At 45.0% G+C, this 60,948-nt stretch overlaps 3 protein-coding genes across 3 annotated transcripts; all 3 read left to right on the top strand.

Moving 5' to 3' along the window:
- Nucleotides 1-324: 324 nt before the first annotated feature.
- On the top strand, nucleotides 325-986 carry LOC123115630 (protein WIR1A). The gene is made up of 2 exons (NM_001426786.1): nucleotides 325-561; nucleotides 676-986. The coding sequence occupies exons 1-2, from the start codon at nucleotides 420-422 to the stop codon at nucleotides 798-800; spliced, it is 267 nt and encodes an 88-aa protein (NP_001413715.1). The 5' UTR covers nucleotides 325-419; the 3' UTR covers nucleotides 801-986.
- Nucleotides 987-9,484: 8,498 nt separating this feature from the next.
- Nucleotides 9,485-10,230, top strand: LOC123115629 (protein WIR1A-like). Its single transcript, XM_044536743.1, has 2 exons — nucleotides 9,485-9,789; nucleotides 9,894-10,230. The coding sequence occupies exons 1-2, from the start codon at nucleotides 9,618-9,620 to the stop codon at nucleotides 10,028-10,030; spliced, it is 309 nt and encodes a 102-aa protein (XP_044392678.1). The 5' UTR covers nucleotides 9,485-9,617; the 3' UTR covers nucleotides 10,031-10,230.
- A 27,464-nt stretch (nucleotides 10,231-37,694) lies between these two features.
- LOC123110340 (F-box/FBD/LRR-repeat protein At1g13570) lies at nucleotides 37,695-40,146 on the top strand. Its single transcript, XM_044530836.1, has 5 exons — nucleotides 37,695-37,969; nucleotides 38,223-38,338; nucleotides 38,420-39,280; nucleotides 39,359-39,508; nucleotides 39,698-40,146. The coding sequence occupies exons 2-5, from the start codon at nucleotides 38,231-38,233 to the stop codon at nucleotides 40,016-40,018; spliced, it is 1,440 nt and encodes a 479-aa protein (XP_044386771.1). The 5' UTR covers nucleotides 37,695-37,969; nucleotides 38,223-38,230; the 3' UTR covers nucleotides 40,019-40,146.
- The last annotated feature ends 20,802 nt before the right edge of the window (nucleotides 40,147-60,948 follow it).

Genomic DNA, 60,948 nt, shown 5'->3' with positions numbered 1-60,948 from the left:
GGGTACTTGTAGTCAATGTAGTGTAGATATAAGTAAGCACTAAGCAGTAGGCCGGACAGAGAAAGAGCGACGTGGGGGCCTTGTTGACTAACCGGAGAAAAATGGAGACGCGAATCTGTCTCTTCCTGCGCGGCCGTAGTGACTAATCGTCGGTCGTCGCTGCACGCGCCGGGTCGTCGATCGAGTGCATGTCTCTTCCTGCGCGGTCGTTGTGCATGGCCACCACTGCTCACCGGCCTTGACTAACCGTAGAAATTCGGTGGTACCGGAAATACACGAGAACGCACGCTTGATATCTGTCTCGACGCCACACGATCTATAAATAGGCACGGGGCTTCTTCCATCGTCAAGCATCACAGCAGGATAGCAGACGTACGTACACAGGCAGCTAGCTCTCGAAACCTCGCTCGAAACGCACCATGGCGTCCCTGGGTAGCAGCGCTGGCGGCCGTCGTCCCACGGTGCTCCTGCAGATCGCTCTCTTCGTCGTCGTCGCCGCGATCATCATCAACAGCTCCGTCTGCCTTGGAGCCACGGCCGTCCACGACGCCGCCGCCTCAGGTCAGTCGTCGGACGGTGTCCGTTCATTTCCTCCCCATTTTTGTAATTGATTAACTTGTTATACATGCTGACCTCGACCTGCTGAATAACGTCCGTCCATGGTTTCCCGTCCAGGCACCGGTGCTCTCGACCCTAACGTCCCTGCTGTTCCGACGCCGGGCGGTGCCGGTCAACCCTACACCGGCCGTGGGTGCCGCACAGTTTACGGATGTAGACCACCGGCGGGTGGCCAGCCCTAATTACATCCGCGTGCAGCATGCCCCATCTCCCAGACACAATGCATGCGAGGATCCATCGATATATGTAATTGGTTAGCACAAGTTAATCTACTGTCACGCACCACCTTATGTACTCGGTAATACCGTCTCGTGATGTACTTGTACCTACTTAAACTCGAATAAATTTGGATCGTTGCATGTTTGGAATTTCGTGTGAATGCATGGTCAATTTTTTGTGAAGATGATATTACGTTTGGTTCGGAACTTACGCCTATATATCAATGCACAAAGTAAAAAATAATAATCAAAATGGAGGCATAAGCTTTGTCTCATCCATTAGTTAAAGGGTCTGTCTAGGACACATCTAGATGTGACATAGCTATGACACATCTAACCTGATGTCCACTCTGTTTGTGGTCTAATTTTTGTGTTCTATTTTTTTGTTTTCTTGCTGATGAATTATATATTTGCGAGAGCTTAGATATGACAGCCTTAAAAACATCTAGATGTGAATTAGACAAACTGTTAATTAAAAGGTTTATTACACATCACCCCAAATACAAAAAGGGGTCACTATTCTCCCGGTATTATGTTAGTACCCCTATTTCTTTGCACCCACAAAAACCCAAAGTCAAGCTTCCCTTTTGATCAGGCCCGAGGTAACCAGTGCTGGTGTTGATTTGTGTCGGAACACACGAGCGTTTCTCTTGTTCCAATTGGTTCAACCAACTAGCATGGTGAAGACGAACCGAACCGTGGTTAGATAGTTAGGAGGACAGTGGTATCTCTATCCCACCAGATATGCGCTCTTGGTGCTGGCATTTCTCTGGATTTATTTCAGGCCTTTTGGCGATGTGCGTTTAGTGGGCAGAGACGTTTGTGTCGACTATGAAGATGTCTATGATTAATCTACTGTCACGCACCACCTTATGTAGACGGTAATACCATCTCGTGATGTACTTGTACCTAATTAAACTCGAATAAATCTGGATAGTTGCATGTCTGGAATTTCGTGTGAATGCATGGTCAATTTTTGTGAAGACGCTATTATGTTTGGTTCGGAATTTACGGCTATATATCAATGCACAAATTAAAAAAAAATCAAAATGAAGGCATAAGCTTTGCCTCATTCATTAATTAAAAAAGATAACAAAAATTGTTACACATCACCCCAAATACAAAAGGGGTCATTGCTCTCCCAGTATTATGTTAGTACCCCTATTTTTTTGCACCCACAATAACCAAAGTCAACCTTCCCTTTTGATGATGCTGGACATAACCTGTGTTGGTGTGGATTTGTGTTTGAAAACACGAGCGTTTCTCTAATTTCAAATGGTCCAACCAACTAGCATGATGAAGACGAACCAAACTGCGATTAGATCGTTAGGAGGACAGTGGTATCCCGTCCACCAGATGTGCATTCCTGGTGCTGACATTTCTCTTGATTTATTTAAGGCCTTTTGGCCATGTGCGTTTGTGGGCAGAGATGTTCTTGTACTACGAACATGTCTGTGGCGACTTCATCAATAGAAGCGATTAGGGAAAGAAGGAGGCGGCAGCGGTGGGAGGTGGGTGCGGAAGCACGATGATCGCTAGGCTCCGATACCATAGGAGCGATTAAGGGAATTTGCCACACTTGAGCTTTTCCATTGCGTGTTAATGTATAGACAAATATTACAATCCTAACCATAAATGGAAGATCACAATAATGACGACTCTCCTCAATTTAGGGGATTATGAGATATGTCACGATACGTGACATATTGGTCTAATAATTAATCTCAAGACGATGTGTCGGCTCAGTCTCTCGGAGGTTCTCATAAGGGTAGAGTGTGCATGCTTTTGTTTTTAGGAATGAGCTTATGTGCGTATGTATGACCATCTCCGTCTGTACTGTGTTAGAAGAAAACTAGCATGGTGATGCATGCCATGGCCATTTTTCTGGGGATGTTGCTTCTTAACATGTTGCTCCACCAAAACGATAGGGAGTGCAAGGTCCCTCAAGTTGCCGTGTCTATCCCATGTAGACGGCAAGGGAGGAAGAGGATAAATGTTGCAAGCCGCCGGCCGTGCTGATCCAACCCAGGATAGAACCACACATACCAACCCCTCATACGCTTATACCACTATGCTACTTAGGGCATCTCCAGCCGCGCCCCCAAGAAGGCCTCCCCAGGCGATTTTTTCGCGCCGGCGCCAAAAAACGGCCCAGTCGCGCCCCCAGGACGCCGAAAATCGCCGGTTCGGACCCTTTTTCCGCCCGGCGGTCACAGGCCGAACCCGGCGCGCTGGGGAGCCGTTGGGGGCTCCGGCGCTAGGGAAAAGCACGCCTGGCCCACACCGACAGGGGAAAAGTCAAGTTTTTCTTCCCCGACTCGCCTCGCACCCCCCGCGCCCTCGGCCACCACCAGCTGTATCCCGGCGACGGGCGCCGGCCTACTCCGCTAGATAGCCATTCCCCACCGGAAAATAGCAGTGCTTCGCCGCGGCAGCCCCTCCCGCGGCACGGGGCGCTGCTGGCCGCCGTTTCCGGCCGCGGAGGCGCGGTTTAACGGCGGGTAAACGCCCACCGAGCGCAAGGTGTTCGGCGTTTTGACTGACTCGGCGATGGACTCCGATGAGGAGGAAGAGCTCGCCGCGCTGCTGGAGGAGAAAGCCGCGGCCGACGTACAGGAAGAAGAGCATCTGATGGTGCTCGCCGCCCTTGCCCAGCTGCTGGCGAGCAATGAAAAGCCGCGTAGAGGTGGCTCGGCGCCGGGGCGGGTGAAAGCAAAGAACCGGCATCGACTGCAGGCTACCGCATGCTCTACTCCGACTACTTCGCCGATGCTCCACTTCATGGCGAGAGAACATTTCGGCGCCGTTATCGGATGAGCCGAAAGGCTCTTCCTCAGGATTGTGAATTCCATCCGGGAGTTCGACAACTACTTCAAGTGCAAGATGGATTGCACTGGCGCTCTTGGATTCACCTCCATCCAGAAGTGCACGACAGCGATGAGGATGCTTGCATATGGAGCTCCCAGTGATTCACTCGACGACTATGGGCGCATGAACGAGTCCACCAGCATAGAGTGTTTCTACAAGTTCTGTCGGGCAGTGGTGGCAGTGTTTGGGCCACAATACTTGAGAGCACCCAATGCGGAAGACACCGCTCGGATCCTAGCCCAGAATGCAGCAAGAGGATTTCCTGGGATGCTTGGAAGTATCGACTGCATGCATTGGAAATGGAAGAACTGCCCATTTGGTTGGCAGGGGATGTACAAAGGCGCCAAAGGCAGTTGCAGTGTGGTGCTTGAGGCGGTAGCCACACAGGACCTCTGGATTTGGCACTCCTTCTTTGGTATGCCAGGAACTCACAATGACATCAACGTGCTGCAGTGCTCTCCTGTTTTTGCCAAGCTCGTTGAGGGTCATTCTCCTCCGGTGAACTTCAAGATCAATGGGCACCAATACAACAAGGGGTACTATCTAGCTGACGGCATCTATCCGAGATGGTCGACATTTGTGAAGACGATCTCAAACCCTGTGCCAGGAGGCAAGAACGCCTGGTTTGCGAAGCTTCAGGAGGCTTGCAGAAAGGATGTCGAGCGGGCATTTGGTGTGCCCCAATCTCGATTCGCTGTTGTTCGGTACCCCGCTCAGACCTGGTCGAAAGATCAAATGTGGGAGATCATGACTTGCTGTGTCATCTTGCACAACATGATCATCGAGAGCGAGCAAGAAGACCCAGTGTTTGACACTGAACCATACTACAGGCAGGGTCCTCTAGCCGAAGTTGATCACCAGCTACCGGCAACTTGGACTGCCTGTCTCAGTATGCGTCAAGAGATCCGAGACCCACAGGTGCATCATCAACTGCAGAAAGATCTGATTGAGCACATATGGAGGCTCAAGGGGGACGCCGCGTGATGAAATACGAGTTTTTATTTGTTGAACTATATAATTGTATTGAACTATTTGTTGTTGTACTATTGTGTTGAAGTATTTGATTTTTCTGTGATGAAATATGTGATAAGGAATAATTATGTTGATAATTGAACGCCGAGACACGGCGAAACCACGTCGAATATGGGCCTATTCTCGCCCATATGGGCCGTTTATTCGCCGAAATTGGGCTGCAAAGTGGGCCAATTTCGGCGTCTGGGGGCGAGCTGGGGGCGACGACTGGGCGAAAAACCGCCCCAGCGCCGAGTGTATCGCCGGCTCGCCCCCAGGGGGCGTTTTTTGTGCGTCCTGGGGGGCCAACGGCTGGAGATGCCCTTACTCTTCATTGCCCCCAACATGTAGGAGATCCACTGCGGCCCACTGAAATCATGGTTGGGCCTTCGCTCATGTCTCGACCTGTTGTTCTGGCGTTGCCCCCTTCTGGCTGTGGAGTGCCTTCGCCAGGTAGGTTGCTAACATACTTACTTGCATCACCCATTAGATGGCTGCAAGCGTGTGGATCAGACGTCACGACAACTATGGCATCCTCTCCCCTCGGTTCACTACAGAAAAATTAAATAAAAACGAATGAAACTTATTCGGCGAAGACCATTTAAACCTTGACACTGTAAGCCGAGTGCTGCACCCGGCTTATGCCACTCGTCTTATACCAGATCGTCTTTAGACCATAAGCCGAGATCCACTTCACGGGCACTCGGTTTACCTATAAGCTGAAATCAATCCGCGGATCTCGGCAAAATAAAGCGACCTGACGGCCAGCCAACGCTAACGTGGTGCCACATGACACCTTTGTAAGCTAATCATATGCGGCGGTTGCTGTTCTGGTGCGCTGGTCTTTCGGGGCCTTAGCACGACGACTTTCAACTACAACAAGTTGTGCCTGACTCCGGCGATGAAGGGGGCGATGACGGCGGCGCACCTTCGACTCGCTTCAGTGCCGGTAGTCGTCGCTAGTTGGTCTACGGATTTGATGTAATTTTTATTATTTCTGGTATTCATTGTACTGTCATGATTGAAGATGAATAGATCGGAATTTTTTCGAAAAAATAGCTAAGTGCTACATTCGGCTTAAGTTTTCACACTGGGGCCATCGCGTGCAGCCACACGCCACTGTAAGCCGAGAGCTTTTTTTTCTATATGCCGAGTCCTTTTGTAAGCCGAGCTCTTTTTTTCCTCACGCTCAGTGTATTGGATGTTAAGCCAAGTCTTTTGTATTTACCCAGCGACTGTCACTCAGTATTCGACTTACGTGGAATTAAACCGAGCATTCGTGTTTTTACTCCCGGCATACGTCGAGCCACACGGCGACGTGCGATTTTTCTGTAGTGGTTGCAAGCGCTAGCCTGATCCTGTATTTGATGAGCGTTCGTGGGTCAAACAACATTTGAGGCTGTGTTAATTCGGGTAAATCTTGGGTTTATCAAAGCAGGTGTCAATGATAATGATATCTACTTTTTTCCTAAAACAAAGGGGCATCTACTCTCACTGATGGCCCTGCCAGACGTCAGTCTAAGGGCATCTTCAGCCGTTGGCCCCCCAGGAGGGGCAAAAAATCGCCCCCTGGGGGCGCACTTGGGGCGTGATGCCCCCCAGTCGCGGCGCCCACGATATTTTAAAAAATCTAAACACGGCACAAACACGGCGCAAATTCATTGCAAACTTCGGCGAGTTCGTTCAAACTTAAACATATTTTACAAAAGAAAAAAAACTGGCGGGCTACTCCCGCCGTCTCCCTCGCCGCCCGTCTCGCCGCCCGTCTCGCCGCCCACCTCGCCGCCCGCCTCGCCGCCCGCCCACGCGGCTACATGCCGAGGAGGCTGTAAAACCGCGTGCAGTCGCCGCCGCCGTCGTCGTCGTCGTCGTCGTCGTCGTCGTCGTCGCCCCCGCCTAAACCTCCGCCGTCCCTGCTGCACCCCTCCCCCGGTTGGCGCGACGGGTTGGAAGGTCCGGGGGCGTCGTCGTCGTCGCTGTCGAGGATGACGACGCTGTGCTCGTCCTCGCGCCCGCGCTTGCGGGCGGCGATCTCCTCCAGGGCCCGGCACTGCCGGACCGTCTCCTCGCGGAGGTAGTCCTCCCGCGCCCACCGCATGGCGTCCTCGTCGGAGAAGCCGCGCCGGGCTATCTCCTCGTACTCCGCGGGGAGGCCGGGCTCCTTCTTGGGCTCGACGAGGCCGGGCTCCGTCTTGGGCTTGACGAGGACAAAACGGCCGGCGGGGCTCCGGCTTGACGGGGCGCCGATACGGACGCCGGAGCTGCGGGTGCGCGCGGCCACCGGCGTGTCCTGGGGCTCCGGCTTGACGGGGTGGAGGCAGGGCGAGCCGCCGGACGAAAAGGAGGACCCCCCGGTTTCCATGCGCCTCGGGGTCCAGGAGCTTCCCCGGCGGCGTGAAAAGGAAGGGGGAGCGGGGTAGTCGAGGCGCGGCGTGTTGCCGCCCTTGATGTACTCGAGGACGGCGTCCAGCGTGCGCCCTGGCACGCCCCACCATCGACGCCGGCCGGCGGAGTTTTGCCGGCCGGAGGGCACGACGCCATTGGTGGCCTCGAGCTGCTCGGCGTGACGGCGGCAGAAGTACGTCTCCCACAGCGGGCTGTCGGGGGCGTACCGTGGCGCCTCCCTCGCCGCAGGCGGCAGGTTCGAGCGGATGCGGGCGATCTCCGCGTGCCGCACCGCGCCGGAGGGTACCGGGGGCACCGGCACGCCGCCCGCGCTGATCCTCCACGCCCCGGGCACCCGCATGTCCGGCGGGACCGGGTACTCGGCCTCGTAAAGGAGGCGAGCCTCGTCTTCATGAAGATGGCGGCGGCCGAAGCCGTTCGCCGCCGCGCCGTCGCCGGGGAAACGTTCGGCCATTGGAGGCGGCGAAAAGGAGGAGAGGAGAGGGAGGAAGGAGCGACGGCGGAGGGGAGAGAGCGACGGCGGAGGGGAAGTGTGAGGCGCCCGAGTGCGCCGGGGCGCGGCATATATAGGCCGACGCGCCGCCCACACGCGTGGCACCGTGCGCACGCGTGGCGGGCGAGGCGAGGGCGAGGGACGCGCGTCGTCCGACCTTCACTGCGCCGCCCGTGAAGCATCAATGGCGCAGGCTGACCGGCGCGGCAGCTTTGGCATTGATTCGCTGCGGGAAACGAGGCGATGAGGACGACGAAGGGCCGAGAAGTAATCCGTGTCGCTGACGCGTCGGGCCCGCGGTTTCTTCGCGCCAAAAAAGTTCGCCCGGCGCCCCCGAGCGCCCCCCAGCGCGCCGGGTTCGGGCTGGGTCCGCCGGCGCTGTTTTCGGCCCAAGCCGGCGAAAATCGGGCTCCTGGGGGCGCGACTGGGCCGTTTTTTCGGCGCCGGCGCGAAAAAATCGCCTGGGAAGGCCTTCTTGGGGGCGCGGCTGGAGATGCCCTAATAGTTTAAGCACACGTATAGAAGAACTAACAAGCCTTTTCTTTTGGAGACTTGGAGCTCTAATTTGACATGTAGTGTACAGATAAGGAAGCAGAGGGAGAAGAGGCAAGAGCCACCCGGGGATGGAAACACTAGCAGTCGGGGACGTCGCCAGCAGCCTAGCTTGTTGACTAACCGGAGAAAAATGGAGGAGCGAATCTGTCTCTTTCTGCGCGGCCCTAGTGACTAATCGTCGGTCGTCGCTAACAACAAAACGATCCGACTAGCCACGAACCGTTTCTCTCCGGGAAAGTAGGATCACAGGTGATCTAGGAGGCGACGAGGGTTCCCTGCGCGTCGCCGGTGGCGCCGCCGGTGGTCGCCGTAGGAAGGAGGGGGAACCTCGGGGCTGTCCGCTAGGTGTGTGTGGTAGGGTTAGGGTTGAGGGTGACGCTGCCGAGGCCATTGCGGTGGTGTCGCGTTGGAATAAGTTTCTCTGGACTTCGTTCGCGGTCAGGCGAGGCTTTGGCCTTCGTCTAGGAGCTAGCAGGGTGGGGGATCCCCGGATCTCGTCGAGGTCTCGGGCTATGGTGACTGGAGGTCCATTGGCACTGGCCGTTTGGGTCCTCAGATGGGCGATGGATGCAGGGAGACGAAGACCCTTCTTCTTCCTTGTCGGTACGATTTGCTGTTGTTGTTCTTCTCCTTCCTCTGCATTGATGCTGGAGGGAGATTCTGCTTTGTCCGGGCGGTTGGCCCGGCCGCGGTGCTGGACCGGTCGGATGACTCGAGTTCTCTTTTTTTCGCAAGGTGCATTTTTCACGGTACTCAAAGCCAAAGATGGCGACGGCTGTTGCAGGTGTGTTGGATTGATGTCCATGCTCTCTCAGCGTTGGTGTCAAGAAAGGAGGAAGCAGCGTCGTGGCAATTGTTCCATGGTCGAAGATGTTGACCTGCTTGCGCCTGGTTGCAGATCTTTCTGCTGTAGGGATCTTCTCTCAAGATTCAGGGATGATGACACAGAGCTCCGGAGATCTTCTTTTGTTATGGTTGTCTTAGGGTACTCTAAGTGTTCATGGTCTTTTGTGTTTGAGTTTCAGTGTGCTTGTAACTATTTTGTATTGTTCCGTGATTGGAATGCAAAGAATTCTCAAAAATAAATAAATCGTCGGTCGTCTCTGCATGCATGCGTTGGGTCGTCGTGGATCGACTGCATGCATGTCTCTCTCGCCGGTGGTCGTGCACAGCCACCAGAATCACCAGCCTTGACTAACCGTGGAAATTTGGTGGTACCAAAATAGTATACTGCTCTCTCTCTCTCTTTCTCGGCCAGACAGACGGCCTATAAATACGTATGCGCGGGCCTTCTTCGACCAGCAAGCAGCACAGCAGCACGTACACAGCTAGCTGCCGAGCTCTCAAAGCCTCACTCGAATCATTGGCCAGCAGCATGTTGGCTCCGAAACTCCTCTATGAAGATAGCTAGCATTGTTGATTCTGAATGTAATCATCATGGCTGATTAATGAAAGTTCTTTTCCCGCAAAAAAAAAAAAGAATCATTGGCCAGCAGCCTCGAATCATCAGCATGGCGTCTGCCGCCCGTCGTCCCACGGTGCTCCTGCAGATCGCTCTCTTCGTCGTCATCGCGGCGGTCATCATCAACAGCTCCGTCTGCCTTGGGGCCGTTGTAGTAGGTCAGTCGACAATGCTTAATTTACTCCCTTCGAAATGCGTTCCTTCATTTCCTCTTAATTTCTGTAATGCCTCTGCTGAATAAGGTTCATGATTTCCCGTCCAGGTCCTGGTACTCTCGACCCTAACCGCCCCGCTTTCCCGTCGCCGGGTGGTGGTGGTAAACCCTACACCGGCGGCGGCCGTGGGTGCCGCACAATTTATGGATGTGGTGATGTGCCACCGGCAGGTGGCCAACCCTGATTACACCCGTGCGCAGACCCCATCTCCCAAAACAAATGCAAGGATCGATCGACGTAACTGGGAAACAGCGGCCTAGATGCATACACTATCTGCATGCATGCCTCCTCCTACTTATCAGCACGAGTTACTCTACTGACACGCACAATCTTAAACACAGTAATAATATCGTCTCGTGTTGTATCTATACTTAAACTCGAATAAAGCTGGATTCTTGCATGTCTGCAAATTGATGTGAATGCATGGTCAATTTTTAGGCAGTAAGTAAATTCAGCTTGTGGTAAAGTCAGGTAATGAAAAGTATCCTAAAGCTCCGAGGGAAACTAAATTCAGCTCATGATCCAATATGTATATGAGTCCCGCTTCGGTACAACCCCTTTTACAAAACGTATAAAGGGCAATAAGGACATTTCACAGTTCATACCCACTTCCGTATGTGTATATGCCATACATCATAGAGGACCCGCTACTGGGCCGGCCCACTAACATGAACCGATATAAGATATAAGGAGGCGCAAAAGTAACGAAAAAAAGGACGCACCCTGAGTGGATTCGAAATCGCGACCAAACTGTACTTAATTGGAGCTGTTAGCCACTCAGTCGGCCAGCACCATGTGATCTGAACGGAGCGCAGGTATTATATGTACACATGCAGAAGCAGCGTTCTTCGTTTTGAAACAACGTTTACAAAATTCCGCATTTCACTGAAATGTTTTGATTATTTTTTAAATACCGAATATTTTTTTAGGTTATGTGAACAATTTTTTAAAACCGAAACATTTTCCAAAATTTCAATTTTTTTTTGAGAAGACGGACATTTTCTGAAATCTATGATCTTTTTTTAATACATAAACATTTTCTGAATCTGTGAAAAATATTTGATAAGAGAACATTTTTTTGAAAACATGAATAATATTTGAAAAACTAGAGCACATCTTTAAATTCTGAACTCATTTATAAAAAATAGGGAAATAGAAATTATGGTTTACTTAAAAAATTGTTCACATGAGAAAATTTTGAAACGTTGAACTTTTATGAAAACATGAACAAATTTTGAAATTCTAAACATTTTTTTAAAAGAGTGAAAGAAATACTGGTGCTCGAACGCTCAGATGGGTCGGCCCATCCTACCATTGTGTGTGCGATTGCCTGACTATTTGCCGTGACGTGCGGCAAATAAGAAATTCCGTACTTCCGGGGAGTAGCGTCAATTAGACGGCGGCACGCACAGGAGGCCGCCAGACTAGGCCGGCCCTTAGTATAGCTGGCCAAACGGGCCGGCCCGGCCCGGCACGGCACGGCCCATCCTAATCGTGCCTGGCACGGCCCGGCCCGCCTAGGCACGATTATTATACGGGCCGTGCCGTGCCAGCCCGCGTGCTGCAGCCTGCAGCCCAGGCACGGCCCGTATGCTAATCGGGCCGGCCCACCGGCACGCCAGGCCCACTAATCTAGCTCCTATTTTGCGCATTGAGCGTTTTTTAGCCTATTTTTACCTATTGGCCCATATTAGAATACATTAAAAAATATAAAAAAGTTAATCGGGCCGTGCCGTGCCGGCCCGCGTGCTCGCCCTTCAGGCCCAGGCACGGCCCATGGCGTGCCGCGTGCCGGGCCCGGCCCGTTTAGCACGTGCCGTGCCGTGCCAGGCCCGTGCCGTGCCGGCCGTGCTACCAGGCCGGCCCAACTATCCCGGCCCGTTTGGCCAGCTATAGCCCTTAGGTCGCGCAGGAAATCAGGGAAAATCACCGAAAATAGAATGGTAGTGCAATGGATCAAACGTTGTAGCTCTCGCTACTAACTGCTCGTCGCTAGCTACAAGAGCTGATTGGCTTCAGTATCTAACTAGGAAACTTGGACTACAAGAAGTATCAATCAGTGACCGGTTTACTTTAGTGAACAAGTCTTTTTCCACTATTTTTTTATTCTTCAGTTAGTTATTTGTTTCTTTTACATCCTTTTTGTTATTTCTTTTAAAAAATCATGCGTGTTTAGTTTTTAAAAAAAATCAAAAATTGTCCGCATTTTCAAATTTATCCATAAAATACAAGTATTTGCCTTTTTTAGATTATACAGAAAATTCCAAAAAATATTTGTGTCTTTCAAAATTGCTCAAAATATCAAAACACAAATATTTCCTCAAAAGAGCGAACAAATTTTTTTAAGCATGTCAAAAGACCAGAAGGTTTTGTTTGAAAGCATGTTGTTTTTCTACGTCACTCAAATGACCTCAAGTTTTTTCAATGGCTTGGATGACCAATTCAAGTCACCATGTCAAGTTGTTTTGGTTTTCGATAAATTTTCCATTTTCTGGAGTTTTTTGATAAATGGTCGGACGTGTCGCAACTTGGATATGGTGTCGGGAATCATTCAAATGGATGCCTACCATGGGCATGCCCACTAGCTTACAAAAGTTGGGGTCATCTCAAGGATATTCAATAATAGACCATATTGAACGAAGAGTGTTCAGGTAGGCCAAAAGACTCCGTCTGGGAGCACGTTGTTTCTTGACATTCTTGAAAATGGACCCAAAATTTTCCGTGCGCAATTCATTGCACCATGCCAAGTCTTTTTTGTTTTTGACAAATTCTACATTTTCTAGAGTTTTATCGGTCAAAAAGGTCGGTAAATTGTCGGACATGTCGCAATTTACATACGGTGTCAGAAATCGTTCAAACTTGACATGGATGTCAAACATGAGAATGCACACCTTCTTGCAAAAGTTGTGGTCATTTCATGGATGTCCAAAAAAAGACCATATTTAATGAAGGGTGTAGGGGAAGGTTAGAAGACTCTTTCTGAGAGCACATTGTTTCCAGACATCTTATAATGGTCCCAATTTTTTCATGGATTTTTATGACCAATTCAAGGCATCACGCCAAATTGTTTGGATTTTTGACAAGTTTTACATTTTTTTTGAAGTTTTCTCGGTGAAAAAAGGCCGATAAATGACGTGACGTGTCGCAACTTGCATAATGTGTCGGAGTTCGTTCAAACCTGGCATGGATGCCTCCCATGAGATGACCATCTGATTATAAAAGTTAAGGTCATTTCAATGATGTCCAAAAACACCATGTTCAACGTAGGGTGATCAGATAAACCAGAAGGCTCTGTTCGAGAGCACGTTCTTTTCCAATATCCGTCAAATGGCCCCATTTTTTCTATATCCTTGTATGACCAATATAAGGCACCATGCCAAGTAGTTTAGTTTTTTTTTACAAATTTTATATTTCCTGGAGTTTTTCTGGTGAATAAAGGTCAATAAATCACCGGGCATGTCTGGTGTTGAAAATTATTCAAACCATACATGTATGTCTAACATGTGCATGCTCTCGTGCTTGCAAAAGTTGAGGTCAATGCTGAGATTTTGAAAATAACACCATGATCAACGGTGAGTGTTCAGGCAGGCAAGGGTTTGTTGGGAGCACCTAGTTTCTCGACATCCGTTAAATGTCCCCATTTTTTTCATGGCCTGGTATGACCAATTCAATCCATCATGCCAAGTTGTTTGAGTTATCAATAAGTTTTGCATTTTTGGAGTTTTATCGGTTTAAAAAGACCAATAAATGGTAGGATGTGTCTTGCATACCTTGTTGAAAGTCGTTCGAACCAGGCATGAATACCTACCATGGTCATGCCCACCTTTTTGTAAAAGTTGAGGTCATTTTAAGCATGTCTAAAAATAGATCATGTTCAATGGAGGGTGTTTGGGTAGAGAATAGAAGTATTCGTCTGAAAGCATGTTGTTTTTCGACATCCTTTGAATGGACCTAATTTCTTCCACCGGGTTTTACGAACAATTCAAGAAATCTTGTCAAGTTGTTTGGATTTTTGACAAGCTTTATATTTTCTGGAGTTTTCTTGGTCAGAAGGGACCAATAAATGGTTGGGCGTGTCGCGACGTGCAAACTGTGTCGAAAGTCATTCAAAAATGACATGGATGCTTGATATGTCTGTGCCATACTGATTCAAGAAGTTGAGGTCATTTATCCATGATAAAAAAACCACCAGTTGGGATGCATCCGTGAGCATTTAGTTTTTCCTAATTTGAATACTTCTATTATTTGTAATTTCTGTTATTATCCATCAACATGAACAGACTGTGTATGAAACTTTTTCAAAGTGGAACACTTTTTCCGAAAATTTTAACAAATGCTGAATAATTTATGAAAATTTCGAACACATATGACAAACCACATACTTTTTAAAAATTTATGAACTTTTTTGAAACCCAAACATTTCTTAAATTTGGGAAAAAAATTTAAAAAACATGATAATTTTTTGAAAATTTAGAGCATTTTTAAATTTGTAAACAATATTTGAACGACATTTTTATTCCAATTTTTCTTTCAAATGTTTGAACTGGTTTTGAAAAGAATAATAATGTTCAAAACTAAGATAAATAAATCAACCAAATAGAAAATAAAAAATGCTTAAGCCTTCGCCCAACTAGGCGACGACATCTCTCTCTTCGGGCTCGTGTTGGGGAAAACCCTATTTGCCTCTTATTGCATCAGACAGTCGCTATTTCTCATAGAACCGATCGATATGAGTGAACGTGAGCCAGCCATTTTCATCTTTTTTTTTTCTGGTTTTTCGCTGCATATTATGAAAAGAAAATAAAAGTGCTTGAAAGAGGATTCAAACCCAGGTCTATGCAATAGTTGTTGAGCCTAATAACCAACTAAGCCACCTTTTGTTGTTGTTTACTAGCAAAAAGGCTTGTGCGTTGCACTGGAGAAAAAATACCACACGCTTTTAATTTACAGAAAATCGTCTATAATATGAGAATTTGTAGCTATGGCCCAAACAAAGATTGTCTTAACCTATAAAAACGCAGTTTAAGATTTCACAAGTGTTCTATTTCAACGCGGCTTACATGTAGATTTAGGGGCTGTTTGGTTGCCACCCTGACAAAATTTGCCTGGCCTGAGCACCTGCCTGTAACTTGCCTGAGGTTTGTTTGGTTGCCGACCTGAGAAATCTCGCCTGAAAAACCTGCCAGTCGAACTGTGCCTGACTCAGGCCTGGAAAATCGGAGGCCTGAGAATCGCTGCAATCCCATGCACCATGCCTGAGTCAAATTACCCCTTCTCTCTCTCACTTCTCCGCTCTCCCTCTCACTTTTCTCCTTTCCCGGGTTCCTATGGAGGAGAGAAATTCAAAAATCAATCCATGAAGTTGGGGACTGCCGGCGGGAAACTACTCTGGGGTGTAGATCTGGTGAAGAGCTGCCCCAACATTTACTGGATCTGACAACGTTGGCTGCAATTTTTCCTGCTACTATTCCTTCCTTTTGTAGCACCTTTGTCCAGATCGTGTGCTCAGTTAGGTACGTGAGTACACAATCCCATGTTTTTTCTTGTTGCTTCTCCTCTTTTTTGCTTTCCAAACACTGCCTCGAGCTTCCGTCCACACAGGCATACTTTCAGGGCATCAACCAAACACTGCCCGAGATTTGTGTGTGCCTGGTAAGCCAATTTGTGGAACACCATCAGGTTACTCTCAGGCAAGGAATATTCTTAGGCACATAGCTCAGGGTGGCAACCAAACAGCCCCTTAATCCGTACAAAGAACGGGCAAGTGATAATGCATTTATCCATGTCCTTACTTATTGGGTGCTTCTAGCAAATTTATCTTCAATTTCATGTCCGATCCTCATTTTGCTGAGGTGTTCATCCCCAATCAGAATCAATACCGGTATGAAAAGAAGACGGATAATGCATTGTCGATTAACATTGCAGCCTAGATAGTATTTTTAAATTGTTAACATGTAAAATAATATCATATTTAGATTCTACATATTTTTTTAATCAAATTTCATATATAACATGTTAAATTTGAGGATATGAGTATTTTAAAAAGCATTTGATATGTACTGTGGGTTTAATGTCAGGAACATCAGGGATTTTCTGAAAAATAGCATGAGGGACTAAGAATATATATTCCTTTTATTAGTAGGTATAGATTGTAGATAAACAATGTTATTTGAACCTTTCTTATTTCTGCCATATTAGGAAAAAAAAGTTTGGCTTGGTAACTTTGGCATGACCAACATGATAATATGGTATCAACAACATGATAACTATACCATGATAAGGTTGGTAACTACAATACGAGAAGGTAAAAGCATGGGGAAGTATGGTAATTTAACACAGAAATTATCGGTGAAATGTCTCAAAAACTTTTTCCCCTTGGATGAAAGATACCATATTGTTTAAACATAAGATATTAGTTATCAAGTTTGAGATGTATACATTATCATGCTATTTACACAAAAATTACCGGGTGCATGTTTTTCAACAAAAAAATACAGTGGCGTTTGTATGGGGGTTATCAACTTGCTATGTGTCTATTACCATGCTATTTACACAGAAATTACTGGGGCATCACCCCCCTTGCCACAGTCGCCACATTTACCAGGATCGGGTACAAAAGTTATCAAGTCTGCGATGTGTGAGTTATCATGTTATTTGCATAAGAGTTATCGTGGTATGGTTCAACAGCTCCTCCCACCTCTACCCTCGCCGACAAAGTTACCAGGATTGGGTACATAATTTATCATGTCTACAATGTGTAAGTTATCATGTTATTTCTTATTTGCATAGAAGTTACCATGGTATGTTTCAACGACTCCCCCCACCCCTACGCCCACCGACAAAGCTACCAGGACTGGGTACATAGTTTATCATGTCTATGATATGTGAGTTATCATGTTATTTGCATAGAAGTTACCGTGGTATGTTTCAATGACCCCCCCACCCTACCCCCACCGACAAAGTTACCAGGAATGGGTACATAATTTATCATGTCTACGATGTGTGAGTTATCATGTTATTGAAGGAAATATGCCCTAGAGGCAATAATAAAGTTATTATTTATTTCCTTATTTCATGATAAATGTTTATTATTCATGCTAGAATTGTATTAACCGGAAACATAATACATGTGTGAATATATAGACAAACAGAGTGTCACTAGTATGCCTCTACTTGACTAGCTTGTTAATCAAAGATGGTTATGTTTCCTAACCATGGACAAAGAGTTGTTATTTGATTAACGGGATCACATCATTAGTTGAATGATCTGATTGACATGACCCATTCCGTTAGCTTAGCACTCGATCGTTTAGTATGTTGCTATTGCTTTCTTCATGACTTATACATGTTCATATGACTATGAGATTATGCAACTCCCGTTTACCGGAGGAACACTTTGTGTGCTACCAAATGTCACAACGTAACTGGATGATTATAAAGGTGCTCTACAGGTGTCTCCAAAGGTACTTGTTGGGTTGGCGTATTTTGAGATTAGGATTTGTCACTCCGAATGTCGGAGAGGTATCTCTGGGCCCTCTCGGTAATGCACATCACTTAAGCCTTGCAAGCATTGCAACTAATGAGTTAGTTGCGAGATGATGTATTACGGAACGAGTAAAGAGACTTGCCGGTAATGAGATTGAACTAGGTATTGGATACCGACGATCGAATCTCGGGCAAGTAACATACCGATGACAAAGGGAACAACGTATGTTGTTATGCGGTTTGACCGATAAAGATCTTCGTAGAATATGTAGGAACCAATATGAGCATCCAGGTCCCGCTATTGGTTATTGACCGGAGACGTGTCTCGGTCATGTCTACATTGTTCTCGAACCGTAGGGTCCGTACACTTAAGGTTTCGATGACAGTTATATTATGAGTTTATGTATTTTGATGTACCGAAGGTTGTTCAGAGTCCCGGATGTGATCACGGACATGACGAGGAGTCTCGAAATGGTCGAGACGTAAATATCGATATATTGGACGACTATATTCGGAGTTCGGAAAGGTTCCGAGTGATTCGGGTATTTTTTGGAGTACCGGAGAGTTACGGGAATTCATATTGGGCCTCATTGGGCCATACGGGAAAGGAGAGAAAGGGCCAAAAGGGTGGCCGCACCCCTCCCCTTGGACTAGTCCGAATTGGACTAGGGAGGGGAGGGGGGCGCCCCCTTCCTTCCTTCTCCTTCTCTCTTCCCTTTCCTTCTCTCCTACTCCTACTACATGGAAGGGTTCCTAGTTGGACTAGGAAAGGGGGAATCCTACTCCCGGTGGGAGTAGGACTCCCCTAGGGCGCGCCATAGAGAGGGCCGGCCCTCCCCTCCTCCACTCCTTTATATACGGGGGCAGGGGGCACCCCATAGACACACAAGTTGATTATTGAGATCGTTCCTTAGCCGTGTGCGGTGCCCCCCTCCACGATATTACACCTCGGTCATATTGTAGCGGTGCTTAGGCGAAGCCCTGCGACAGGAGAACATCAAGATCGTCACCACGCCGTCGTGCTGACGGAACTCCTCCCCGCGCCTCTGCTGGATCGGAGATCGGGGTGCGTCATCGAGCTGTACGTGTGTCAAGAACTCGGAGGTACCGGAGTAACGGTGCTTGGATCGGTTGGACCGGGAGGACGTACGACTACTTCCTCTACGTTGCGTCAACGCTTCCGCTTCGGTCTACGAGGGTACGTAGACAACACTCTCCCCTCTCGTTGCTATGCATCACCATGATCTTGCGTGTGCGTAGGAATTTTTTTGAAATTACTACGTTCCCCAACAGTGGCATCCGAGCCTAGGTTTTTATGGTTTGATGTTATATGCATGAGTAGAACACAAGTGAGTTGTGGGCGATATAAGTCATACTGCTTACCAGCATGTCATACTTTGGTTCAGCGGTATTGTTGGATGAAGCGGCCCGGACCGACATTACGCGTACGCTTACGCGAGACTGGTTTTACCGCCGTGCTTTGCACACAGGTGACTAGCGGGTGTCAGTTTCTCCAACTTTAGTTGAACCGAGTGTGGCTACGCCCGGTCCTTGCGAAGGTTAAAACAGCATCAACTTGACAAACTATCGTTGTGGTTTTGATGCGTAGGTGAGATTGGTTCTTGCTTAAGCCCGTAGCAGCCACGTAAAATTTGCAACAACAAAGTAGAGGACGTTTAACTTGTTTTTGCAGGGCATGTTGTGATGTGATATGGTCAAGACGTGATGAGATATAAGTTGTTGTATAAGATGATCATGTTTTGTTGAAGTTATCGGCAACTGGCAGAAGCCCTATGGTTGTCTCTTTGTTGCATAAGATGCAAGTGCCAAATAATTGCTTTACTTTATCGCTATGCGATAGCAATAGTTGCAAGAGCAATAGTTGGTGAGACGACCATGTGATGACACATTGATATAGATCAAGATGATGAAGATCATGGTGTCGTGCCGGTGACGATAAAGATCATGACAGTACTTTGGAGATGGAGATCAAAGGCGCAAGATGATCATGGCCATATCATGTCACATATTTTGATTGCATATGATGTTTATCTGTTATACATCTTATTCTTGCTTTGATTGACGGTAGCATTTTAAGATGATCTCTCACTAATTATCACGAAGTGTTCTCCCTGAGTATGCACCGTTGCCAAAGTTCGTCGTGCCCAGACACCACGTGATGATCGGGTGTGATAAGCTCTATGTCCATCTACAACGGGTGTAAGCCAGTTTTGCACACGCGGAATACTCAGGTTAAACTTGACGAGCCTAGCATATGCAGATATGGCCTCGGAACACGGAGACCGAAAGGTCGAGCGTGAATCATATAGTAGACATGATCAACATGAGATGTTCACCATTGAAAACTAATTCATTTCACGTGATGATCGGTTATGGTTTAGTTGAATTTGGATCACGTGATCACTTAGAGGATTAGAGGGATGTCTATCTAAGTGGGAGTTCTTAAGTAATATGATTAATTGAACTTAAATTTATCATGAACTTAGTCCTGGTAGTATTTTGCAAATTATGTTGTAAATCAATAGCTTGCATTGTTGCTTTCATATGTTTATTTTGATATGTTCCTAGAGAAAATTGTGTTGAAAAATGTTAGTAGCAAAGATGCGGATTGGATCCGTGATCTGAGGTTTATCCTCATTGCTGCACAGAAGAATTATGTCATTGATGCACCGCTAGGTGACAGACCTATTGCAGGAGCAGATGCAGACGTTATGAACGTTTGGCTAGCTCAATATGATGACTACTTGATAGTTTAGTGCACCATGCTTAACGGCTTAGAATCGGGGCTTCAAAGACATTTTGAACGTCATGGACCATATGAGATGTTCCAGGAGTTGAAGTTAATATTTTAAGAAAATACCCGAGTTGAGAGATATGAAGTCTCCAACAAGTTCTATAGCTAAAAGATGGAGGAGAATCGCTCAACTAGTGAGCATGTGCTCAGATTGTCTGGGTACTTTAATCGCTTGAATCAAGTGGGAGTTAATCTTCCAGATAAGATAGTGATTGACAGAGTTCTCTAGTCACCATCACCAAGTTAGTAGAACTTTGTGATGAACTATAGTATGCAAGGGATGACGAAAACGATTCCCGAGCTCTTCGTGATGTTGAAATCGACGAAGGTAGAAATCAAGAAAGAGCATCAAGTGTTGATGGTTGACAAGATCACTAGTTTCAAGAAAAGGGCAAAGGGATAGAAAGGGGAACTTCAAGTGGAAAGACAAGCAAGTTGTCACTCCTGCGAAGAAGCCCAAAGCTGAACCAAAGCCTGAAACTGAGTGCTTACACTGCAAAGGAAATGGTCACTGGAAGCAGAAATGCCCTAAATATTTGGTGGATAAGAAGGATGGCAAAGTGAACAAAGGTATATTTGATATACAGGTGTTTGATGTGTGCTTTACTAGTGTTTATAGTAGACCCTGAGTATTTGATACTTGTCCGGTTGCTAAGATTAGTAACTCGAAACAGGAGTTACAGAATAAACAAAGACTAGTTGAAGGGTGAAGTGACGATGTGTGTTGAAAGTAGTTTCAAGATTGATATGATCATCATCACACACTCCCTATACTTTCGGGATTAGTGTTGAACCTAAATAAATGTTATTTGGTGTTTGCGTTGAGCATGAATATGATTTGATCGTGTTTATTGCAAAACGGTTATTCATTCAAGTAAGAGAATAAACTGTTATTCTGTTTACATGAATAAAACCTTATATGGTTACACACCCAATGAAAATGGTTCATTGGATCTCGATCGTAGTGATACACATATTCATAATATTGAAACCAAAAGATACAAAGTTAATAATGATAGTGCAACTTATTTGTGGCACTGCCGTTTAGGTCATATTGGTGTAAAGCGCATAAAGAAACTCCATGCTGATGGGATTTTGGAATCACTTGATTATGAATCACTTGATGCTTGCGAACCATGCCTCATGGGCAAGATGACTAAGACTCCGTTCTCCGGAACAATGGAGCGAGCAACTGACTTATTGGAAATAATACATACTGATGTATGCGATCCAATGAGTGTTATGGCTTGCGGTGGGTATTGTTATTTTCTGACCTTCACAGATGATTTGAGCAGATATGGGTATATCTACTTGATGAAACATAAGTCTGAAATAGTTGAAAGGTTCAAAGAATTTCAGAGTGAAGTGGAAAAATCATCGTAACAAGAAAAATAAAGTTTCTACGATCTGATCGCGGAGACAAATATTTGAGTTACGAGTTTGGTCTTCAATTAAAACAATGTGAAATAGTTTCACAAATTCATGCCACCTGGAACACCACATCATAATGGTGTGTCCGAACGTCATAACCGTACTTTATTGGATATAGTACAATCTATGATGTTTCTTACTGATTTACCAATATCGTTTTGGGATCATGCATTAGAGACAACTGCATTCACGTTAAATAGGGCACCATCTATATCCGTTGAGACGACACTATATGAACTCTGGTTTAGCAAGAAACCAAAGTTGTCGTTTCTTAAAGTTTGGGGTTGCGATGCTTATGTGAAAAAGTTTCATCCTGATAAGCTCGAACCCAAATCGGAGAAATATGTCTTCATAGGATACCCAAAGGAGACTATTGGGTACACCTTCTATCACAGATCCGAAGGCAAGACATTCGTTGCTAAAAATGGATCCTTTCTAGAGAAGGAGTTTCTCTCGAAAGAAGTGAGTGGGAGGAAAGTAGAACTTGATGAGGTAACAGTACCAGCTCCCTTATTGGAAAGTAGTTCATCACAGAAATTGGTTCCTGTGACACCTACACCAATTAGTGAGGAAGTTAATGATGATGATCATGAAACTTCAGATCAAGTTGTTACCGAACTTCGTAGATCAACCAGAGTAAGATCCGCACCAGAGTGGTACGGTAATCCTATTATGGAAGTCATGCTACTAGATCATGATGAACCTACGAACTATGAAGAAGTGATGGTGAGCCCAGATTCCGCAAAATGGTTTGAGGCCATGAAATCTGAGATATGATCCATGTATGAGAACAAAGTATGGACTTTGATGGATTTGCCCGATGATCGGCAAACCATAGAAAATAAATGGATCTTCAAGAGGAAGACGGACGCTGATAGTAGTGTTACTATCTACAAAGCTAGACTTGTCAAAAAAGGTTTTTGACAAAGTTCAAGATGTTGAATACAATGAGATTTTCTCACTCGTATCGATGCTTAAAAGGCTGTCCGAATCATGTTAGCAATTGCCGCATTTTATGAAATCTGGCAAATGGATAAACAAAACTGCATTCCTTAATGGAGTTATTAAAGAAGAGTTGTATGTGATGCAACCAAGAGGTTTTGTCGATCCTAAAAGTGTTAACAAAATGTGCATCTATGGACTGGTGCAAGCATCTCGGAGTTGGAATATACGCTTTGATAAGTTGATCAAAGCATATAGTTTATACAGACTTGCAGTGAAGCCTGTATTTACTAGAAAGTGAGTGGGAGCACTACAGCATTTCTGATAAGTATATGTGAATGACATATTGTAGATCGGAAATAATGTAGAATTATTCTGCAAAGCATAAAGGAGTGTTTGAAAGGAGTTTTTCAAAGAAAGACCTCGGTGAAGCTGCTTACATATTGAGCATCAAGATCTATAGAGATAGATCAAGACGCTTGATAAGTTTTTTCAATGAGTACATATCTTGACAAGATTTTGAAGTAGTTCAAAATGGAACAGTCAAAGAAAGAGTTCTTGCCTATGTTACAAGGTGTGAAATTGAGTAAGACTCAAAACCCGACCACGGCAGAAGATAGAAAGAGAATGAAAGTCATTCCCTATGCCTTGGCCATAGGTTCTATAAAGTATGCCATGCTGTGTACCAGATCTATTGTATACCCTGCACTGAGTTTGGCAAGGGAGTACAATAGTGATCTAGGAGTAGATCACTGGACAGCGGTCAAAATTATCCTTAGTGGAATAAGGATATGTTTCTCAATTATGGAAGTGACAAAAGGTTCGTCGTAAAGGGTTACGTCAATGCAAGTTTTGACACCGATCTAGATGACTCTAAGTCTCGATCTAGATACATATTGAAAGTGAGAGCAATTAGCTAGAGCAGCTCCGTGCAGAGCATTGTAGACATAGAAAATTGCAAAATACATAATGGATCTGAATGTGAAAGATCCATTGACTAAGATTCTCTCACAAGCAAAACATGATCACACCTTAGTACTCTTTGGGTGTTAATCACATAACGACGTGAACTAGATTACTGAATCTAGTAAACCCTTTGGGTGTTGGTCACATGACGATGTGAACTATGGGTGTTAATCACATGATGATGTGAACTATCGATGTTAATCACATGGTGATGTGAACTAGATTATTGACTCTAATGCAAGTGGGAGACTGAAGGAAATATGCCCTAGAGGCAATAATAAAGTTATTATTTATTTCCTTATTTCATGATAAATGTTTATTATTCATGCTAGAATTGTATTAACCGGAAACATAATACATGTGTGAATATATAGACAAACAGAGTGTCACTAGTATGCCTCTACTTGACTAGCTTGATAATCAAAGATGGTTATGTTTCCTAACCATGGACAAAGAGTTGTTATTTGATTAACGGGATCACATCATTAGTTGAATGATCTGATTGACATGACCCATTCCGTTAGCTTAGCACTCGATCGTTTAGTATGTTGCTATTGCTTTCTTCATGACTTATACATGTTCCTATGACTATGAGATTATGCAACTCCCGTTTACCGGAGGAACACTTTGTGTGCTACCAAACGCCACAACGTAACTGGGTGATTATAAAGGTGCTCTACAGGTGTCTCCAAAGGTACTTGTTGGGTTGGCGTATTTCGAGATTAGGATTTGTCACTCCGAATGTCAGAGAGGTATCTCTGGGCCCTCTCGGTAATGCACATCACTTAAGCCTTGCAAGCATTGCAACTAATGAGTTAGTTGCGAGATGATGTATTACGGAACGAGTAAAGAGACTTGCCGGTAACGAGATTGAACTAGGTATTGGAAACCGACGATCGAATCTCGGGCAAGTAACATACCGATGACAAAGGGAACAACGTATGTTGTTATGCGGTTTGACCGATAAAGATCTTCGTAGAATATGTAGGAACCAATATGAGCATCCAGGTCCCGCTATTGGTTATTGACCGGAGACGTGTCTCGGTCATGTCTACACTGTTCTCGAACCGTAGGGTCCGCACACTTAAGGTTTCGATGACAGTTATATTATGAGTTTATGTATTTTGATGTACCGAAGGTTGTTCGGAGTCCTGGATGTGATCACGGACATGACGAGGAGTCTCGAAATGGTCGAGACGTAAAGATCAATATATTGGACGACTATATTCGGAGTTCGGAAAGGTTCCGAGTGATTCGGGTATTTTTCGGAGTACCGGAGAGTTACGGGAATTCGTATTGGGCCTCATTGGGCCATACGGGAAAGGAGAGAAAGGGCCAAAAGGGTGGCCGCACCCCTCCCCTTGGACTAGTCCGAATTGGACTAGGGAGGGGGGGCGCCCCCTTCCTTCCTTTTCCTTCTCTCTTCCCTTTCCTTCTCTCCTACTCCTACTACATGGAAGGGTTCCTAGTTGGACTAGGAAAGGGGGAATCCTACTCGCGGTGGGAGTAGGACTCCCCTAGGGCGCGCCATAGAGAGGGCCGGCCCTCCCCTCCTCCACTCCTTTATATACGGGGGCAGGGGGCACCCCATAGACACACAAGTTGATTATTGAGATCGTTCCTTAGCCGTGTGCGGTGCCCCCTCCACGATATTACACCTCGGTCATATTGTAGCGGTGCTTAGGTGAAGCCCTGCGATAGGAGAACATCAAGATCGTCACCACGCCGTCGTGCTGACGGAACTCCTCCCCGTGCCTCTGCTGGATCGGAGATCGGGGTGCGTCATCGAGCTGTACGTGTGTCAAGAACTCGGAGGTACCGGAGTAACGGTGCTTGGATCGGTTGGACCGGGAGGACGTACGACTACTTCCTCTACGTTGCGTCAACGCTTCCGCTTCGGTCTACGAGGGTACGTAGACAACACTCTCCCCTCTCGTTGCTATGCATCACCATGATCTTGCGTGTGCGTAGGAATTTTTTTGAAATTACTACGTTTCCCAACAGTTATTTGCATAGAAGTTACCGTGGTACGTTTCAACGACACCCCCACCCCGACCCCTCCGACAAAGTTATCAGGTGTACCATGTATGAGTTATCATGTTATTTGCACAGAAGTTACCGTGGTATGTTTCAAAAACTCCCCATCCCCACCCTTGCGGACATAGTTTTCAGGACCAGGGTACATAAGTTATCAGGTCCGTGAAGTGTCGGTTACTTGGTTATTCACACAAAAGTTACCGGAGGGATATTTACAAAAGAAAAATATCACAACTCTGCGGTGCATAAGCTCTAATCACGTTAGTTCGATGACCGTACCTGTAAAGATCTCATTACACAAGTTCCCCCGACAAATCTCTTTTACCAAGCCTCTCTTGGATACAATGCTCAGATTTTCTAGTGTGATCACATGTCTATAAATTAGATCTCAATTAGTCAAATCACACAAATGATTAGATAGTCTAGTGGTTATCTTTCTCATTCCTCAATAGAGAGGTCGAAGGTTCAAATCCCACCTGCGACAATCTTGTGGAAAACCATACCTTCTCTCCATCCTTAAAAGGTGAAAAAAAATCAAGCGTGTATCTTCCTCCTTAAATGAGTATTGAAAACCTTACCTAAATTAGGGGGAAAATCTATGAGAATTAAAAATCATCCTTAATTCACAGGAAAAAATATATATCTGCTTTAATGATAATTGAAACCGTCCTTAAATCACGGGAGAAGATTCTGGGCGCGAGGAAATTAGGAAGGATCGCGCGAGAGCAGAAGCGAATCGAGCGGCTCCAGAATTGTGCGGATCTGTCGCTAACTTCCGGTCGACTGGAGTTAGCTTTCTCGACAACAAAAATCCTCGTGGCTCTGGTTGTTTCATGACTCTGCTTGTCACAACATCACATCACACTACTAACACACATGATTCAGGTAGAAAAAAATCAGTAACAAAGTCTGGAAAAAAATCATGCCATGATCTGCCACCCCAAAACAACACGTAGGGCATGATTGTATCAGGCAGAAAAACTGGACCCAAAATAATGGATCCCAATCTTCAACACATCATCAAACAAACAGAACTAGTACCTCCGAGCCAGACTGCGCGCCTGGGAGAGGGCGGCTGTGCAAACAACTAATTTTTCCCCTCTAGCTAGGGTTCTCTGTCCTCTCGTTGCCGGCGGTGATGTAGAGATATCCTGTGACACTAATCCTCTGCGTGCTCTCTGGTCCCTCTCTCGGGCTGATCAAGGGGCAGTCGTGCGCTGCTACCCACCCTTGAAGGGGACCGAGTTCTTGGGAGAGTTAGGGGTCTAGAGTTAACCTCGCTGGAAGGCGTAGGTTTCTTTCTGTTCCGGTCTCGGTTACCATGGCGAGCAACAGCAGCACTTCTGCTTCAGGCAAAGGGAAGGGAAAGCTTGAAGATCTGATGAAGGAGCTTGCACTGGATGAAGGCGATCTGGATGATGTGGTATTTGACGATGAAGACGGCCCAGCGGAGGAGGATCTTCGCTGGATGATCTTGGCTCGTGTCCACATGGGTAAAGAGTTCAGTAACTACTGGTTCTTCCGTACCATGCGGGCGGCGTGGGATCTGGCGAGGGAGGTGAAGATCAAAACCCTAGAGGACAACTTGTTCATGATGAAATTTGATTGCCTTGGGGATTGCGAGACGGTGACGCAAGGGGGGCCGTGGCACTACAAGAGTAATCCTGTCATCATTGCCCCCTATGATGGTTTCACCAAACCCTCCACCATTGAACTATTCACTTTCGATGTTTGGGCTCGGATCATTGACCTACCACCGGCATACCATGGCAAGGTGAAGGCCCTAGCTTCAAAGCTCGGGGAATATGTGGATTCAGAACCTTCATCATTTGATTTTGATGGGAACTTCTATAGGGTCAGAATTAAACTGGATGTGCGCAACCCACTCAAGAAGGCTACCTCTATCATCCGTGGGGGGGAGCGTGAGATCTTTGTTGTGCGGTATGAAAAGCTTCCGGACTGGTGCCAGGTGTGTGGCATGATGGGACACCAATTCAAGGAACACGGGGACGGGGTGCATGCTCCTTCTGCCCTAGTTTACAAGAACTTGCGTGCACCGGCCACTACCAGCTGGGCTACAAAGAGAAGGTTCAATAAGCAGCAGCAGCCGAAGAGTTCGGGTGCAGCAACATCAGGCGAATCAGATGGGATGCTCAGGGGTCGAAGCAACAGATGGATGCCAATTTGGATGATCTAGACAAGAACCGCAAGCGTTCGTCTGAAGCTGTTCTGCCAGAAAAAGTGCCATAAGTTACAGGGATGGAAATAGTCCCGGTAGCCAAAGGGAATACAGGTGTGGCGGCGGCCCCCATCAGCCCGCCACCAAAGCAGGACCCCAAGCGTCCCAGAACCACGCTACCGGCTGAGAAGGACAACACGGGAGCAAAGAAAGGTCATGCTGGAAAAAATACCATAGCTGCACAATTGGCGGCCTCCCCGGCGGAGGGCCGCCGGGCGCAATGAATCTATTAAGCTGGAACTGTCGCGGGATTGGCAACGCCCTGACAGTTCAAGAGCTACGCGAACTCGCGAAAAAGATTGCCCCTAGAGTACTTTGTATCGTCGAAACCCAGATTAGCGGGGAAAGAGCGGAGATGTTAAAAAGTACTATAGGCTATGATAATTCATTTGCTGTAAGCTCCTCTGGGAGGAGTGGAGGATTGGCAATTTTTTGGAATGATGAAATAAAGCTTGAGAATTTAGGTTACTCGAGATATTACATTGATGTTAAAATTAGCATGCTTGGGGGCGACCCGTGGAGATTCACGTGCATCTACGGGGAGGCCCAAACTCATTTACGTCACCAAACGTGGAGCACAATGACGAACCTTGCAGCCCTACAGGATCTCCCTTGGGTTTGCATGGGGGATTTTAACGAGGTACTAAAGCAGGATGAGCATGATGGCATTGGCTCTAGGAGCCAATCACAGATCCAAGGTTTTCGTGACGCGGTGGACGTGTGCGGATTAACTGATCTTGGCTTCACAGGCACAAGCTGGATCTATGAGAAGAAAGTGACTGGGGGTACATACACGCGTGTTCGGCTGGATAGGGCGCTTGGAACTGTTGACTGGTGCGAACAATTTCCTAGTGCGATGGTGGAACATCTCACTGCCGCCACATCAGATCACTCTCCCATCCTGCTACAACTGGCTCCGAGGGTGCCCGGCGATAGAGAAGAAAAACGTTTTCGCTATGAGGTAATGTGGGACACGCACTCAGAGTTGAAACCCACCATACTTTTAGCCTGGGAGCCGGCTGGAAACAATCTAACGGCCACTGAAGTAAGAGCAAAACTAGATGCATTATCACGTAACTTGGGAGATTGGTCAAAAGCCAGCTTTGGAAGTGTACGTGGTGAGATCAGGAGTTTAAAAAGGGAGCTGGAACGTCTCCGCAGCGACGTACAGAGAGTTGGCCCGTCTCATGCTGAGGTCAAAATTAATGACAAGCTAATTGAACTTTACATGCGGGAAGAATTAATGTGGAGACAGAGATCTCGTGTGCAGTGGCTTTCGGAGGGTGACCGGAATACCCATTTTTTCCACATGCGTGCTTCTATGAGGAGGAGGAAGAATCTTATTAAGGCACTACAACGAGCAGATGGGCAGCTGACTGAGGACATGACGGAGATGCAACAACTAGCGTTAGAGTTCTACAAGAATTTGTACACGTCAGAAGGTACACAGGGGGTAGACGAAGTGCTCCAGAATGCCCCCGCCAAAGTTACGCATGCGATGAACGAAATCCTAATGGCGCCATATGTCGAGAAGGAGGTGAAAACGGATTTGTTCCAAATGTTCCCTACCAAGGCACCGGGGCCTGATGAATTTCCGGCTCACTTTTTCCAAAGACATTGGGATATCTGTGGCGATGCAGTAACAAGAGCTGTGCTTGGAATTGTCAGGGGAGTAGAGAGTCCAGAATGTCTAAATGATACATTGCTAGTTCTAATACCCAAGGTATCTAATCCTACCCTGTTGTCTCAGTTTCGCCCCATTAGCTTATGCAATGTTTTTTACAAAATTGCTTCCAAAGTACTGGCAAATCGGTTAAAGGTCATATTACCGGACATTATTTCGGAGGAACAATCAGCTTTCGTACCGGGACGGCTCATCACGGATAACATTATCTCGGCGTACGAATGCTTACATTTTATGAAACGAAGCAGGTCGAAGAATAACAACTACTGTGCACTTAAGCTTGATATGATGAAGGCATATGACAGAGTTGAATGGAGCTATCTCAGGTCAATCATGGAGAAACTGGGATTTGCTATGCCATGGATTAATGTGGTCATGAACATGGTGAGTTCTGTATCTTTTTCAGTGATGTTTAATGGAAAAAGGTCAGAGGAGTTCAAACCTACACGGGGTATTCTACAGGGAGATCCAATCTCTCCATATCTCTTCTTGTTGGCAGCAGAGGGCCTTTCGTGCCTCTTAAAATCACAACAATCATCCCAGCTAAGCGGCATTAAGGTGGCGCCTTCGGCACCGTCGGTGAACCACCTTTTATTCGCGGATGACAGCCTGCTGTTTTTCAGGGCGAGTATTGATGGAGCAGAGGAGGTATCAAACCTATTGGAGTCCTATTGTTTGGCATCGGGACAGAGAATCAATAGAAGTAAATCATCGATATTTTTCAGTAAGGGGACACCGGAGATAGTACGCACTGCGGTCAAGGGCTTCCTTCAGGTACCAAATGAGTCTTTGAGTGACAGATACTTGGGGATGCCCACTGATGTGGGACATTCCAAAAGAGGTACTTCCAAATTTTTGAGTGACCGGGTGTGGGACAAGGTAAAGGGATGGATGAGCAAGTGTTTGTCGGCAGGAGGCAAGGAAGTCCTCATAAAATCTGTAGCTCAGTCTATCCCTGTTTATTCCATGTCTTGCTTCAAGCTGCCAAGGGGCTTATGTGATCATATCAAATCCATTATCCGAAAGTTCTGGTGGGGTTGCAAGCAAGGAGAATGTAAACCAGCTTGGGTGTCCTGGGACGTAATGACAAGACCTAAACACTTGGGTGGTTTAGGGTTTCGTGACATGGAATTGTTCAATCTTGCGCTGTTAGCAAGGCAGGCCTGGAGGATTTTGCATGAACCCTCGACCCTGAGTGCCAGAATTCTGAAGGCGGCCTATTTTCCAGCGTGTACGATTTTGGAGGCTGAGTTAGGTTCTCGCCCATCCCAGGTGTGGCGCGCCATCCTCGAAGGGAGGGATGTCCTGAAACAAGGGGTTATACGACGGATTGGTAATGGTCAGACCACGAACATTTGGACAGATAACTGGATTCCAAAAGAAACCATACCAAGGCCGATCACGTCCCTTGTGCAAAACCCGCCGACTATGGTGGCAGAGCTTCTGTCACCGGCTACTGGTACGTGGAATGAGACTTTGGTTCGTTCGGTGTTTATTCGTTTTGATGCGGATGCAATCTTGAAAATTCCTATTTGTACACGCAACACCGAGGACCTTTGGGCGTGGTTCCCAGAGAAAAAAGGAAACTTCACTGTCAGCTCTGCGTACAGATTTCTATCAAAAACCAAACTCCAGCGGGTGGACTGGTTGGAAGGTAGAAGTGGAACATCAAGTATGGCAGATGAGAAGTCATGGACTGAGTTGTGGAAAATTGCGGTGCCCTCGAAGATTAAAGTTTTCCTATGGAGGCTGGCTCGTCACTCGCTTCCTACTACGGATGTACTTCATCATCGAAATATGGCTACTCAGAATGCATGCCCATTATGTGGTGCTGAAGACTCATGGAGGCACGCTTTGCTATCATGCTCCATGTCAAGGTGTGTGTGGGCTTTGGCCGACGATGAACTCGTCTCTAAGATGTCTGAGCTTCAAGATTCTAGCGCCAAGGTGTGGCTGTTCGAGCTATCTAAATTGTTAGACCACACGAGCTTCACTAATATGGCTGTTACATTATGGGCAATGTGGTTTGCGAGAAGGAAGGCTGTTTATGAGGGGATTTTTCAAAGCCCGCAGCAAACTATTGGGTTCGTGAACACCTTCATAGCTGAACTGAACCAAATTACAGTGAGCCGGGCTACGGTCGATACGCCGAGAGTTATCCAAGCACAACTGAACTCGTGGCTACCTCCAGCACAAGGCATGATGAAGTTGAATGTGGATGCAGCCATAGTGAGAGGCGGACGAGGAGGGGTGGCTGCAGCTGTATGTCGCAGCAGCGATGGCATCTACCTTGGATCGTCGGCGATTGTCTACAGCGGTACGACGGACCCAGTGATTCTCGAAACATATGCTTGCAGGGAAGCGCTATCACTAGCCGAGGATCTCGCTATTCAGAGCCTCACGGTGGCCTCAGATTGCCAGGGGGTCATCAACGACATCAAATTGGGGACTAGGGGTCCTCATGCAGCTATCATACATGAAATAATAGCTCGTAGTTCTAGTTTTTTTCCTGCAGTTTTGTGCATGAGCGTAGAAATCATAATTTTGAGGCTCACAATCTCGCCAAATTTGCTTGTAATTTAGACATAGGTAGACATGTTTGGTTGGGTGTCCCTCATGACCCAAATCTTGTACCTATGAACATCATTTCGAATCAATAAAGTCGGCGGGATTTCTCAAAAAATAAATAAATCAAACAAACAGAACTGAAAAATCTAGGGACTATGGCAAAAAAATAACCTGGGCATTACGGCGCATCTACAAAAAGGGACAAAAAGCACCACGGGCGAACTTCCTCACCCCATAGCTACTCCGACGAGCCTCAGATGAACTCCTCTGCCACCGAACCTAGCAGCACTGAAGAGTGCACAAACCCACACCCCCGCCTCCGACGTAGTAGCGGGCGACGAGCACCCTCAACCCCGCCACCAACCCACCCTTCCTACGTAGCAGCTCCGACGAGCACAATCCCACCCCTCTCCTCCCCTTCGTCGAATGAATCATCCGATGCAGATCACATTTTGGGATGAATTTAGGGTCAAGAATCTAAAATACCGGTGTCTGGGTCATCGGCGACCCTGGTCTGCGATGACGATGCACGTGCCTCCGCTCCCCCTTCTCCCGTCGTCTTCGTCGCCTCGCCGCCACGATGAGCTTGAAGCCCCAAAAGCGTGAAGTATCAAACTCGAAGAGCAGATCCAAATTATTTTAGCAAATTTGAAGTTTTTTTATTTGAAAAAATGGCTTGTTCTGTGAAACGCAAACACATTCCAAATTTGTGAACAAAATTTTAAGAACTGAAACATTTTCAAAAACAAGTTTTTTTAAACAGGAACATTTTTTGAAATTCCAAAACAATATTTGGAAACGCGAACATATTTTGAAATTCCTGAAGAAAATTTGAAAACTTGAACATTTTTCGACATTTCTGAACAGTTTTTTAAACTCTTGAAAAAAATTGAAAATATGAACATTTTTGAAAAATGTGATTTTTTTTGAAATACCAAACTTTTTTTAGAAGTTGTGAAAAAATTGAACAAAAACATTAAACAATTTTAGAAAACCAAGAACATTTTTTTGAAATTCCGAAACTCTTTTGAATTTATGAACATCTTTTGAAAATACGGCCATCTTTTGAAATTTTGAACATTTTTAAATAGCACAAACATTTCTTTTAAAATTTCAGAACAAATTTTCGAAATGTGAATTTTAAAAAAGAAAATTAAACAGTGAAAATGAAAAATAAATGAAAAAAGAAAAAGGAAAGGAAAAGAAAAGAAAAAAGTAAGAAGAAAAAGAAACAAAAACATAAAAAACATATGAAAAACCGTGAAAAGCAAGAAACGAACAGGAAAACAAGTGAAAGAAATAAAATCCGGTTCAGGGCACTTTCTAGAAGGTTCACTAAACAAGAAAACACTGGTCGGGAAACTCAAGTTTTCCAAAATCAAAAAGGTTGCAACCATTAATGGGCCAGTCTAGGTAACCGTGCGATCCCCGAGCTCTGTGCGAAAGATCCACACCTCGACGCAGAATGCGTCAAATAGGATTTCCTCGGAAGTACTTCACGGAGGACGCTTTGTTGAACAAACATGCACTACAGCTAATCTCACGGCCCGCTGCTGTCTAGATTTGCCCATGGATGATGCGATGGGCATGTCGTGCAAGTTTCGGCTGAATGTCGTTCGTGTTTTTGCGCCAAACCTGACCAAACTGGCGGGCCAGGCACAACACGGCCCGGCCGAGCACACTTAGTACACGGGCCGTGCCGGGTCAGCAGGCAGGTGCGCTGACCTTCGTGGGACCTCCTATTAGGCGCCTTCAGCGCCGCGCAAACTAACTGGCGCCTGCAGCAGTGACTGGATGGGCCGGCCCACAATAGCGTTGCGCGAAAAAAGCACGGCCAAAAAACTGCTTCATGGAGGACGCTTTGTTGAACAAACATGCACTACAGCTAATCTCACGGCCCGCTGCTGTCTAGATTTGCCCATGGATGATGCGATGGGCATGTCGTGCAAGTTTCGGCTGAATGTCGTTCGTGTTTTTGCGCCAAACCTGACCAAACTGGCGGGCCAGGCACAACACGGCCCGGCCGAGCACACTTAGTACACGGGCCGTGCCGGGTCAGCAGGCAGGTGTGCTGACCTTCGTGGGACCTCCTATTAGGTGCCTTCAGCGCCGCGCAAACTAACTGGCGCCTGCAGCAGTGACTGGATGGGCCGGCCCACAATAGCGTTGCGCGAAAAAAGCACGGCCAAAAAACTGCTTCACGGAGGACGCTTTGTTGAACAAACATGCACTACAGCTAATCTCACGGCCCGCTGCTGTCTAGATTTGCCCATGGATGATGCGATGGGCATGTCGTGCAAGTTTCGGCTGAATGTCGTTCGTGTTTTTGCGCCAAACCTGACCAAACTGGCGGGCCAGGCACAACACGGCCCGGCCGAGCACACTTAGTACACGGGCCGTGCCGGGTCAGCAGGCAGGTGTGCTGACCTTCGTGGGACCTCCTATTAGGCGCCTTCAGCGCCGCGCAAACTAACTGGCGCCTGCAGCAGTGACTGGATGGGCCGGCCCACAATAGCGTTGCGCGAAAAAAGCACGGCCAAAAAACTGCTTCACGGAGGACGCTTTGTTGAACAAACATCCACTACAGCTAATCTCACGGCCCGCTGCTGTCTAGATTTGCCCATGGATGATGCGATGGGCATGTCGTGCAAGTTTCGGCTGAATGTCGTTCGTGTTTTTGCGCCAAACCTGACCAAACTGGCGGGCCAGGCACAACATGGCCCGGCCGAGCACACTTAGTACACGGGCCGTGCCGGGTCAGCAGGCAGGTGTGCTGACCTTCGTGGGACCTCCTATTAGGCGCCTTCAGCGCCGCGCAAACTAACTGGCGCCTGCAGCAGTGACTGGATGGGCCGGCCCACAATAGCGTTGCCCGAAAAAAGCACGGCCAAAAAACTGCTTCACGGAGGACGCTTTGTTGAACAAACATGCACTACAGCTAATCTCACGGCCCGCTGCTGTCTAGATTTGCCCATGGATGATGCGATGGGCATGTCGTTCAAGTTTCGGCTGAATGTCGTTCGTGTTTTTGCGCCAAACCTGACCAAACTGGCAGGCCAGGCACAACACGGCCCGGCCGAGCACACTTAGTACACGGGCCGTGCCGGGTCAGCAGGCAGGTGTGCTGACCTTCGTGGGACCTCCTATTAGGCGCCTTCAGCGCCGCGCAAACTAACTGGCGCCTGCAGCAGTGACTGGATGGGCCGGCCCACAATAGCGTTGCGCGAAAAAAGCACGGCCAAAAAACTGCTTCACGGAGGACGCTTGGTTGAACAAACATGCACTACAGCTAATCTCACGGCCCGCTGCTGTCTAGATTTGCCCATGGATGATGCGATGGGCATGTCGTGCAAGTTTCGGCTGAACGTCGTTCGTGTTTTTGCGCCAAACCTGACCAAACTGGCGGGCCAGGCACAACACGGCCCGGCCGAGCACACTTAGTACACGGGCCGTGCCGGGTCAGCAGGCAGGTGTGCTGACCTTCGTGGGACCTCCTATTAGGCGCCTTCAGCGCCGCGCAAACTAACTGGCGCCTGCAGCAGTGACTGGATGGGCCGGCCCACAATAGCGTTGCGCGAAAAAAGCACGGCCAAAAAACTGCTATCGATCGAGATTCGATCTCACGCCCTAGCGCTGAGAAACTGCGAGTGTAACCACTCGACTAGCCAAATGCTAGTGCTTATTGTCAGCGTGAACCATTTAAAGAATAGAAACGTTGATGCACTATTAATTTCTTATTACACTGTAACTTTTAGATTTTCCAATTATTTGAAAAAATGTGCACATATTACAAATGAAGTTCACGAACATGCGAAAAAAGTTCACCAACTTTAAAAAGTTCATGTATTAAAAAAAAGTTTACAAAGTTAAAAAAGGTTCATCGAACAATGAAAGTAGTTCATCTATTTGAATAAAAAAGTTCATCAAATTTGCAAAAAAGTTCGTCAAATTTGCAAAAAAGTTCATCGATTTTGAAAAAAGTTCATCAATTTGAAAAAAAATTCATTGATTTTGAGAAAAAGTTCAAAAAAAGAAAAAAAGTTCATCAAGTTTGAAAAATAAGTTCACCGATTTTGAAAAAGGAGTTCACCTAATTTGAGAAAAGTTCATCGTATTTGGAAAAAAGTTCATCGTGTTTGGGAAAAAGTTCATCAATTTGCAAAAAATTCATCGGGTTTTTTTAAAGCACTAAAAAGAAATCAATGATTTTTCTTTAAAAACATGAACTTCAAATAAAAGACGCATTTAAGAAACAAAAACTAACAAAATAAAAAGGAAATAAAGAAAACGCAAATAGAATCGCACGGGGAAATGACCAGCGAACCAAAAAAAAAAACGGTTTGGGAAGCTTCCCAAAACCGGAGGACTCCCGTGACTGAAGAGGGAAATAAAACTGTGGAAAGAAGCTTGAAAACACGAGTGCGTCACTGGCCTAGTGGTTGCATGTGTTGGCGTAGGAGGAGGAGATTCTGAGTTCGAACTCTCGTTGCCTCGTATCCTTTTTTGTTCTAAATAGAATAAAGCATACATGGGCCGGCCCAGTCGCGGCAGAGGTCGGTACGCTGCAGGCGCCGGTTTGCAAAAACAGTAATAACCGCTCATGAATGTGCCGGCACGCTGGCCCGGTAAGCTGGTGAAAGTAAAGTTTTTCAGCGAGCATGTAATTAAGGAGCGCTTGTTCGGGAGCCTTCCCAGAGCACGCTCTCTTAGCCACCATCACGTGTCGCGCTCTGGATGCTCTCTTTAATTTTTTGCACGCGTTTTTGGCTTTTTAGATGTTTTTTTCTTCATATTTTTGACTTTTCGGTTTTTCATTGGTCTTTCTTAACTTAAAAAACAAAAAACATTGCACGGAAAAATACGTTTATCAGAGACAGAAATAAAAGCATTTTCTTTTTATTTCTTTCGCGAGAGGGATGGATTTGCTTCTGCGAGAGGCACGGCCATGCCTATCGAAAACAAAAAAAATGTTTTTTCTCTTCCGCTAGAGGCACGGGTTTGCTTTCGCGAGACGCATGGTTTGCCTATCGGAAACAGAAAAAATAAATATTTTTTTCTCTTCCACCAAAGCCACGGATTTGCTTTCGCGAGAGGCACGTTTTTCTTTTTTCCACGAGAGGCATGGTCGTGCCTATCGAAAATGAAAAACAAACGTGTTTACTGTTTTTCTTTCGTGAGAGGTACGAGTTTTCTTCTGTGAGAGGCACATTTTTCTTCCTTTCACGAGAGCCACAGTGCTTGTGCGATAAGCACGGTCGTGCCTCTTTCGAAAATGAAAAAAAAAACATGCTCACGGTATGGTTTTCTTGTCCGGTTTTTTGTGAAAAAAAAGTTTGTCAAAACTTATCAACATAGGATCTAATTTTGAAGATCTCGACGCGAGGAATCAAATGATAAAAACGGTTCGAGATTGACGCGCAGTTTAAAAGATAAAATGTTTTGAATAAACGGATACATATACATAAAAAAGAAAACTCTCGGTTGGGAAGGTGGAGCCACGCCACGACCCTTTTATAAAAAGGCCGACACTGACGTGACAGGCCTTTTTACAGCCGGGCCAGGTGGCCAGTTCTGGGCCTGGCGCCTGCTGCACACACAAAAGCGCTGGAAGGGTATTTCTCAAAAAAAAAAAGAAAAAGAAGCGCTGGGTGGGTGAATCTCAAAAAAAAAAAAAAAAGCGCTGGGAGGGGAAGCAGACCCCTCCGGTGTTTCTTCTCCGTTTCTGAGTTTGGACCTTATTACACCAAAATAAACCCATCTGGGGCTGCCGTCGCTTGTCGCCGCTCCGGCCTACCCTCCGCCTCAGTACTTTTGGTCGGAGGGTGGCGTCAGAACCCCACCCTAATCCCCAAAGGAAATCAGATAGACCATAGGTTGCTCGTTCCAGATCTCTGCCTCTGCCGCGAGTGGGGAATAAGAGGAGCCGCCGCCGCCGGCCGGCACCTCCGCTCCGCAGGTTGCCTCTGTTCTCTAATCTAATCCTATTACTTTCCTCTTTCCCCCGCCGCGCTCCCACTTTTTTTTTTAGTTAGTTACGGGCGGCAGAGCTAAGTAAAGATGCAATTTTTATGATGCACACCAGACGACTTACTGATTCTAGTTTCAGACAAAATTCAGTTTACGCAGACTTGCACTATTATGCCAAGTCCTAATTAACCCCATGCTCCCTAACCTCTTGTTTGTCCGATGTTCCTCAATCTTCTTTTCAGCGCTTTGAATGGGGAACTATCTGACGAGTAGAATAACGGCAGAGAAGCATGTCCATGTCAAGACACTGAAGAATAGCAAGGGAAGGCCTGACGTTAAATTTCATGACCTTCCAGAGGTATGTTAATTATGCCTTTCGACTTGACCCTCAGGGTAAATAGATTTCTCTGCTTAAATTTGTCTTCTCCTTTTGCTGAAGGATGTACTGAGTGCAATTTTATCGAAATTACCTGTGAAAGAGGCTGTTCGGACCAGTGTTTTGTCGACTGACTGGAGATGTACATGGACAGCTTGCCCCAGGCTAAGCTTTGGTGTCAATGATGTATGTAAGAATGTGAAAATGAAACATCAGCACACCCAGATGTTCATCGACCGTGTTAATGCGGTTTTGGGGAAGCACTGTGGCAGGGTTGTTGACCAACTTGAAATTAAATTTATATTCGAGAGCAAGCTTGTTGATCACCTCAATAACTGGATTAGATTTGCTATGTCGACCCACGCAAAGAATCTAGCTTTTGATTTGGCGCCACCGTCCAATCTTCTGAAATATGGGGATCATTACAGATTCCCATTTGAGCTTTTAGACAACAAAAGTGTATCCTGTCTAGCGTGTCTTCAACTTAGCTTTGTGTGTTTCAAACCACCTCCTGCCGATTTCATAGGTTTCCCAAACCTAAGAAAGCTTGATCTCCATGCGCTGAAGACCACTAGGCAGGATCTCGAGAGTATCTTGTGCAGTTGCATTACTCTTGAGTGGCTAAGCATAGTCAGATGCCATCTCAAGGATGAAATGAAGGTGGTTCTGCAGCCATTATCCCAACTGCAGTACTTGAAAATCATGCACTGTGAGGTAACCAAGATAGAGTTCGATGCTGCAAATCTATCCACCTTTGTTTATGATGGACCATACATACCTATTACCCTCCATCATGCTACGAAACTGGAGAATGCAAAATTTTGGTTCCGCGGTGCGGTTTTTCAGCGTGCTGCCACGTCACTCCTCAATGGGCTACCAGATGTACAAAACCTGACATTGCAACTTGGAATGCAACGCCTAGAGGTATTTTATATTGGGACAATATTCGAGTTATGGTTTAGCATGTAATCTTGCAATAACCTTTGCTGTTTTATCTTTCAGAGCCGGTGGACATTAAATAGCCCTCGTGTGTTTTCTCACCTCAGGCACGTGCAGATACTGTTGGTTATACATCATGAAGACAGTGACAAAATCCTCTACTTAGTTTCTTTTCTAAGGGTTTCTCCGTTCATTGAGAAGTTGGAAGTACATGTGAGTAATATTCTCAATCATTTCCCCTTTTTGTTTGTAAGCTACTCCCTCTGTAACTTAATATAAGACATTTTTTGACACTGCCATAGTGTCAAAAAACGTCTTATATTAAGTTATGGAGGTAGTACTATTTTCAACCTGCATGTACGGGGTAGCAAGAAACCCTACTAATCTTGATGACTTAAACAGTTCCGTGGCCTTTATACTATGTGGTTTGCAACCGATGGACCTTCGAGACAAGAAATACCGCCGTTGGAAGATAAATATGTGAATCTGAAGGACATGCGTGTTACAGGATTCAAAGGGGCAAGAGGCCAAGCTGAATTCATCATGCACGTGGTTGAAAATGCTCCTGCAATACAGGTCGTAACTGTAGACACAGCTCAAAGGCTAACCGATGCTTTGGATCCAGGGGAACCAACCCCTAGAGTAGATAGTGCTGCTCTTGATATGGTTAGAGGCCCTCTCCTGAAGAGGCTCCCACCGAATGCAAAACTTTCACTTATTTAAGGCAGACTTCCATTTGTTGTATATACTAGAGGCTGGGGTGCGCCTTGCAGACATATACATCTACATTCATGATGAGTCACTTATTTTGGGACGGAGGGAGTACTACATGAGTTAATTTATTAGTATTAGTCTGACATCTCTCAGACATCAATTGATGATTTATTGTCCAGCAGCACATACGTAGGAGGCCATGGGGCTTGTCTGTATAGCTTAATAGTGTGAGGAGCAAACAGATTTGTAGATACGTATATACTTCCTCTGTTCTAAATAGGAGTATAAGTCTGTTTAGAGATTTCAATATGGACTACACACGGAGTAAAATAAATGAATCTACACTCTAAAATATGACTATATACATCCGTATGTAGTCTATATTGAAATCTCTAAAAAGAATTATATTTAGAAATGGAGGGATTAGATTGTAAAGAGGCATGGTTCGGCAGCACATGTTCATTACTCGTTTAACATGCACACACGTATACATGCTGCAGCTAGCTGCACTCCACTTCACACACTGAGGAGCAGCGACTGATGCCTAGTGATGGGCTGAACCTGAAAGGCAAGATACCTAGCATGCACATGAAAAGTGAGAACTGGCGTACACAACCAAAAGGTAACAATAATTTCTACACGCATAATGTTCATACCTCAGCTTAACTCTCCATGCTTGTTGATCTCGTCCTCTCACTGACCCACCATTTCACTGAACCACAAATTACCATTTTGCGAAGTACTCCCTTCGTTTTTAAATATAAGCCCTTTTAGAGATTTTAATATGAACTACATATGAATGTATATAGATTTTTTTCAATTTATTTTCAATGTCTTTTGGGAAATGAATACTTCAAACCAACTATTTTTATGTGTCAACTCTTCACACCACAAAAGTAGAAAAAACTCATTATAAAGTTCAAGGGTGGTCAAGTTATTGCAATTTTTGGCCATGATCGATTCATGCAAAAGTATGCATTGGAAATTAAGATGACCAACCACAAGTAATGGGATGAAGAGAGCATAATTTCATGGCAAATTTATCTATCACTTTGAGCAAAAAGTTGATTCTATCATGTTTATGCTTCTTACAAAATCTATCATCCCTATAAGGCGTGTCTTCACAAACTTTATGCACTTCACAAAAATTGACATGCTTATAAGAAACATTTTTGCTATGACTAGTGCAACCATCTTTAGTATTTTGGATATCCGTAGAATTCATATTAACAACATTGCAATCATGCTAATCATTCAAAGATTTTATGCCAAACATTTTATTGAATTCTTCTTCTTCTACCAATTGAGCACAATTATCGGAATCCTTACTTTCAAGAAAAACATTATAAAGACGAATAATATGAGGCAACCTCAATTCCATTTTTTGTAGTTTTATTTTTATAAAACCAAACTAGTGATAAACAAGAAACTAAAAAGATTCGATTGCAAGATCTAAAGATATACCTTCAAGCACTCACCTCCTCGACAACGGCGCCTGAAAAGAGCTTGATGCCTACTACGCAACTTTATTCTTGTAGACTCGTGTTGGGTCTCCAAGCGCAGAGTTTTGTAGGACAGTAGCAAATTTTCCTCAAGTGGATGACCTAAGGTTTATCAATCCTTGGGAGGCGTAGGATGAAGATGGTCTCTCTCAAAAACCTTGCAATCAAATACTAACAATCTCTTTTGTCCCCAACACACCCAATACAATGTTAAATTGTATATGTGCACTAGTTCGGCGAAGGGATGATGATACAAGTGTAGTATGGATAGTAGATATAGGTTTTTGTAATGCGAACAATAAAAAATAGCAAGGTAGCAAGTAACAAAAGTGAGCATAAACGATATTGCAATGCTTAGAGACAAGGCCTAGGGTTCATACTTTCACCAGTGCAATCTCGCAACAATGCTAACATAATTGAATCATATAACCATCCTTCAACGTGCGATAAAGAATCACTCCCAAGTTCCTATTAGCGGAGAACATAAGATAGAAATTCTTTGTAGGGTACGAAACCACCTCAAAGTTATTCTTTCCGATCAATCCATTGAGCTATTCCTATAAGTGTCACAAACAGCCCTAGAGTTCATACTAAAATAACACCATATGATACACATCAACCAACCCTAATGTCACCTAGATACTCCAATGCCACCACAAGTATCCGTGAGTTGATTATACTATATGCATCAAATAAATTCATAATCATAATATTCAATCCACACGAAGACTTCAAGGAGCACCCCAAAGTTTCTATCGGAGAAAAGATAATGAAAATGTGCATCAACCCCTATGCATAGATTACCCCAATGACACCTCTGAAATCCGCGAGTTGAGTGCCAAAACATACATCAAGTGAATTAATATAATACCCCATTGTCACCACGGGTATTCATATGCAAGACATACATTAAGTGTTCTCAAATTTGAAATATTCAATCCGACAATAAAAAAACCTCAAACGAAAAGATTCGATTCATCACAACAAAGATAGAGAGGGAAGAAACACCAGATGATCCAACTATATTAACAGAGCTCGGGATACATCAAGATCGTGCCATATCAAGAACACGAGAGAGAGAGAGAGAGAGAGAGAGAGGGAGAGAGAGAGATCAAACACGTAGCTACTAGTACATACCCTCAACCCCGAGGGCGACTACTCCCTCCTTATTGATACGTCTCCAACGTATCTATAATTTTTGATTATTCGATGCTATTATATTACCTGTTTTGGATGTTTTATATGCATTAATATGCTATTTTATTTTATTTTATTTTTGGGACTAACTTATTAACCCAGAGCCCAATGCCAGTTTTTGTTTTTTCCTTATTTTTGAGTTTTACAGAAAAGGAATATCAAACAGAGTCCAAACGAAACAAAACTTTCGCCATGATTTTTCTTGGACCAGAAGACATCCATGAAACTTGGAGATGAAGTCAGAAGAGTCCCGAGGGCTCCACAAGCCCTTAGGGCACGCCCCCTGGCTTGTGGGCCCCCTCGGGAGTCCACCGACCTCCTTCTCAGCTTTATAAATTCATAAATATTTCCAAACAACCAGAAGCGTCCACCAAAATACTTTTCCACCGCCGTAACCTTCTGTCTCCGTGAGATCCCATCTTGAGTTCAATCTTGCGGTGATCTCACCCAGTAATAAAGTAGGGGTAGCGAGACACGTATTGTATTGTTTCCATCAATGGTAAAAAGATGGAGTTTTCATCATATTGCTTGAGTTTATCCCTCTACATCATGTCATCTTGCTTAAGGTGTTACTCCGTTCTTATGAACTTAATATTCTAGATGCATGCTGGATAGTGGTCGATGTGTGGAGTAATAGTAGTAGATGCAGACAGGAGTCGGTCTACTTGACACCGACGTGATGCCTATATTCATAACCATTGCCTTGGATATCGTTGTAACTTTGTGCTTTTCTATCAATTGCTCGACAATAATTTGTTCACCCACGTACTATTTTCCTTCAAGAGAGAAGCCTCTAGTAAAACCTATGGCCCCAGGGTCTATTTTTCATTATATATTTTCATATCTATAAACCAAAAATACCTCGCAGCAATTTATTTATTTATACTTTGTTTTATGTTTTAGTAATATATATAGCCGGTTGATTCTGCTAATATATATAGCCGGTCTATTCTACTAATGTTAGCAGAATAACTATTCTGATAACACTTCCGCACTGCATGCTCAACGCAAGTGCACGTCATTGTTTGAACTAAGTGTGCTGCAGTACTCTCACGAGTGAACTTCCCGTCGCAAAAAACTGCATGCCGTGTATTTTGGTACCTTTTTTGCTCTAGTTTTTTAACCGTTTGTTGGAATGAGGCGTGTAATATACCGCTGAAAAGCTATGGATTAGGCATAACTTCGCCATGTTGAACACTTTTCAAGATTCCTCACGGTTTAAGAGCAGTTTCGAAAATGGTGCGGCCCATCATGAGTGGTAGTGAGCATTTTTTCCCGATTTCTTCTATTATTTTCTCTAACTCGTTATGGCTTAAGAGCAGTTTCAAATTTAATAAATCGTGGAATTTTATTTTTCAAATTTTCGGTACAATTTTCGCTCCAGTTTTCTAACCGTTTGTCGAAATGAGGCGTATGATACATCGTTGGAAAGCTACGGATGAGGTGCAACTTTCATATGTTAAAATATTTTTGAGATTCCTTACGGTTTTTAGTTAATTTTAAAAATCGTGCGGCTGACGATGAGAGGCAGCGGCTGTTTTTCGCGAAATTTTTACAAACTGCTGGTCGAAATGATTCAAATTATACACCGTTGGATAGATATCGACGAGACGCAACTTTTTCATGTAGAACACCCTCTCCAATTCCTTACGGTTTAAGAGCAATTTTGATTTTACAGAAATGCGTGCACTCTGTTTTTCGCGACACCAAAATCTCCATGTTTACCGCATCAGACACATGAACGCACTATCGTAGGCTAAAAACCGCACTGCATCAGACAGTCAAGTGGACTTCATGATTTCTTTTGTCTTAACACATGAACGCACTGCTTTAGGCTAAAAACCGCACTGCATCAAACAGTCAAGTGAACTTCATGATCTCTTTTGTCGGGTGTAAATTTTCTTAGGCGAGTTTTTGTCGTCTTTTTTCAACTTTTTTTTATGAACGAGAGTGGACCGCAGAGACATGGGCAAGTGAACCGTGACAAATATCGAAGTGAACCGCATTACTTTTTTGTTATTTTGCAAAAAAAAATCACAGTTCCACATTGTGCGCAAGCAAACAACATCACTCTCAAAACTGAACCACTTCCGATGACCAAACGCACCGCAGGTGTTTTATTGATATAGTGAAAGACGGAGGGGTTTTATAGTGAACCACATGAGAGAACAAAGTGAGCTTCATAACATTTTGGACGAGAGTGCACTTTTTAAATACATTTTTATAAATGGTGTACTGTAGACCAGAGTGCACTGCATTTTCTTTTGTAGTCTCTTACTGCACATGGCAAGCGAGTGAAATGTGTCAAAAAATAATGCATCCAAACACATAAAAAAACTACACACCCAACTGCTTGGACGTCTGTGCCCGAGTGAACTTTTGTTCACAATTACTAGTTTCCCTCTAGGACACAAATCTGTACAACTCGCTCTTGAACACATCAAATTCACAAGTGGTCTTCTAAACAAGAATGTTTCCTTTCTTGTTTTTTGCCTCCATAGTGGATCAAAGAAGCAGTGCAGAAGGTAGTAGCACCCATCTGAAAACTGCACTAGAGATACATCAGCAATGAACTTTACCAGAGCACATCTTTTGTAGGAAAAAAAATCAAACCGCACACTCAGCACCTGGGAACTGCACACAACTGAGTCAATTTTGGGGGCTTTTTGCAAGATGCACTCGAGCACACACACGTCGGCGTGGTCGTCAGAATGCAAGGAAACTAAACCTTGATACGTCTCCAACGTATCTACTTTTCCAAACACGTTTGCCCTTGTTTTGGACTCTAATTTGCATGATTTGAATGAAACTAACCCAGACTGACGCTGTTTTCAGCAGAACTGCCATGATGTTGTTTTATGTGTAGAAAAGAAAAGTTCTTGGAATGTCCTGGAAATCCACGGAGGCACCTTTTGGAATTAATAAGAATTTTTGGCGAAAGAATCAACACTAAGGGGCCCACTGGCTATCCACGAGACAGGGGGGTGCCCCCCCTAGGGCGCGCCCTCCTATCTCGTGGGCCCCCTGGACCTCCACCAACCTTAACTCCAACTCCATATATTCACGTTCGGGGAGAAAAAAAAATCAGAGAGAAAGTTTCATCGCGTTTTACGACACAGAGCCGCCGCCAAGCCTTAATCTCTCTCGGGAGGGCTGATCTGGAGTCCGTTCGGGGCTCCGGAGAGGAGGATTCGTCGCCGTCATCATCATCAACCATCCTCCATCACCAATTTGATGATGCTCACCGCCGTGCGTGAGTAATTCCATCGTAGGCTTACTGGACGGTGATGGGTTGGATGAGATTTACCATGTAATCAAGTTAGTTTTGTTAGGGTTTGATCCCTAGTATCCACTATGTTCTGAGACTGATGTTGCTATGACTTTGCTATGCTTAATGCTTGTCACCAGGGCCCGAGTGCCATGATGTCAGATCTGAACCTATTACGTTTTCATGAATATATGTGTGTTCTTGATCCTATCTTGCAAGTCTATAGTCACCTATTATGTGTTATGATCCGACAACCCCGAAGTGACAATAATCGGGATACTTCTCGGTGATGACCGTAGTTTGAGGAGTTCGTGTATTCACTATGTGCTAATGCTTTGTTCCGGTTCTCTATTAAAAGGAGGCCTTAATATCCCTTAGTTTCCGTAAGGACCCCGCTTCCACGGGAGGGTAGGACAAAAAATGTCATGCAAGTTCTTTTCCATAAGCACGTATGACTATTTACGGAATACATGCCTACATTACATTGATGAATTGGAGCTAGTTCTATATCACCCTATGTTATAACTATTGCATGAGGAATCGCATCCGGCATAATTATCCATCACTGATCCATTGCCTACGAGCTTTTCACATATTGTTCTTCGCTTATTTACTTTTCCGTTGCTACTGTTACAACTACTACAAAAACCCAAAAACATTTATCTTTACTTTTGCTACCGTTACCTTTATTATCATACCACTTTTGCTACTAAATACTTTGCTGCAGATACTAAGTTATCCAGGTGTGGTTGAATTGACAACTCAACTGCTAATACTCAAGAATATTCTTTGGCTCCCTTTGTGTCGAATCAATAAATTTGGGTTGAATACTTTACCCTCGAAAGCTGTTGCGATCCCCTACACTTGTGGGTTATCAAACCTCATCTTTTGGAGTAACACTGATGTGAGCTACAAGAAAACTGGATTAAGCACTCCAATGTTCAACACAAAAAAGAACTAATACATATCTGCACTCCAACATTGCTCACTCGGGGAGGTTCAGCAGCAACACGAGCGAACTGCTCACTAGCGACACTGACGGTGATGCAGTTTATCGAGGGAAGGTAGATGGTCACGGCTGAAGCCGCGGGACTGACGCATGGCGGCGAGGCAAGGCAGTGCCGCAACGGATCCGGCCGTGGCGACCAGCAAGAGGTGGAGGGCCGAGCCAGAGAGGAGGGAGGAGGGCTCTGCATGCCGAGCACACTGCACTACCTCAACATGGTGGACTGCATCCCTTGCGAGCAACGAGCGACTAGGACCTCATGGGATATGGGGAGAGAGTAGGCGCCGGGTGGGTGGGAGATTAGAGGAGCTAGAGGGACGCGATCACCATTGGGGAAGAGAACATATTGCAAAGCCGAGCACAATGGACGGCACACCATGCGCCACCGGACTTCGGTCTACCAACGTTGTAGATCAAGGGAAGCAGAAGAGGAATTGGGGTGCCAGCGCATGAGGGGGGCGGGGCTGGCCTGGTGCCTATAGGAGCAGAGGAGGATGGTGTCACCTGGTGAGCAAGGAGGAGGAGCACGTCGTCCACGGGCCGAGGACGTGCGTCGGGGTGCGAGGCTACCATCTGTCGTGATGAGGTAGCTCCAGTGAGCCCCTCTGTCTTCTGCACGGCCACGGATCAAGGCGGATTTGGTCAAATGGGGCCGAATCCTGGCGCCGATCCGGTGGTTCGGTGGGATTGATCAGGATCCTGACAGCGGCGCGGTGCAGGTGGGAGCAAAGTTGCGGCGGCCGGGACGCCTGCATCTAGCGGCAGCAGGAGGTCTGCTGGATCCGGCTGCGGCGGCGCAAAAGGAGGTTAATGGGGCAGGGGAGGGCTCTAGATCTGGCGACCACATTTGTAGATGAGGTCACCGGCGCGGGGTGCTGTGGATCCGACCACCGGAGCGCTGAAGGAGGCCATTGGGGCGATGACAGTGGTCTGGAGAGGCCGGCCGTGGTAGATCGGCTGCCGACGCACTGCATGGTGGTTGGGGTGCAGCGCGGTGGGAGGTGGTGGCCTGGCGGTGGCTCGCGTTGTGGAAGGTGGTGGCCGACGCGGTGGGAGGTGGTAGGGCGGGCGACAATGTGGGGTGGTGGGGGATCGGGGAGAAGGGAGAAGGTGGTGGGTACTGTTCGTACGGGAGGTGGGGGTGCTGGTTTGCGCGCGTGGGTGGGTGGGATGGGCGCGTGGTTAGTTTGTAGCTTCGGGGGTGGCCGTCTGGTGTTAGCAGAATAAGCTCCGGTGTTATCATAATAAGACTCTTAAGGGTGTTATCATAATAGACCCACCCTATATATATATCAGATCCCACCTTTGCAAGTGACCGTGAAGGGATTGACAACCCCTTTATCGCGTTGGGTGCAAGTATTTGATTGTTTGTGCAGGTGCATAGATTGGAGAGTTGCGTGTATTGCTACGTCTTGAGCTTGCGTTGGTTTTCCTTGAAGAGGAAAGGGTGATGCAGCAATAGTAGCATAAGTATTTCCCTCGTTTTTTGAGAACCAAGGTATCAATCCAGTAGGAGGCTCCTCAAAAGTCCCACACACCTACACAAACAAACAAAGAACTCGCAACCAACGCAATAAAGGGGTTTTCAATCCCTTCACGGCCACTTGTGAAAGTGAGATCTAATAGAGATAATACGATAAGATAAATATATTTTTGGTATTTTATAATATAGATGCAAAAAGTAAAGATGCAAATAAAAGTAGATTGGAAGCAAATATGATAAGAGATAGACCCGGGGGCCATAGGTTTCACTAGTGACTTCTCTGAAGATAGCATAAGTATTACGGTGGGTGAACAAATTATTGTCGAGCAATTGATAGAAAAGCGAATAATTATGAGATTATCTAGGCATGATCATGTATATAGGCATCACGTCTGCAACAAGTAGACCGACTCCTGCCTGCATCTACTACTATTACTCCACACATCGACCGACTCCTGCCTGCATCTAGAGTATTAAGTTCATAAGAACAGAGTAACGCCTTAAGCAGGATGACATGATGTAGAGGGATAAATTCATGCAATATGATATAAACCCAATCTTTTTATCCTCGATGGCAACAATACAATACGTGCCTTGCTGCCCCTGCTGTCACTGGGAAAGGACACCACAAGATTGAACCCAAAGCTAAGCACTTCTCCCATGGCAAGAAAGATCAATCTAGTAGGCCAAACCAAACTGATAATTCGAAGGGACTTGCAAAGATAACTCAATCATACATAAAAGAATTCAGAGAAGATTCAAATATTATTCAAAGATAAACTTGATCATAAACCCACAATTCATCGGATCTCGACAAACACACCGCAAAAAGAGTTTACATTGAATAGATCTCCACAAGAGAGGGGGAGAACATTGTATTGAGATCCAAGAAGAGAGAAGAAGCCATCTAGCTAATGACTATGGACCCGTAGGTCTGTGGTAAACTACTCACAACTCATCGGAGGGGCTATGGTGTTGATGTAGAAGCCCTCCATGGTCGATTCCCCCTCCGGCAGAGTGACGGCGAAGGCTACAAGATGGGATCTCGCGGATACAGAAGGTTACGGCGGTGGAAATTGTTTTTCGTTGGCTCCCTGGATGTTTTTGGGGTACGTAGGCTTATATAGGAGGAAGAAGTACGTCGGTGGTCACCCGAGGGGCCCACGAGACAGGGGGGGCACACCCTATAGGGGGGGGCACCCTCCTATCTCGTGGAGGCCTCGACTGCTTCTTCACTTGCACTTCAAGTCCTCTGGATCACGCTCGTTCCAAAAATCACGCTCCCAAAGGTTTCATTCCGTTTGGACTCCGTTTGATATTCCTTTTCTGAAATACTGAAATAGGCAAAAAAAACAGCAATATGGGCTGGGCCTCCGGTTAGTAGGTTAGTCCCAATGATATAAATGTGTAAAATAAAGCCCATAAACATCCAAAAGGGGTAATATAATAGCATGGAACAATCAAAAATTATAGATACGTTGGAGACGTATCAAGCATCCCAAGGCTTAATTCCTGCTCGTCCTCGAGTAGGTAAATGATAAAAAGAGAATTTTTTATGTGGAATGCTACCTAGCATAATTCTTAATGTAATTTTCTTTATTGTGGCATGAATGTTCAGATCCAAATGATTCAAAATAAAAGTTCATATTGATAAAAGAAATAGTAACACTTCAACCATACTAATCAAAGTAATCATGTCTTCTCAAAATAGCATGGCAAAAGAAAGTTCATCCCTACAAAATCATATAGTTAGGCTATGCTTCATTTTCATCACACAAAGATGTTCCCAACTTCTATACCCCCAATGACAAGCCAAGTAATTGTTTCATACTTAAATAATCTAAATTTTTTTCAACCTTCACGCAATACATGAGCGTGAGCCATGGATATAGCACTATGGGTGGAATAGAATATGATGATGGGGATTGTGTGGAGAAGACAAAAAAAAAGAAAGTCTCACATTGACGAGGATAATCAACGAGCTATAGAGATGCCCATCAATTGATGTCAACATGAGTAGGGATTGCCATGCAACGGATGCACTAGAGCTATAAATGAATGCTCAACAAAAGAAAACTAGTGGGTGTGCATCCAACTTGCTTGCTCACGAAGACCTATGGCATTTGAGGAAGCCCATTATAGGAATATACAAGCCAAGTTCTATAATAAAAATTTCCCACTTGTATGAAAAAGACAACTTATGATACTCACTATGTGAAAAACATGGTGCTACTTGAAGCACAATATATGAGACTCACTACATGAAGAACAAGGTGCTAGTTTGAAGCACAAGTGTGGAAAAAGAGATAGTAACATTGCCCTTTTCTTTTTTTCCTTTCCCCCCTTTTTTCCTTTTTTTGGGCCTTTTTTTTCTTTTGGCCTTTTTTTCTTTTTTTTCTTTGGGCAATGCTCTAATAATGATGATCATCACACTTTCATTGATTACAACATATGAATTACAACTCGAAACTAGAACAAGATATGACTCTATATGAATGCCTCCGGCGGTGTACCGGGATGGTGCAATGAATCAAGAGTGACATGTATGAAAAATAATGCATGGTGGCTTTTCCACGAATACGATGTCAACTACATGATCATGCAATGGCAATATGACAAAAGTAATGTATGTCATGATGATGAACGGAACGGTGGAAAGTTGCATGGCAATATATCTCGGAATGGCTATGGAAATGCCATAATAGGTAGGTATGGTGGCTGTTTTGAGGAAGATATAAGGAGGTTTATGTGTGATAGAGCGTATCGTATCACGGGGTTTGGATGCACCGGCGAAGTTTGCACCAACTCTCAAGGTGAGAAAGGGCAATGCACGGTACCGAAGAGGCTAGCAATGGCGGAAAGGTAAAAGTGCGTATAATCCATGGACTCAACATTAGTCAAAAGAACTCATATACTTATTGCAAAAATTTAGAAGTCATCAAAAATCAAGTACTACGCGCATGCTCCTAGGGGGATAGATTGGTAGGAAAAGACCATCGCTCGTCCCCGACCGCCACTCATAAGGATGCACAAGCCAGGTACACTTCATGTTTCAAATTTGTTACACAACTTTAACCATACGTGCATGCTACGGGACTTGCTAACTTCAACACAAGCATTCTTTAAATTCATAATCACCCAACTAGCATGACTTTAATATCACTACCTCCATATCTCAAAACAATTATCAAGTATCAAATTGATCATAGCATCCAATTCACTTCCTATGATAGTTTTTATTATACCCAACTTGGATGCCTACCATTCTAGGACCAATTTTATAACCATAGCAAATACCATGCTGTTCTAAAAGACTCTCAAAATAATATAAGTGAAGCATGAGAGACTAGCAATTTCTACAAAAATAAGTCACCACCATGCTCTAAAAGATATAAGTGAAGCACTAGAGCAAAAACTATCAAGCTCAAAAGATATAAGTGAAGCACATAGAGTATTCTAGCAAATTTCTAATCAAGTAGGCTTCTCCCAAAAGGTGTGTACAGCAAGGATGATTGTGGTAAACTAAAAAGCAAAGACTAATATAATACACGACGCTCCAAGCAAAACACATATCATGTGGCGAATAAAAATATAGCTCCAAGTAAAGTTACCAATGAACGAAGACGAAAGAGGGGATGCCTTCCCGGGGCATCCCCAAGCTTAGGCTTTTGGCTATCCTTGAATATATTGGGGTGCCATGGGCATCCCCAATCTTAGGCTCTTGCCACTCCTTATTCCATAGTCCATAAAAGCTTTACCCAAAACTTGAAAACTTCACAACACAAAACTCAACAGGAATTCCTATAAGCTCCGTTAGTGAAAGAAAAGCAAAACCACCACATAAGGTTCTGTAATGAACTCATTCTTTATTTATTTTGGTGTTAAACCTACTGTAATTCAACTTCTCTATGGTTTATAAACTATTTTACTAGCCATAGATGCATCGAAATAAGCAATCAACACACGAAAAACAGAATCTGTCAAAAAACAGAACAGTCTATAGCAATCTATAACTAATGCAAACTTATGGAACTCTAAAAATCCTGAAAAAATAGGAAGTCCTTTACAATTTGTTTATTGATCAGAAGCAAAAATAATCAGCGCAAAAGCACGTTTCTGTGATTTAACAAAACTAAATTCGTGCGTGCAGTGTTTCTGTTTTTCAGCAGAATCAAATCAACTATCATCATAGGTTATCCTATAGGTTCTACTTGGCACAAACACTAATTAAAAGATAAAAAACACATCTAAATAGAGGGTAGATGCAAGATTTATTACTAAATAGGAACAAAAACAAAAAAACACAAAGAAGATTGGGTTGCCTCCCAACTAGCGCTATCGTTTAACGCCCCTAGCTAGGCATAAAAGCGAAGATAGATCTAACGAGTGCCATCTTTGGCACTAAATTCATAAGTAGCCCGCATGATAGATTCATAAGGTAATTTGACTTTATTTCTTGGAAAGTGCTCCATGCCTTTCTTTAATGGAAATTGGAATCTAATATTCCCTTCCTTCATATCAATAATCGCGCCAATCGTTCTAAGGAAAGGTCTACCAAGAATAATAGGGCAAGAAAGATTGCAATCTATATCAAGAACGATAAAATCTACGGGCACCAAATTTCTATTTGCAACAATGAGAACATCATTGATCCTTCCCATTGGCTTTTTAATGGTGGAATCCGCAAGGTGCAAATTTAAAGAGCAATCATCAAGATCATGGAAACCTAGAATATCACATAAAGTTTTCGGAATTGTGGAAACACTAGCACCCAAATCACACAAAGCAAAACACTCATGATCTTTAATTCTAATCTTTATAGTAGGTTCCCACTCATCATTAAGTTTTCTAGGTATAGAAACTTCCAAATTAAGTTTTTCATCATAAGATTGCATCAAGGCATCAACGATATGTTTGGTAAAAGCTTTATTTTGACTATAAGCATGAGGAGAATTAACAACGGATTGCAACAAGGAAATACAACCTTCTAAAGAACAATTATCATAATCAAATTCCTTGAAATCCGAGATAGTGGGTTCAATGCTATTTAAAGTTGTGACCTCTCCAATCCCACTTTTACCAAATTTAGCATCAAGATCTAAAAACTCCGAATTCTTAGGACGCCTCTAGGTAAAGTTGACTCATCATCAGTCCCATAATTATCAGGATTCATATTGCAAAACATAGATCTAATAGGAGACGCATCAATAACTTTAAGATCTTCATCATTATTTTCATGTAACTTTTCTGGTTTGGCGGCCATCTTATTGACTAAGGTGGCTTGCTTATCAGAAATTTTGGCTATAGCATTTTCAAGCCGGGTAATTTGAGCGTTCACACCATAAAATTCTTTATTCATATCATCAAGCTCTTTGTTCATAAACCCCAAAAAACCTTTTTGTTCCTTAAGCTCTTTTCTGAAGAAATTATTATGCTCAAATTGCAAATTCATAAAGCTTCTAATATTTGATTCAATCTCTTCCAACCTTCTAAGAAGGTGGTCAGAACCCTTAGGCGAAGCCATAAGGACAGACAGGCACACAAGCAAGCAAAAAAAGGCAAGCGAAAAAGAGAGGAGATTGGGAAAGAGAGGGCGGATAAAACGGCAAGGGTGAAGTGGGGGAGAGGAAAACGAGAGGCAAATGGCAAATAATGTAAATGCGAGGGAGATGAGTTTGTGATGGGTACTTGGTATTTCTTGACTTGAGCAAATACCTCCCCAGCAACGGCGCCAGAAATCCTTCTTGCTACGTCTTGAGCTTGCATTGGTTTTCCTTAAAGAAGAAAGGGTGATGCAGCAATAGTAGCGTAAGTATTTCCCTCAGTTTTGAGAACCAAGGTATCAATCCAGTAGGAGGCTCCTCAAAAGTCCCACACACCTACACAAACAAACAAAGAACTCGCAACCAACACAATAAAGAGGTTGTCAATCCCTTCACGGCCACTTGCGAAAGTGAGATCTAATAGAGATGGTATGATAAGATAAATATATTTTTGGAATTTTATAATATAGATGCAAAAAGTAAAGATGCAAATAAAAGTAGATTGGAAGCAAATATGATAAGAGATAGACCCGGGGGCCATAGGTTTCACTAGTGGCTTCTCTCAAGATAGCATAAGTATTACGGTGGGTGAACAAATTACTATTGAGCAATTGATAGAAAAGCGAATAATTATGGGATTATCTAGGCATGATCATGTATATAGGCACCACGTCCGCAACAAGTAGACCGACTCCTGCCTGCATCTACTACTATTACTCCACACATCGACCGACTCCTGCCTGCATCTAGAGTATTAAGTTCATAAGAACAGAGTAACGCCTTAAGCAAGATGACATGATGTAGAGGGATAAATTCATGCAATATGATATAAACCCCATCTTTTTTATCCTCGATGACAACAATACAATGCGTGCCTTGCTGCCCCTACTGTCACTGGGAAAGGACACCGCAAGATTGAACCCAAAGCTAAGCACTTCTCCCATGGCAAGAAAGATCAATCTAGTAGGCCAAACCAAACTGATAATTCGAAGAGACTTGCAAAGATAACTCAATCATACATAAAAGAATTCAGAGAAGATTCATATATTATTCAAAGATAAACTTGATCATAAACCCACAATTCATCGGATCTCGACAAACACACCACAAAAAGAGTTTACATCAAATAGATCTCCACAAGAGAGGGGGAGAACATTGTATTGAGATCCAAGAAGAGAGAAGAAGCCATCTAGCTAATAACTATGGACCCGTAGGTCTGTGGTAAACTACTCACAACTAATCGGAGGGGCTATGGTGTTGATGTAGAAGCCCTCCGTGGTCGATTCCCCCTCTGGCAGAGTGCCGGCGAAGGCTCCAAGATGGGATCTCGCGGATACAGAAGGTTACGGCGGTGGAAATTCTGTTTCGTTGGGTCCCTGGATGTTTTCGGGGTACATAGGCTTATATAGGAGGAAGTACGTCGGTGGTCGCCCGAGGGGCCCACGAGACAGGGGGGCGCGCCCTATGGGGGGGGGCCCTCCTATCTCGTGGAGGCCTCGGCTGCTTCTTGACTTGCACTCCAAGTCCTCTGGATCACGTTTGTTCCAAAAATCACGCTCCCGGAGGTTTCATTCCGTTTGGACTCCGTTTGATATTCCTTTTCTTCGAAATACTAAAATAGGCAAAAAAACAGCAATATGGGCCGGGCCTCCGGTTAGTAGGTTAGTCCCAAAAATGATAAAATAAAGCCCATAAACATCCAAAAGGGGTAATATAATAGCATGGAACAATAAAAAATTATAGATACGTTGGAGACGTATCATGTATCTCCTACTGGATTGATACCTTGGTCCTTAACTGAGCAAAATACTTGTCTCTACTTTGCTGCATCACCCTTTCCTCTTCATGGGAAAAACCAATGCAAGCTCAAAAAGTAGCAGGAAGAATTTCTAGCGCCGTTGCCAGGGAGATCTATATCAAGCCTACCAAGTACCCATCATAAACTCTCATCTCTTGCATTACATTATTTTCCATTCCCCCCTCATTTTCCTCTCCCCCACTTCTAAAACGATTTTAGAAAAATACAAAAAAGATTTGCCTTTTTTGTTTGCCCTTCTTCCGTACGATCTTTTGTTTGCTTGAACTCACCATCATGAGTGACTTTGGTATGGCAAAAACTGATGATGGCCTGACTCCTAAAATTGGACGTTCAGGAAATCTAGATGTTAAAACTTTCGTTTTAGGACAAGGGAATTTTATGGGAAAAGAACATATACAAGAATTTTTCAATTGTGTAGGAAATTTGCCTCTCGATGATACTCCCATACTTAAAAGAACTAAAGTTATGCGGAAGCTATTTCAGCACTAGTCCTGAAATTTGAAAGTAGATTTATCCGTACTCATCCTACTTTGCAAAGATTGTTTTATGAGCTACCAGTTATAAAAGATCCTAAGGCTAAGCGGATAGCTACCCAAGTTCTTAAAAATGAATTTGAGCATATAGTATGGGAAGCTAGATACATTTTTGATCATTATGGTATGAGTCGTGAAAAACCGGTGATAGGTGAGATTCTTTACAATAGTGACCACACGCTACTAGGGAAAACCATAATCTTAGCGCTGGACAAGAAGGGGCGCTAGCTACTGCTAATTAGTAGTAGCGCGTGCCATAAACAGGCGCTACTTCTACCGACTTAGCAGTAGCGCGGCTCGACGCTACTACTAAAATTGCCCGATCGTTCCCGCCACGGTAGGTTTAGCAGTAGCTTGCCCACTTTAACCGTGCTACTGCTACTGTAATAGTAGTAGCACGCTTTTTGTGCAGGGTGCTACTGCTAAGTTTGAACCTGGCCACATGGCGGGGCCCGTTTAGTAGTAGCGCTGCTCCCAGAAATGCGCTTCTGCTATATTATTAGCAGCAACGTGTTTTACACCCAGCGCCACTGCTAAACCGCAGCCACCACCTTTTTCCTCCTCCTCCCCTCCCCATCCTCTCTTCCTTCACTTTCCCCTAGCTCCCACCTCCTCTCTCCTCACTTTGCTTCTTCCTCACTACTTCTCCCCCATTACTTTCCTTCTTCTACCTATATTTCTCTCTCTTTATTGCTCCTAGCTAACTACACCACCTCCATTAATGTATCTCCTTTCTCTTTTCCTCCCCCTCCACTAGTTGAACTTGTATCCTCCCAAACTAGCTAGGTAGATCTAGCATTTAGTGAAGTGACCTATGTACCTCCCTAACTATATCTAGCCTTGTCAAGAAGAGCTTTGTCCATTTTTGATCATTCCACAGGTGTGTGTGGCGATCGACACCTATCGACATCATCATCACCGTGCTCGATCTCGAGATAGGTGATTAAAAATTTATGCTTTTGCAAGAATGGAAATATGTGTATGCGTGCGATATGACATAATCGGGTGATATGATGGAAATTGTGTGTGTGGCATGATTACCGTCGAATTGTGCTCGTGAGTTGCCTATGTTTTGCCCAAATGTCGATTTATTTCCGTTTCAGCGAATTCCGGGCAAACTCTATATGTCCTATTTTTAGGGAAGGTCATGTCGAATTTTAGTATGACTTTGATGCATGCATGCATTTTTATAGTCAATTCTTTTTATTATTACCATGCATGCGTTCATGATGGTCGGTGGAACGATGCTGGACAGGTGGTTGCGGTCGGCGGTGCAGGACATGAAGGAAAATAACCAGACAGAGATTTTATGTCCGTGTCGAAGATGCAAAGGAGGAGTTTGGCTCGACCCCTATGACGATGGTTGTGTGATGGCGCACCTGCTCATGACTGGTTTCATGGATGGCTATACTCGGTGGATAATTGAAGTTAAGGATGATGATGAGGACGCCGACGACGCAGGCAATGACGACACGGGGCAGGAAGAAGAGATGACCGATGAAGGCGGCAGAGAAGGGGCCGGACATGGCAGCGGGGAAGAGGCCGACATGGCGGCAGAAAAGGGGTTGGACATGGCGGTGGAGAAGGGGCCAGACATGGCGGTGAAGAAAACATGGACTCCACGCCGCAAACTTCGTCGGTACTAAGTTCAATCATGTGGGACCCTCATGTTCAAGCACTGCTTCACAAGGAGACGAGTACTGATAGAGCTGCTTCTAGAGAGGAGGCCAAGCTGCAACAACTGGTGGTAGAATAGAACACTCCATTGTATGATGGTTACGATCCCGAGGTGGCCCGCTTGAGTTTCACGCTCGAACTTCTGAAAAAGAAGGCTAAAAACAAATGGACCGACACTAGCCTCAGTGAGCTTCTCAAGTACCTAAAGGATGTTCTTCCTACGGGGAATCTGTGTCCTACTAGTGTGGATGAGGCCAAGAAGATCGTGTGCCCTCTTGATCTGCCACACGTTAGATACCATGCATGCATCAACGATTGCATAATTTATCGGAAGGAGCACACGAAAAAATCAGTTGTTCGGTGTACAATGCTTCTCGATACAAGAAGGCCGAGAAGAAATCTCCCCAGAAAGTTGTATGGTACTTACCGATCACTCCCTGTCTGCAACGTTATTTTGTAGATCCCAAGGAGGTGAAGCTCATGCGTTGGCACGCGGAGAGGACAAATCCAGACGATGGAGATTATCCGAAGCTGAGACACGTCATGGATGGAAGCCAGTGGAGAGTGTTTCAATGCCGAATATTGGTATTTCACATGTGATGCAAGGAGCATCGTGCTCGACGCGTGTACCGATGGCATGAATCTGTTTGGCAACCAGAGTACCAACCATAACACATGGACCTTGTTTGTATGGATGTACAGCCTCCTCCTGGTTGTGCATGAAGTCGAAGTACATACACATGAGCATGCTGATTCAAGGGCTGAAACAACCGGGAAATAATATTAATCTGTATCTGGGGCTACTTCAAGAGGAGTTAGACACATTATGGAAAACACCGGCCAAGACATGGGATGCCAACAAATGCGAGTATTTCTATATGAGAGCCACGCTGATCACGACAATGCATGACTATCTCGATTATGGATATGTCACTGGCCAGGTGTGCCATGGATATTGAGGATGCACGTGGTGCATGGATGATACGATGTCTCAGTAGCTAACGTCAAGGAAAGATGGTGGGTTTGGGAAAATCGTGTACATGGGGCATCAAAAATGGCCCGGGAAGGACGGCCCGTGGAGAAACCATGGAGATCTATTCAATGGTGAGGCTGAGCATCGAGGACCTCCACGTAAGCGGAGCGGTGCCAAAATCGATGAGCTGTTGAAGAACTGGGAATAGTGCCCCACGCTGGGAAAGACGATGAAAAAGGCGCCGGAGCTGCTGCTGAAGGTATGGAAGACGAGGTCTGGACTTGGAGTACTCGCACAAACTCGACACGCCTCATTGCCTTGATCAAATGCATATCTGTAAGAATGTTCTTGAGAGCTTGCTTGCGACACTGATGAACATGCCGGATAAGACCAATGATGGGCTGAAGGCAAGAAAAGACTTGAAAGATTTGGAGATCAGGGCAGATCTGCTCATGCCGCCCCGTAAAAAATCAGAGGAGATAGAGACGGAGACAGAGGCACGGGAGAAGAAGGGCAAAAAAGTAAAGGAAGAGGATTTTTGCCCCCTGTCTTGCTTCACTTTAAGTCCGGCTAAGATCGATCAATTCTTCAAGTGCCTTATCGGAATCAAAGTTAGTTCCGGTTACTAAGGGAAGATCAGCAGATTTCTAGACACAAATAAGAAAAGGTTTAGCGGGATGAAGTCCCATGACTATCATGTGATGATGACGTGGATACTACCTGTTGCCCTTAGAAGGATAATAGACAAGCACATCGTGACACGCTTATTGGTCTCTGCAACTTTTTCAACGTCATCTCTTGAAAATCGATTAGTGTGAAGCAGCTCCGAAGGCTACAGGAAGAGATCGTTGTGATACTAAATGAGCTTGAGATGTACTTCCCGCCCGCGTTCTTTGATGTCATGGTGCATATGTGTGTCCATATTGTAGATGACATAATAGACATGGGGCCGTCATTCCTGCACAACATGATGCCGTTCGAGAGGGATCATCAAAGGATTTGTTTGTAACATGTCCTGTCCGGATGGAAGCATCATCCAGGGCTATCTGACACAAGAGTTCATCTCTTTCTACGATAATTTTCTATACGGCGCAGACCAGCCACCTGGTGTTGGTTTGCCCGTTAAGAAGCATATTGGGAGGCTCGAAGGAGAAGGTCACTCCAACGATCGCAGGGAATTGCATGTGGCCTACTTAGATCAATGCAACGAGTTTGGCAGAGCAAAGTTGGAAGTGCTACAACACCTAGACCAGGTAGATCCTTTTGTGACACTGCACAAAGAAACTATAGCAAAGAAGTATTGTGACCGGGGGGGGGGGGGTATGCAGGATGGACGCCGAAGTTACTAGAGAGCACAACTCCACTTTCCTGCATTGGTTCAAAGAGCATATTCTTGCTAATCCCCCGGAAGAGGGCTCTAAGGACGGATTGATCATATACGCCTTAGCACATGGCCCCTCGCCCAACCTCGTCACCTATCAGGCATACGATATCAATGGATACACATTCTACACGGGGGCCAAAGATATGAACAGTGATTTTTAGAACTCAGGGGTGACGATGGAATGCATGACCGACAGCAACAACGGCGCAACTGAGATATTTTACGAAAGGGTCAAGGAGATATGGGAGCTTGAGTAATCTGGACTGCACAGCGCGACGATGTTACGTCTCAGGTGGGCTAAGAATGTCGAAAGAGAAAACCGGTATTTCACTACCATGTCTATACCCGATGCCAAGAGCGCTAGCATGAACGCCATCGCAAAAAATGAGTGATACGTCTCCAACGTATCTATAATTTTTTATTGTTCCATGCTATTTTTATATTACCCCTTTTGGATGTTTATGGGCTTTATTTTACACATTTATATCATTTTTGGGACTAACCTACTAACTGGAGGCCCAGGCCATATTGCTGTTTTTTGCCTATTTCAGTAT

This window comes from Triticum aestivum, chromosome 5B (genome assembly GCF_018294505.1).
Source record: "Triticum aestivum cultivar Chinese Spring chromosome 5B, IWGSC CS RefSeq v2.1, whole genome shotgun sequence".
Lineage (NCBI taxonomy): Eukaryota > Viridiplantae > Streptophyta > Magnoliopsida > Poales > Poaceae > Triticum > Triticum aestivum.
Note: the sequence above shows the minus strand (reverse complement) of the source record. Positions and strands in the feature narration are given on the sequence as shown.

What these genes read in the sequence shown, in the direction of transcription:
- LOC123115630 (NM_001426786.1), top strand. Translation starts at nt 420, where the DNA reads ATGGCGTCCCTGGGTAGCAGCGCTGGCGGCCGTCGTCCCACGGTGCTC. An exon ending in CCACGACGCCGCCGCCTCAG is followed by an intron (nt 562 to 675) that starts GTCAGTCGTCGG and finishes TTTCCCGTCCAG; the next exon opens with GCACCGGTGCTCTCGACCCT.
- LOC123115629 (XM_044536743.1), top strand. Translation starts at nt 9,618, where the DNA reads ATGAAAGTTCTTTTCCCGCAAAAAAAAAAAAGAATCATTGGCCAGCAG. An exon ending in CCTTGGGGCCGTTGTAGTAG is followed by an intron (nt 9,790 to 9,893) that starts GTCAGTCGACAA and finishes TTTCCCGTCCAG; the next exon opens with GTCCTGGTACTCTCGACCCT.
- LOC123110340 (XM_044530836.1), top strand. Translation starts at nt 38,231, where the DNA reads ATGGGGAACTATCTGACGAGTAGAATAACGGCAGAGAAGCATGTCCAT. An exon ending in AATTTCATGACCTTCCAGAG is followed by an intron (nt 38,339 to 38,419) that starts GTATGTTAATTA and finishes CTTTTGCTGAAG; the next exon opens with GATGTACTGAGTGCAATTTT. An exon ending in TTGGAATGCAACGCCTAGAG is followed by an intron (nt 39,281 to 39,358) that starts GTATTTTATATT and finishes TTTATCTTTCAG; the next exon opens with AGCCGGTGGACATTAAATAG.